General features: G+C 43.3%; 4 protein-coding genes across 5 annotated transcripts in view; all 4 read right to left on the reverse strand.

Annotated features, from left to right (window-relative positions):
• Nucleotides 1-1,243: 1,243 nt before the first annotated feature.
• LOC139550892 (chymotrypsin-like elastase family member 2A) lies at nt 1,244-5,190 on the reverse strand. The gene is made up of 8 exons (XM_071362136.1): nt 5,116-5,190; nt 3,437-3,525; nt 3,003-3,100; nt 2,700-2,834; nt 2,296-2,432; nt 1,991-2,136; nt 1,621-1,773; nt 1,244-1,310 (listed from the first exon to the last, which is right to left on the reverse strand). Exons 1-8 carry the CDS (start codon nt 5,153-5,155, stop codon nt 1,293-1,295), a joined length of 816 nt encoding a protein of 271 aa, XP_071218237.1. The 5' UTR covers nt 5,156-5,190; the 3' UTR covers nt 1,244-1,292.
• A 14,141-nt stretch (nt 5,191-19,331) lies between these two features.
• LOC139550900 (transmembrane protein 233-like) lies at nt 19,332-25,520 on the reverse strand. Its single transcript, XM_071362150.1, has 3 exons — nt 25,005-25,520; nt 23,355-23,489; nt 19,332-23,092 (listed from the first exon to the last, which is right to left on the reverse strand). Exons 1-3 carry the CDS (start codon nt 25,209-25,211, stop codon nt 23,081-23,083), a joined length of 354 nt encoding a protein of 117 aa, XP_071218251.1. The 5' UTR covers nt 25,212-25,520; the 3' UTR covers nt 19,332-23,080.
• A 1,075-nt stretch (nt 25,521-26,595) lies between these two features.
• Nucleotides 26,596-50,563, reverse strand: LOC139562157 (RNA-binding protein Musashi homolog 1-like). Of its 2 annotated transcripts, XM_071379559.1 has the most exons (14): nt 50,423-50,563; nt 49,891-49,931; nt 48,995-49,076; nt 48,760-48,844; nt 40,096-40,137; nt 39,336-39,428; nt 33,609-33,657; nt 32,419-32,501; nt 32,185-32,302; nt 31,406-31,486; nt 30,727-30,783; nt 29,737-29,793; nt 29,462-29,616; nt 26,596-29,123 (listed from the first exon to the last, which is right to left on the reverse strand). In XM_071379559.1, the coding sequence occupies exons 1-14, from the start codon at nt 50,482-50,484 to the stop codon at nt 29,082-29,084; spliced, it is 1,047 nt and encodes a 348-aa protein (XP_071235660.1). In that variant the 5' UTR covers nt 50,485-50,563; the 3' UTR covers nt 26,596-29,081. The 2 variants fall into 2 exon arrangements, with proteins under 2 accessions (XP_071235660.1, XP_071235667.1); XM_071379566.1 differs by lacking the exons at nt 48,995-49,076; nt 49,891-49,931; nt 50,423-50,563 and adding an exon at nt 41,898-41,932.
• A 15,625-nt stretch (nt 50,564-66,188) lies between these two features.
• Nucleotides 66,189-71,845, reverse strand: part of LOC139562173 (protein unc-119 homolog B-like) — a 10,595-nt gene continuing 4,938 nt past the window's right edge. Inside the window, exons 4-5 of the mRNA XM_071379572.1 lie at nt 70,881-71,053; nt 66,189-69,073 (exon numbers count right to left, since the gene is read on the reverse strand). Coding sequence (XP_071235673.1) covers nt 68,958-69,073; nt 70,881-71,053 — 289 coding nt within the window. The 3' untranslated portion in view covers nt 66,189-68,957. The remainder of the gene's footprint in view (nt 69,074-70,880; nt 71,054-71,845) is intronic.

Raw genomic sequence — 71,845 nt, forward strand, 5'->3', positions numbered from 1 at the left:
CCAGTACTCTCTCCCCTTCCCTCTCTCTCTCTCTCTCTCTCTCTCCCCCTCCCTCTCTCTCTCTCTCTCTCTCTCAGGTGTGCTGGAGTCAGAGCAGATCCCCACCAGCTGCAACCTGTTCCATAATCAAGACGTCTACAAATACTCAGCTCTGCCACTTCCACGCTGCCAGATTGTAATCTCTGCTCAGTCAGTCTACGGTTCTAGCCGTTTGTTACTATTCAGATCCTGTTATTCTGTCGTGCCTGTTTTCCTTGCCTGACGCTGTTTTCTGCTACAGTTCTGCCTGCTCTGACTCTGGTCCCTGTCTCCAGTCCCAAGTCTCATCATCCTGCTACTCTGTCCTGGATTCCCTGCTCTACTACTCCCTTGGATTCCCCTACGGACCTGCTTACCTTGTCTCAACCCCTCTCGCTCCAGCCTCCGCACCTGGTTTCCAGCAACCCGCCCGAGCTTCCCCTGACCTGCACTCCATCTCCCCCCTATTTTTCAATAAATACCTTGGTTACATCACCCTAGTCTTCTCGTCTGAGTCTGCTCTTGGGTTCCCCTGTTCCACTCCGCGTGACAGTTATGGCTGATTTAGGATAAAATCGTCAACCCTGTTATGTCAACTTTTATAGTAATTTTTCTCTTAATTTAACATCTTGAGATCGGAAAACATGTTTGTTTGGAAGTTGAGCGTACTCTTTATGACAGAACGTTAAAATTAGGTGACATAACTAGGTGACAAAATTACGTTACCCAAAAGGCACTCTATTCGTGGAATGACACGCATATGCTTGAATTGTGGCATAATGCTTTGAGAGGAGGACTGTGCTTCACTAGTAGTCCATGACCTTACATAATACAAATATAATACAAATGTCAACCCTGATACAAAAGTGTTGGAAGTGTTAAACCATAAAAATAGGCCTATTTGGGAGCTAATTGATGCCACGAAGAAATTATGTTCAAATGAAGAAATTAAGATTACACACAATGTCTGGCATGATGAGGAGGAAATCTGAATCAGAAATTTCTGCAATTTAATGAAACCTCAAATGGTTTGTACCATCTGAGGTGTTTATTCACTAGTGTCTGAGGCCCCCTACTGGTCAAGACAATATCTATATTTTGGGCCCTAACTTTCAAGCTAGAACAAGGAGTATGCCCTGCTCTCAGCTTTGTAAGAAATAATGATCACATATTTTAAGCGACGTTAATCAAAACATTGAGGACAATATTTCAATAAAATAACATATTTTCTCATGTATTTATAGGTCTTTATTTGAAGAGCACACAGACACGTCTTAGTTGTCCATCATGGTCTGAAAGAAACCCAAAATACAGGCTCAGATGAGTTTCACAAGGCAAACAAAACACATTTGAAACAGAACTAAAGAAGAACACCAAAACACTCAAACAGTGAAATGGTTGAGGTCAAGCTCATTTCAACAATTCAGGAAGTAAGTTCCAATTTTTCAAATTTTCTTCAATTATTTTCTATGAGGAAAATGTGGACATGGAATTGGAATTTGAGTTTCTAAATGGACTGAAATGCAATGGAATTGACCTCAACCCTGTGTGGGGATGTATAGCGATGTGTTTAGTGATCTGGTCATCAGCAACTCTGGTTACCTCATCAATCCACTCATTGTAGTCGGAGACGCGGGTGAAGACGGTGGGTTTCTTGATGTAGTTGCAGCCCTGGCCGGAGACGAAGCTAGCGATGCCATGCACCTCCCATACTCCCGCAGAGTTCTTACAGTTCAGTGGGCCACCAGAGTCACCCTGAAACAGAACACAAAACACTTCATATCTTTGAAATGTTTACCACACAGGTTGATGAAAATATAATGCTCATCAGCTTTGCTAGAATTTCTTGTATCTTAATTTTTTTGCTTGTATCTCCTGTATATCTAATTGTCTGTTCCCCAAATGACACCCTATGCACTTTATATTGCACTACTTTATACCAGAGCCCTATGGGTGTGTGTGTCTGACTCACGTTGCAGCCTCCTACCACTCCGTCCCCTCCGGCGCAGACCATGGACCTGCGAATGGACACACCCCACCAGTCGCTCTGGGTACACGTATTGTGGTCCACCACGGGCATCAGGGCCTGCTGGAGGGTGTCGGGGGTGGGGCCTCCGGCTGGAACACACACAGCAGGGGGATAATGAGCATGATTGTAATGAAAGAAAACAGACATACAGTATGCTGTCTTGGTCTTACATACAGGCAATTACATACAGGCAGAGACACAGAAGCATGCACGGACACGCACACACACACACACCACTCATCACTCACTGGTGAGTCTTCCCCAGCCGGTGATGTAGCAAGGGTAATTATTTGACAGGATGGTTCCGGGGGCGGGGACACAAGCCAGCTGGACCTGGTCACTCAGAGTCACATGCTCTGCCAGCTTGATCATGGCGATGTCATTGCTGGTCGTCAGGGAAATTAGAGTTTGAATGGATCAGAATAGATCAGAAACTGTTACTGATTACTTGTTTACTGTTATTATGGCCAATGAAACCATATATAAGTTCAGTATTTAGAACAATTTCCCACCAATGTGTATAAACTATTTAATACTTAATTAATACTTAATAGGTTATGAACTCCTTATTCCTTATAAATCTGAATATTCTGCGTTAATAGTGTAAATGTAAAGTTTCACTTGTGTTTTTACATGCCATTGCCCAACTTACCCTACTGACAGGAGGACAGGGTTATAGTGTTTGTGCACGATGATTCCTTTCTTAGCTGGGAAGTAGGCCTGAGCACTGGGCTCAGCCTCTGCCAGGTTGTGCTTGCCCACAACCACACGATAATTCAGCTTCAGACTGTATGGAGGAATAGGGAAAAAACTTGCCCATGAAGCATCATTTTGCAGACCTATAGGCCTACCCGTTCTTCCCATTGGTCAAACACAATTGCTTCTTTTTTTCACTGTTTTGTGCTGGTCAACACCTTTAAAAATACCCGCAGTGTGTCTGTGTGTGCTGGCTTACTCAATGCAGTGGGCAGCAGTCATAACCCAGTTGGTAGCGATGAGGGATCCACCACAGGTGTGTCTGTATTCACCATTCCTCTCATACTGCAGAGAGATCTACAAAGACTGACAATGATTAGTAGATTATTACAGCACTTAGCTAATTAACCTAAACTTAACATTTTAGAGTCCGCTCCTTCAACACTTCACAGTCAATATCATAAACACTTCACTTTTACTCAAAACTATCAATGATTTACAGTAGATACAAAGAACACTTTAGTTTGTTCCATCTAAACATTCCTGTAAGGTCCATTACCATTACAAGTTGCGGTCAGTCAGCACCTCCATCACTTTACCTATTTAAAGTTACATTCAGCACCATTTACATTTTTAAACATTTAGTTAACATTTGAAGCATCTTGAACGAAACCCATGTCTCGACATCCTCACCTGCCAAGGCCAGCTGTTGGGGCGGGCATCCACGCCATTGACCACACGGGTAGTATCAGGATTAATGGCTGGGGTTCCACAGCCATATGCTGCAGACGAGGAAGAGGGACAACCAGGACTTATTACACAAGGGGTGGCAGGTAGCCTAGTGGTTAGAGCGTTGGGCCAGTAAGATTGTTAGATCGAATCACCGAGCTGACAAGGTAAAATCTGTCGTTCTGCCCCTGAACAAGGCAGTAAACCCACTGTTCCTAGGCCGTCATTGTAAATAAGAATTTGTACTTACTTGCCTAGTTAAATAAAGGTAAAAGAGACGCATACATAAATATAACAGCTTTGTAGTGTTGCACATAGATCTATTTACAGGTTGGGGTCATTCCATTTAAATTCCAGTCAATTCAGAAAGTGAACCAAATTTCATTTCCAAATGTTCCTCATTGAAAAGCATTGAAGAGAATTGGAATTTCAGTGTACTTCCTGAATTGACTGAAATTAAATGGAATTGACCCCAACCCTGTTATAGGCTATGTATAGGGCTGTCAAGATTTCCTATTCTAGGCCAGTGTCCCTGAGATATATAGCTGCGGGAAGTAGGGAAAATCTGAATAAAAATAATATATTAATACGCAAAAGTAGTGCACTGTGACTTTACTAGTATCAGCGGATTGATATAGATGTCTGTAAGGTGGGCAACAACAAAAAATTCAGCATCTCTGCTTTGGCAAAAAAGGTAGTTGTATAATTAAGAACAGTATCTTGCAGGATTCAATAGTTGTAATTGTAAGAGTTGTTGCCCTGTCCCTTTCGGTGTGATTGTCATTCTAATGGAATCCTGAAAGAACGAAACCCTGTCCTCAAACGTTTACATCAAAAGGTGCAACGTTATGGGCAAAGACACAAAACATCCACATCAAATGAAATATTTTTCTTGATCAAATGACATGGAAAACAACAGTATTTTGTTCAATAGTAATTGACCATCCTTACAAATCACTTAATGTAAATGTACATTACTGTTTTGTCCATAGACTGGTTTGCACCTGATGACTTTCCATCACCATGAAAAAAAACCATTGCACAATACAGTAATTGAGTACATTTAGACAAGTGGTTTGTGATGATGTGGCTCAGTTGGTAGAGCATGGCACTTGCAAAGCTAGGGTTGTGGGTTTCGATTCCCACAAGGGACCAGTAAAAAATAAGAGTGTCTACTAAAATGCAAAAGGAATGAATAGACCATTTCAGTTTTCACTTAAAAAGAAGTTGCATTTGCAAAGTATTTCAAGAAACTGGAAAACATATATCAATGAAGTATTTTTATATTCTACAAGTATTATCAGATTAACGGTTTTGTACAGATAATTATCAGACTCAAGTTACAAATGCTGGTAAACACTCGAATACATTTAGTTTACATTTTGTCACATAAGTAGACCTGTAGTAGCAGACCAATATAGTTTTCTTCAGCACAGGCACATTTTTTTCTTCTACATCGTTGGCAAAAATAATTGCGGCACCACCACCCCCAAACTACTTCCCGCAGCTATGCTGAGATGGTTAGCTAGCTGGAGGAAAAACCATAGCTTGTCAGTCGATATAAAATGTTCCTTGAGATATAATGATAATTTAAACACAATAATCTACTTGCCATGTCTGTTAAAAATGCAAAAAGGTCTTACCGCTGGCAACAAGGGCCAAGACCAAAATGATAGAAGTCATGTTGCTGCTGTCATGAGTGCTGTTGGAACTCCTTTATACTGCTTTTTGTTTCTTATTCGTGACTGATAAGTGAGTTTCATCCAACTGGTTTAGTTAGAAAAAACTGCCCATTCTGTCCAACTGATAAGCCTGATAAGCCAACTGATAAGTACAGAAGGTGTGAGAAACGTGTGTCTGTCATTATTGCTCTTAGGCCAGAGATATTGATTCTGGCCTTCTTCCAACTGTCTGGCTTCGAAAGTCATGTGGGCCTACTCTGAACTGCTATCCGGTCAGGCCAAAGACAACCCAAATCCAAATGTGCATTCTTGCAGCCTTAGAATAATCATGTTCTGGACTTGGAAAACGTGGTATACGGATTTAATAGGATTTGATTGTATTCACTACACATGTAAAAGAGATGCAGCAGCAAAGATTTGTTCTAACAATTATTGTAATGATCTATTTTTTGCTAAATGTAAAACTACTGGTAATTTATTATGTCCTTAAGTGTAATGTGGAACAGGACATCCAGACAGCACTATTCTAAGACCAACATACAGTTGCATTCATTTTCAAGGGTCAGCAACACCTGTTTACTTCCCAGAGTCTTCCTATCCACACTGCAAATGTTTAACCACGAGAGCACAACCAATGACACGCAATTCAATCTTTATTTTTACTTGAATATGAGAAACTACAGATTACTGAAATTACATGTATGAGGAACAAGTCACAGTGATAGAAAGAGAAATTGGTGTGCTCAGCTCAAATATTTGTAGTAAAATAAATGTGGGTGCTAGGTTCAAAAGGAATGTACTGGAAGGAGGGAAATCTTTTAGTGGCTTATTGTTTTGCAACAGAGGTCAAAACAAAGAGACTTTTCGGCGGCAACCTTCGTCACATTTCTGAGTGAACAATTACGTTTGGTGGTTCAGTCCAAATGAAGACAACACAACTCCCTGTCAGTCTAAGTTGCCTCTGGCACAGGAAGCATATATGTGCATGGAGCAGCAGCAGATCCCATGTCTCAGGTTTCTGTTTACTGCCAGTTCCACATCACAAACCCAGGAGTTCCAAAGAAACATCAATCACCCCGATTTGTCTAAAAACTGTTTTCATTTCGAGTGCCTGAGGTGTGTCTATTTGTGATGTGGTGTCTGAACCAGGAAGTTAGTTAGAGTTCCTTTCAAGAACTGAGCTCATGGATATAGTTTCTCTATCCCGAGGGTTTAGACAGTGGAGGACACTCGGATGTGGGGTGGGAACTGTTTACCAGTGTGCCATAATTTTTATAAGACATTTATCCCTTCCTATGTACAGATGTCATATCTTAATTTGCACAGCAGGAAATGTAAACTTGCAGGCTATTCAAGCTTTAAAAAGGCTTCTAAAGTTGATAATTTCCACTTTAAAATAGATTTGCCCTAATGAAAAATGTATCAACTCCTACAAAATTGTCATTTTATTATAAACTACATAATAATTCCCTGTTGCTGCAGGATTATTTTCCTCCTCTGAGAAACTGGTCAAATTAAGATAGGAAATGTCACAGTTTAGTGTGAACCTCCACCCAACACAGGATGTATGTAATGATGGGGCGGTGAGTCGGAAGCAGGTGCAGGTGAAACGTTTTAATAAAACAACAAAACCAAGAACACGACACTAACATAAGGCAGTATGCCGATAAACAAGAACAATACCAACTGGTGAGTGAACATGGGAGACTGACATATAAATGGGAGGAAATTAGGAAGGTAATGGAGTCCAGGTGTGAATCATAATGATTCACAGGTGCGCGTAATGATGAGTGCCAGGTGTGCGTAATGATGGTTCCCAGGACCGGTGGTTAGTATTCTGGTCGACGTTGTACGCCGGAGGGGAGTTGCAGGAGTAGACGTGATAATTTAATATTCTCCAGCACACAACCCCAACACAGAAGACCAGGACAGGTAAGTATGCTCAAGGTAAATAATTTTAAATTCATGGGTTAACATGGATCGGACACAATAGAGCCTCCCCTCATGGTAGGTTATCCTCCTTCTGACTCTCTCAGGTAAATAGCGGGCATGCAAAAGTGACACACTGCAATCTGAATTATTCTGATATGGCACTGCAACAAGATAGTTATTATAATGGAAGGCACTGCAAACAATATGGTGAAAGGCACTACAATGTCGCTCTGGTGCTGCATACAATATGGGACCGACCCTTGGCCCTGCTCGACTCTGCCAACCCCTTTAAATGACTCTACTGCTATGGGACAAAATAAGGAGGGGGAAAGACAGACAAGACAACATACAGAAAGGGTGGGGATAGATTCTTGATTTCTAGGGCCCAACAAGAACCATATCCCCCCAAAATAAAATAAACGTCTCTGTATGGCGATATCCAGAGCTCCATAGCTCCCTGTCCTGGAGCACGCCTGGTCTGAGACTCTGCTTGGCGACGTCACCTATGGACCCGCCTCCAGTGCTAAACAAGAGGAAGATAGACAGCAGGGAAACATGCCAACAATAGTGGGTTTCAGTGGCAGGGCAAAACGGCCCAGAGAGAGCAAGAGTAATGTAAATGGAACAAGGGAAGAATCACGTCCCTTACTTGTGTCGTACCAATGCCTCTCTCTGTCCTCTGCTCTCGGATCGCCACTCAACTCCACAGCCCCAGTTCGTCATCAGGGAAACCACCCATGAGTTGCATCTGGGAGCGGTCTGAAGGTTGATAGGGGCAAGGCTGCACACGTTCAGATGAATTCTCGTATTGGTCTCCTCCCTCTGGTCGGATACGAAAGACTTGCCAGTCCAGGCCGAAGGTGTCCTAGAATGACAAAAGGCTGCCGTTGTCATTGGGGGGCTAGTTTACCCTGATCATGTGATCGGAAGTTCTGCAGGAGCACCCGGTCACCAGCCATCAATGGAAGGTCCTTTCCCCGCTTGTTGTACCGCTGTTTGTCTCGCTCCAGCTAATGTCGGGTCCATGCCTCGACCTGACTGTAGACCAGTCGTAGCTGGTCATGATGGTGCCTCAGCCATCCATCAAGGTCCATCTGCAGCGTCGTGGCCTCCACACCTGAAGTCACATCAACAGGAAGACCGGCATGCCTGCCACTCATTACAAAGTATGTGGTAAGACTGGTGCTGCCATTTTCAGTGTTTTTGTATGCCTGGAGAAGCATAGGTAACTGCTCTGGCCAACCCATCTTCTCATCTTGCCCCAGGGACCCAAGGAGAGATAACAATGTTTGATTAAACCGCTTACAGGCCCGTTGCCTCCGTTGGGCCTTTCACCTCGGTTGACCCTCTCTGCTAATGATAGAAGGTATTGATGCTCCTGTTGAATCAGACACACCTGCCCGTCCGTGCTGGATAATCTGGAGAGAAAATCAGCAGTCTGGTAGAGCAACTGGGGTGGTACTTCACCAGAAAACTGGAAGCTGGACAGCTGGGCCACCCAGTGCTGCGCAACTATCCCCAGTTTTGCAGTGTTGAGGTGGACCAGCAGGTTGTTGTCTGTGTAAACTGTGAACTTCGCCCCTCACAGGTAGTCTCTGAACGTTTTAGTCACTGCCCATACAAGGGCAAGTAGCTCAAGTTTGAATGAACTATAGTTCTGATCATTCCTCTCCAGAGGAGACAGGCTCCGTCTGGCATAGGCAATTACTCTCTCCTTGTCACCTTGGACAGCACTGCCCCAAGGCCCCCCAATCTGGCATCAGTGTAGGCGAGAAATGGTTTACTGAAGTCGGCATACGCCAGAATTGGGGCACTGCTTGACTCACCACATGCCCCAAGTAGACCACCTCCCTCTGCCAGAGCTGACATTTTGTAGGCTGCAATATCAGGACATGCTTGGCAAGCCTCTTGAACACATGGTCTTGATGGGTATAAAAGTCAGTTGAGTAGATAATGACATTAAGTCGATCAAAAGAAAGTTGTTTACCTTGCCCCCTAGACACTTCTGCATGAGGCTCTGGAAGGTGGCAGGGGCGTTGCAGAGTCCAAAGGGCATGCCAGAGAACTCAAACAGCCCCAAGGGCGTGGTGAAAGAAGTACTACTGCTGCAGCCCAGGTACTCAAGCTTTCTGTGATTACCCCAGACTAGCATCCCTGCCAGTAGGAGTCTGACCTCTGCATACAGGCTTGGTGATATTGGCTGGTGTCGCTCTAGGCTAAGGGGGCGGACAGTACCTGTGGGAATGTGATGTAGGACAGCATCAGACTTAGCTAAATCCTCCTCATGGGCAGAGAACACACTTGACCAATGGGCTAGGAGAGCATGGAGCCTTTGTTGCTGTGTTGGCTCCCTTTAGCGGTTGGAAATTTACAGGGGGTTGGCCATCAGGCTGTAACTGAACTGTCTGCACATCCACCTCAACTTTACCTGGTGTCTGGGTGCGTAGCACCAGGTTTCACTCTCCACAGATCTGAGAAGGCTCCAAGAGGGTCACAAGGGGGAAAGGGTTTCAATTCAGCAGTCGCAAGGGTAGCCTTTCTCCTTGCACTCTTGCCACGCAACTCCATCATCAGGATCCTCCACCAGGGTTTAACAGTCTTTGGAGGAAGTCCCACCAACAACTCCAGCCCACAGCAACTTTTCACTGCTAGCTGGGATTCCATTGGGGTCCCTCTTGGACAGGCATGCAGTACCTGGTCCCCCCTCATGCTCATCGGTCTGCATGCCTCGTCTGCAGACAGCGAAAGCATTCTGCCACTCCTTCCTGGCATCTACCCACAGTGGCGTTGAACCCAGTAAGACTCCTTGGAACAGCTCCTTCCAGCATTAGCCTATGACGGTCATCCCAATGATTACTTGGTCAGCCCCCAGACAGTCATCCTTGACAATCACAACCCCCTTGGCTGGAACTTGCACTCCTCCAACTACAAAATCCACGACCGCATAGCCGACAAAGGGGATGTGTAGGCAATTGGCTGCCTTCAACGTGATCCAGCGGAGATCTGAAGAATCTTGCATCTTCCACTTCTGAAAACTAAACACTGTTACATTAGACACCGTATCCAACATACAGTTGAAATCGGAAGTTAATATACACTTAGGTTGTAGTCATTAAAACTCGTTTTCAACCACTCCACAAATGTCTTGTTAACTACTTTGTGCATGACACAAGTAATTTTTTCAACAATTGTTTACAAACAGATTATTTCACTTATAATTCACTGTATCACAATTCCAGTGGGTCTGGAATTTACATATGCTAAGTTTACTGTGCCTTTAAACAGCTTGAAAAATTCCAGAAAATGATGTCATGGCTTCTGATAGGCTAATTTTATTTTTATTTTTTTTATCCATTATTTTACCAGGTAAGTTGACTGAGAACACGTTCTCATTTGCAGCAACGACCTGGGGAATAGTTACAGGGGAGAGGAGGGGGATGAATGAGCCAATTGTAAACTGGGGATTATTAGGTGACTGTGATGGTTGAGGGCCAGATTGGGAATTTAGCCAGGACACCAGGGTTAACACCCCTACTCTTACAATAAGTGCCATGGGATCTTTAATGACCTCAGAGAGTCAGGACACCCGTTTAACGTCCCGTCCGAAAGACAGCACCCTACACAGAGCAGTGTCCCCAATCACTGCCCTGGGGAATTGGGATCTTTGTTTAGACCAGAGGAAAGAGTGCCTCCTACTGGCCTTCCAACACCACTTCCAGCAGCATCTGGTCTCCCATCCAAGAACTGACCAGGACCAACCCTGCTTAGCTTCAGAAGCAAGCCAGCAGTGGTATGCAGGGTGGTATGCTGCTGACATCATTTGAGTCAATTGGAGGTGTACCTGTGGATGTATTTCAAGGCCTACCTTCAAACTCAGTGCCTCTTTGCTTGACATCATGGGAAAATGAAAAGAAATCAGCCAAGACCTCATAAAACAAATTGTAGACCTCCACAAGTCTGGTTCATCCTTGAAAGCAATTTCCAAATGCCTAAACATACCATGTTCATCTGTACAAACAATAGTACGCAAATATAAACTCCATGGGACCACGCAGCCGTCATACCGCTCAGGAAGGAGATGCGTTCTGTCTCCTAGAGATGAATGTACTTTGGTGCGAAAAGTGCAAATCAATCCCAGAACAACAGCAAAGGACCTTGTGAAGATGCTGGAAGAAACAGGTACAAAAGTATCTATATCCACAGTAAAACGTGTCCTATGTCAACATAAACTGAAAGGCCGCTCAGCAAGGAAGAAGCCACTGCTCCAAAACTGCCATAAAAAAGCCAGACTATGGTTTGCAACTGCACATGGGGGAAAATATCATACTTTTTGGAGAAATGTCCTCTGGTCTGATGAAACAAAAATATAATTGTTTGGCCATAATGACCATCGTTATGTTTGGAGGAAAGGGGGAGGCTTGCAAGCCGAAGAACACCATCCCAACCGTAAAGCACGGGGATGGCAGCATCATGTTGTGGGGGTGCTTTGCTGCAGGAGGGACTGGTGCACTTCACAAAATAGATGGCATCATGAGGGAGGAAAGATATCTGGATATATTGAAGCAACATCTCAAGACATCAGTCAGGAAGGTAAAGCTTGGTCGCAAATGGGTCTTCCAAATGGACAATGACCACAAGCATACTTCCAAAGTTGTGGCAAAATGGCTTAAGGACAACAAAGTCAAGGTATTGACCTCATCCTATAGAAAATATGTGGGCAGAACTGAAAAAGCATGTGCGAGCAAGGAGGCCTACAAACCTGACTCAGTTACCCCAGCTCTGCCAGGAGGAATGGGCCAAAATTCACCCAACTTATTGTGGGAAGCTTGTGGAAGGCTACCTGAAACGTTTGACCCAAGTTAAACAATTTAAAGGCAATGCTACCAAATACTAATTGAGTGTATGTGAACTTCTGACCCACTGGGAATGTGATGAAAGAAATAACAGCTGAAATAAATCATTCTCTCTACTATTATTCTGACATTTCACATTCTTAAAATAAAGTGGTGATCCTAACTGACCTAAAACAGGGAATTTTTACTTGGATTAAATGTCAGGAATTGTGAAAAACTGAGTTTAAATGTATTTGGCTAAGATGTATGTAAACTTCCAACTTCAACTGTACATGTTTTGTTTTATTTTGATCACCTCCTCTTCTACATGAGGACAGTTTCCCACAACAGCTGACTTCTCAGGGCTTTCCTCCTGCCTGGTGCCTGTAGCCCTGACATCTAGCCCTACAGTGGCCAGGGGATTCCTGTTTTAAAAGGGCCTGTTCATCTCTCTTGGTGGAGCAGAAGCATTGGATGTGGCCAGGCTGTCTACACCCCAAACAAATGGGTCTGCCCTGTCAGTCCCACTGGAATGGGGTTCTCCTTCCATTAGAGAAAGGAACATATTGCCCGCCTACTACACGCCCCTTTGCTCCTCCCTCGGCCATGGCGGGGCAGCTGAATGAGACGTCTGCTGTATGACTTCTCACTAGGGTCTCTGCCAGGCTGTTCAGTTGCTCCTTCATCTCCTGCCATAGCTCACCACAAGTTCTCCTTCCATTGCTCAAAGTCTGCAGTGGTTCACAGCGGCTGGGGTGCCACTTGTATGGGGAACAGTACGGCAAACCTGGCAGTCCTTTTCCTCCATCTCTCTGGCCAGAGACTCAGCCTCAACCTTAATGTCATCCCTTGCTGTCGCTAGGCATACTTTTGGAGCGCCTGTTTCAGAGGGCCCTCCTTTAGACCTGTACCGAATTGGTCCCTAAGAGTATATTCATCCCTGGCATATCCGGCCGGATCTGATTGGAGCTATCGGCTAAACAACTCCCATGTGCACAGGAGGTAGTCTCCCATAGGCTCATCTCCCCTCGGGTTAGAGTCAAAGAAGCGGGACTGGTGAGTTGGTGTAGGTCCTGTATTGCAGCCCACAAAGAAGCAGGTGAGTTCCTCTGGGCTTAACTAAACATGGTTTCTCTGCACTGCCATCTAGAGCCCCCATGATGAAATCAATCTGCTGCTGTTCTGCCATTCCTTGCACCCTCAATATTGCTTCCATTTGTGCTCACCACTCCCATTCCACTACTCTCAGCAGCAAATTTGGGAACTCAGGGTGAACACATGAACCAAGGCATTGCTACAGGAGTATACTGAGGTAGTGGGCATGCCCCTGATGGACTAGAGCATTCTGCCCCTTGTGCTCCATCCCCTAGCTGATCATTAGCCCTCTGTGCAAGAGAAGTGTGCATGGAAAAATCGTGCCGACGCAACGCCACTTAACGTAAATAATCGATAAAATTGAAGACGGGATGATCTGTGTTCAATCCTGGAGGAAAACAATGTGTAGCATGCTTTCTGGTCACGCGCCTCTAACAAACAGTACACTTCACTCGACCCTCGTTCTGAACAGGGCTACTTCTTCATTTCTCAAAGGAAAAACCTCAACCAATTTCTAAAGACTGTTGACATCCAGTGGAAGCGATAGGAACTGCAGGACGGTCCCTTAGAAATCTGGATTCCCAATGAAAACCCATTGAAAAGAGAGTGACCTCAACAACAACAAAAAATCTGAATGGTTTGTCCTCTGGGTTTTGCCTGCCAAATAAGTTCTGTTATAGTCACAGACATGATTCAAACAGTTTTAGAAACTTCAGAGTGTTTTCTATCCAATACTAATACTAATATGCATATATTAGCATCTGGGAATGAGTAGGAGGTAGTTTACTCTGGGCATAGTTTTCATCCAAACGTGAAAATGCTGCCCCCTATCCACAAGAAGTTAAAGAGGTGTCACAGTTAAGTGTGAACCCCTTTTTACTCCACCCAACACAGGATTTAATGTTCCCCAGCACACAACCCCAACACAGGAGACCAAGACAGGTACGTTTCATTTTCCATTCACGGGTTAACATGGGTCGGACCCCGTTTCCCCATCTCCCACAGCAGACTGCGCGATAGTGTCGACATAATAGAGCCTCCCCTCAGGTAGGTTACCCTCTGCCTGACTCCCTCAGGTAAATAGCTGGCATGCAAAAGTGACACTGCAACATACTGCACACTGAATTATTCTGATATGGCACTGCAACAAGACACAGTGCCTTGCAAAAGTATTCATCCCCCTTGGTGTTTTTCCTCTTTTGTTGCATTACAACCTGTAATTTAAATAGATTTTTATTTGGATTTCATGTAATGGACATACACAGAATACTCCAAATTGGTGAAGTGAAAAAAATATTTTAAAAAATGCATATGTATTCACCCCCTTTGCTATGAAGACCCTAAATAAGATCTGGTGAAACCAATTACCTTCAGAAGTCACATAATTAGTTAGATTTCACACAGGTGGACTTTATTTAGGTGTCACATGATCTGTCACATGATCTCAGCATATATAAACACCTGTTCTGAAAGGCCTCAGAGTCTGCTGCACCACTAAGCAAGGGGCACCACCAAGCAAGCGGAACCATGAAGATGAAGGAGCTCTCCAAACAGGTCAGGGACAAAGTTGTGGAGAAATACAGATCAGGGTTGGGTTCTAAAAAAATATCAGAAACTTTGAACATCCCACAGAGCACTTTTAAATCCATTATTAAAAAATTGAAAGAATATGGCACCACAACAAACCTGCCAAAAGAGGGACGCCCACCAAAACTCACAGACCAGGCAACGAGGGCATTAATCAGAAAGGCAACAAAGAGACCAAAGATAACCCTGAGGGAGCTGCAAAGCTCCACAGCAGAGATTGGAGTATCTGTCCATAGGACCACTTTAAGCCATACACTCCACAGAGCTGGGCTTTATGGAAGAGGGGCCATAAGAAAGCCATTGCTTAAAGAAAAATAAACAAACACGTTTGGTGTTCTCCAAAAGGCATGTGGGAGACTCCCCAAACATATGGAAAAAGGTACTCTGGTCAGATGAGACTAAAATTGAGCTTTTTGGCCATCAAGGAAAGTGCTATGTCTGGTGCAAACCCAACACCTCTCATCACCCCGAGAACACCACCCCCACAGTGAAGCATGGTTGTGGCAGCATCATGCTGTGGGGATGTTTTCATCGGCAGGGACTGGGAAACTGGTCAGAATTGAAGGAATGATGGATGGTGCTAAATACAGGGACATTCTTGAGGGAAACCTGTTTTAGTCTTCCAGAGATTTGAGACTGGGACAGAGGTTCACCTTCCAGCAATACAATGACCCTAAGCATATTGCTAAAGCGAAACTTGAGTGGTTTAAGGGGAAACATTTAAATGTCTTGGAATGGCCTAGTCAAAGCCCAGACCTCAATCCAATTGAGAATCTGTGGTATGACTTAAAGATTGCTGTCCACCAGCGGAACCCATCCAACTTGATGAACCTGGAGCAGTTTTGCCTTGAAGAATGGGCAAAAATCCCAGTGGCTAGATGTGCCAAGCTTATAGAGACACCCCAAGAGACATGCAGCTGTAATTGCTGCAAAAAGTGGCTCTACAAAGTAGTGACTTTGGGGGGGGGGGTGAATAGTTATGCACGCTCAAGTTCTAATTTTTTTGTCTTATTTCTTGTTTGTTTCACAATAAAAAATATTTTGCATCTTCAAAGTGGTAGGCATGTTGTGTAAATCAAATGATACAACCCCCCCAAAAATCTATTTAATTCCAGGTTGAAAGGCAACAAAATAGAAAAAATGCCAAGGGTGGTGAATACTTTCGCAAGCCACTGTAGTTATTCTAATGGAAGACACTGCAAACAATATATTGAAAAGCACTGCAATCTCGCTCTGGTTGGCCCTGCTATACTCTGCCGATCCCCGTTAACAGACTACTGCCATTGGACAAAATAAGGAGGGGGAAAGACAGGCAACATACAGAAAGGGTCGGGATAGGTTTTAGATTTCTAGGGTCTGACAAGGATCATATCCCCACAAAATAAAATAAACATCTCTGTATGGCGATATCCAGATCCGCACAGCTCCCTGTCCTGGAACGCGCCCGGTCTGAGACTCAGCTTGATGACGTCACCAATGGAACCGTCTCCGGTGCTAAACGAGAGTAAGACTGACGGAAGGGAAACCACTAGACACTGGTCCAGTGTGATCACAGCAATGGTCCAAGACATGATCTCTTGAATAGGGGACCGATCCCCACAGAGAGAAATGCTCCACTCAACTCCCAGCCTCGAACACCACAAAACACACAGCTTTTAATGGAAATGACAGCCAATCCCCAGCTTCTGATTAGCTAACTCGCTGGATGTGCGTCTGATCACACCAGCCCCGCCACCCACTTATCCACTTATCTACCAATCCATCTCGTGACATACATACAGTATGTACAAGCAAACATTTTGTTTGTACCCTTTGTTGGCACCATTATGTAATCCAAAAGCACCTATAACTTGTAGCAAAACACTTCTTGGATAACAATTTGTTTGATAAAATAGACAAGATATGTCGAACAGAGAGATACCCTTTAGTTTAGTAAAAACACAATGTTTTCTTTTCCATAAAGAAAAACATATTATCATACTTGACCCCACTAGGCTCTAATTTGAAACCACACGACCATAAAACGTATCAGTATGTCTTATTTTCTGGTAGCTTGTGAAAAGATGATCCTACCCCAGCTTTCCTACATCTACCCTCCAGATTAGTTGGTGTGTGAGGTCTTAGCAGTGGCATCTTGAACATCCACAGACTACCGGGGATTTCTGTGACCCACTACCCAAACTCCACATCTCACTACTCTTCTGACAGTCTCTAAAGGTAGGAGATGGATATGCACTGATGACATGCCATTTTAGGTCAAGCAGGGAATATGCATGGGCAGTGTATTCCAGCGCATCTTATTACCAAAGGTTCTGTCAAACTACCCGGGCCACAGACCATCGTTGACCGTCTCCCGTACGGCTCTCAGGCTTAAGCCACTGACTGCCTGTGTGCCTCACTTGTCTTAACACGTTCTGATGAAAAAAAAAATTATGACTTCGTCAACCATTTTGAAAAGAAGGTCGACGACATCCGATCCTCGTTTGCTAAGTCAAACGACACCGCTGGTTCTGCTCACACTGCCCTACCCTGTGCTTTGACCTCTTTCTCCCCTCTCTCTCCAGATGAAATCTCGCGTCTTGTGACGGCCGGCCGCCCAACAACCTGCCCGCTTGACCCTATCCCCTCCTCTCTTCTCCAGACCATTTCCGGAGACCTTCTCCCTTACCTCACCTCGCTCATCAACTCATCCTTGACCGCTGGCTACGTCCCTTCCGTCTTCAAGAGAGCGAGAGTTGCACCCCTTCTGAAAAAACCTACACTCGATCCCTCCGATGTCAACAACTACAGACCAGTATCCCTTCTTTCTTTTCTCTCCAAAACTCTTGAACGTGCCGTCCTTGGCCAGCTCTCCTGCTATCTCTCTCAGAATGACCTTCTTGATCCAAATCAGTCAGGTTTCAAGACTAGTCATTCAACTGAGACTGCTCTTCTCTGTGTCACGGAGGCGCTCCGCACTGCTAAAGCTAACTCTCTCTCCTCTGCTCTCATCCTTCTAGACCTATCGGCTGCCTTTGATACTGTGAACCATCAGATCCTCTTCTCCACCCTCTCCGAGCTGGGCATCTCCGGCGCGGCCCACGCTTGGATTGCGTCCTACCTGACAGGTCGCTCCTACCAGGTGGCGTGGCGAGAATCTGTCTCCGCACCACGTGCTCTCACCACTGGTGTCCCCCAGGGCTCTGTTCTAGGCCCTCTCCCATTCTCGCTATACACCAAGTCACTTGGCTCTGTCATATCCTCACATGGTCTCTCCTATCATTGCTATGCAGACGACACACAATTAATCTTCTCCTTTCCCCCCTCTGATAACCAGGTGGTGAATCGCATCTCTGCATGTCTGGCAGACATATCAGTGTGGATGACGGATCACCACCTCAAGCTGAACCTCGGCAAGACGGAGCTGCTCTTCCTCCCGGGGAAGGACTGCCCGTTCCATGATCTCGCCATCACGGTTGACAACTCCATTGTGTCCTCCTCCCAGAGTGCTAAGAACCTTGGCGTGATCCTGGACAACACCCTGTCGTTCTCAACTAACATCAAGGCGGTGACCCGTTCCTGTAGGTTCATGCTCTACAACATTCGCAGAGTACGACCCTGCCTCACGCAGGAAGCGGCGCAGGTCCTAATCCAGGCACTTGTCATCTCCCGTCTGGATTACTGCAACTCGCTGTTGGCTGGGCTCCCTGCCTGTGCCATTAAACCCCTACAACTCATCCAGAACGCCGCAGCCCGTCTGGTGTTCAACTTTCCCAAGTTCTCTCACGTCACCCCGCTCCTCCGCTCTCTCCACTGGCTTCCAGTTGAAGCTCGCATCCGCTACAAGACCATGGTGCTTGCCTACGGAGCTGTGAGGGGAACGGCACCTCCGTACCTTCAGGCTCTGATCAGGCCCTACACCCAAACAAGGGCACTGCGTTCATCCACCTCTGGCCTGCTCGCCTCCCTACCTCTGAGGAAGTACAGTTCCCGCTCAGCCCAGTCAAAACTGTTCGCTGCTCTGGCACCCCAATGGTGGAACAAACTCCCTCACGACGCCAGGTCAGCGGAGTCAATCACCACCTTCCGGAGACACCTGAAACCCCACCTCTTTAAGGAATACCTAGGATAGGATAAAGTAATCCTTCTAACTCCCCCCCCTTAAAAGAGTTAGATGCACTATTGTAAAGTGGTTGTTCCACTGGATATCATAAGGTGAATGCACCAATTTGTAAGTCGCTCTGGATAAGAGCGTCTGCTAAATGACTTAAATGTAATGTAATGTAAATGTTAAGCCACTGACTGCCTGTGTGCCTCACTTGTCTTAACACGTTCTCAGGACTATCCTCTTTCCCTCATCATCATCACCGTTAGGTTATAATGCTGCGTTGCGTGGGAAGCATGATATTGAGAAGTGTCCAGTGAAACAAACTCTCAAGTGGACCGAACAGGTTACAACAGTGAAACTTGGTTGTGTGGAAACAGAAGCCTACATCAGTTTTGACTTGTGTGATTATTTCATGCATTAAAAACTCATTGGCCAATAGAAAATCATTTGCACAGGCCATCAACTTTCACAAGCCTGTTATAGACATTGTCATCCTTTACAAGGCAGACACTTGTCATTGCAATGCCACAGGCCTCCCACAGCAAAACAAGCTGAAATGTAGCCTCACATTGAAGCGTTTTACCATTTTCTTTTCAGGACAACCAGGCCTACAAGTAGAATACAAAATAATTTGACATAAACAGTTGCATTCATGAGTTTTATTGACAAATGTCAATAAACAAATAAGGTCTGCCAAGCAAAATCCGAATAAAAAAATGAATTTATAAGAATGCCGTAAGTACAGAAATTGTTTACTCGGTGGGTAATGAATGTCCAACTAGTCAGTGACAACTGTGTGGATTTTGGAGTTTGTTACAGCTACTATGTGAGCTTATTACAGTACTATAGACATTATTTCCTGGGATTTCCTATGATCTTCTATGTAGAAGAACCCCTTACCTTCTAACGACTCTTGTGTAGCTTGTGAGCACCATAGAGCAAAACGTCAGAGTCTCAGCTTTTCATAGATGGTTCATAATAGTTTGTAGTTCACCATTCGGACTCTACAGACGTTTTTGTGAGAAGAACCGCCCCTTGACCCCGCCTCGGACCCCTTCTGCACTTGTCTCACAAACACTGCTCTAACTCAGCCCCCGTTAATCACACATACTAATGGTTGGTATCAGCGGATACAGAAGAATAGACAAATCCAATGGTACAACTAGAAGACTGTAGCTCAAACACACAATGTTTTAAATGGGTTAGTCCAAAACGCGCCAGTGTGATAGTGGGACTCAACAGGTAGTAGCTGAGTCAGCTCTTGTCCATGTGAGCTACATTTGGCAGAACACAGCAGGCTAGTGTGTCATGCAGCCCAACACCAGCCCACAGGGGGACATCTGTCCCTATATTTAGCCAGTGATGGGTGATACTGTTACATATCAAACTACAGGATCCTTCCGACTCGGCAGATTGCAGGGGACTAGGGGAGAGCCAGGGGGAATGGGAGATGGGTGAATGAGGGCCAGAGCAGGTTGTGGGCAGTAATTAAGACCATCTGTGTTCAACCTGAGCTATCTGTGACCAAAACTAAAAAACTCTCAGAACAACTCCTAAACCCTTCATCTTGCTATGCCCTGTCAATGGCAAACATGAACATAAACCCAAAAATATTTGTTTTTTTAAAAGACATTTGATACTAATTCCTCTTTATTACGTCGCTATTCAAATATATTACATTCTGTCGGTATAAAGTTTTTATTCCTGTATTGTCATTCTGTTTTTTTTTGTTGTTTTTTTTACATGAGAAGAAAACACTCCTACACATACAGTGCATTTGGAAAATATTCAGACCCCTTGACTTTTTACACATTTTATTACGCTACAGCCTTAGTCTGAAATTGATTAAATCGTTTTTTCCCTCATCAATCTACACACAATACTCCATAGTGACAAAGCAAAAACAGGTTTTTGCTTTTAAATTTGTAAAAAATAAACAACTGACATCACATTTACATGAGTATTATTTACTCAGTACTTTGTTGAAGCACCTTTGTCAGCGATTACAGCCTCAAGTCTTCTTGGATATGACGCTACAAGCTTGGCACACCTGTATTTGGGGAGTTTCTCCCATTCTTCTCTGTAGATCCTCTCCAGCTCTGTCAGGTTGGATGGGTAAGGTCGCTGCACAGCTATTTTCAGGTGTCTCCAGAGATGTTTGATCGGGTTCAAGTCCAGGCTCTGGCTGGGCCACTCAAGGACATTCAGAGACACACTCCTGCGTTGTCTTGGCTGTGTGCTTAGGGTCGTTGTCCTGTTGGAAGGTAAACCTTTGCCCCAGTCTGAGGTCCTGAGCGCTCTGAAGCAGGTTTTCATCAAGGATCTCTCTTTGTACTTTGCTCCGTTCATCTTTCCCTTGATCCTGATTAGTTTCCCTCTCCCTGCCGCTGAAAAACATCCCCACAGCATGATGCTGCCACCACTATGTATTACCATAGAGATGGTGCCAGGTTTCCTCCAGATGTAACGGTTTGCATTCAGGCCAAATAGTTCAATCTGGGATCCATCAGACCAGAGAATCTTGTTTCTCATGGTCTGAGAGTAATTTAGGTGCATTTTGGCAAACTCCAAGGAGGCTGTCATGTGCCTTTTACTGAGGAGTGGCTTCCGTCTGGCCACTCTAACATAAAGGCCTGATTGGTGAAGTGCTGCAGAGATGGTTGTCCTTCTGGAAGGTTCTCCCATCTCCGCAAGGGGACTCAGGAGGTCTGTCAGCGTAACCATCAGATTCTTGGTCACCTCCCTGACCAACGCGCTTCTCCCCAGATTGCTCAGTTTGGCCGGGTGGCCAGCTCTAGAAAGAGTCCTGGTGGTAACAAACTTCTTCCATTTAAGAATGATGGAGGCCACTGTGTTCTTGGGGACCTTCGATGCTGCAGACGTCTTTTGGTACCCTTCCCTAGATGTGTAACTCGACATAATCCTGTCTCGGACCTCTACAGACAATTCCTTCAACCTCATGGCTTGGTTTTGCTCTGACATGCAGTGTCAACTGTGGGACCTTAAATAGACAGGTGTGTGTGCCTTTCCAAATCATGTCCAATCAATAGAATTTACCACAGGTGGACTCCAATCAAGTTGTAGAAACTGATTTTTGTTTGTAATAAATTTGCAAAAATAAAACCTGTTTTCGTATTGTCATAGTGGGGTATTGTGTGTAGATTGAGGATGACATTTTATAATAAGGCTGTAACATAACAAAATGTGGATAAAGGGAAGGGGTCTGAATACTTTCAGAATGCACTGTACATATTTGGCAGATGTAATATCAAGTAAAAAAGCGAAAGACATTTATGACAGTAAACACTCGACAGTTACGTGATTGACACATCAAACATCCCAAGTGGCACAATAATGCCACGTTCAAAACAACTGGGCACTTGGAAATCTCCGACTTCCAACTTCAGTTCAGTGCATTCAAGACAGCTGGAAAAAAAGAGCGCCGACTGGGAAAATAGTTTTGAATGGTCATCCAACTCGGAATTCCAATTTGGAAACTCGGGGATCCTTCTAGAACTCTGACTTTCCGACCTGAAAATCCCTGATATCATGATTTGACCTCCTTTTTCCAGAGTTCCCAGTTGTCTTGAAAGGACCATAAATACAGTAATTGTCAGCATGTTAGTGCTACAGTGACCACACAGTTACCGCTGCAAAAAGTAATTGTTCACTCGTCCAACAGCCCACATTATCAATCAACGCACACAGGAATGGGCAGGTGTTTCTTCCTCTTCTAATGTGTGTGTATGTGTGTTTACTTAACTTTCCTTGTGGGTACCTGAAGTCCTCACAAGGATAGTAAAACAAGGAAAATTCAGACAAGTGGGGACATTTTGCCGGTCCCCACGAGGAAAAACGCTATTGTAGGCTTAGGGTTTAGGTTTAGCGTTAGGGTTACAATTAGGGTTAGGAGTTAGGGTTAGGTATAGTTTTAGGGTTATGGGTTTGGGGTTAAGGTTAGGCTTAAGGTTAAGGTTAGAATTATATTTAGAAGTTAGGGAAAATAGGATTTTGTATGGGAATCAATTCTTTGGTCACCACAAAGATAGCAATACAAAACGGTGTGTGTGTGCGTGCGTGCGTGAGGTTTGTGCTGTGGGTATCATGTGATCCAGAGGTCAGTGTTCCATACAGTCTTTCAAAAGCAGTCTTGCTTCTTAAGTTCTTCTCCCAGATAGAAGAGTAGAAAGGCTGGGTGTGGAGGATGTGTGACAGAGAGAAAAGATGAACATCACACCTGGGGTGGAGTCCCGTTCTTGAGGATGGAGATTGCTGCCAAATCCGGCGCCCCAGAACGCTTGTCATAGTCCATTCAGAGAGGTGTCTATAGTCCATGTCTTTGAGAGCGACATTTACTTTGTTTAGCTTTTTCCAGGCATACTGCGCAACTCTTCTAAAATTTATACTAGAATAGAAAGAAAGATAAACACACAGATGAGACATACACATAGAAGTATGCAAATTATATTTATATATGGTTGAATGCCTGTTTGAGTGTTTGTCTCTGTTTAATATTTGCATGTACTTTATGTCTGTTCAAATAGTTGTTGTTTTCTTTGAAATACTTTGAGCTTTTGATTGAGCCTGCCTGGAGTGCCAGATGAGCAGCGTTAGCACTTTATGGGATATCCCATTGGTTACATTGCGGGGAATGGCTGCTGCATTACCGTGGTGAAGTGAACGATGATAAATATGGCGATGATGAGGAGGCCGATGATGATGGAGGCGATGGCCACTTGGAGAGCTTTCTGACCGAGTCGTCGCGAGCCGTCATAGTCTTGCAACTCATAACTTTTCCTGGACTGCATGGGGACAAGAGGGAAAACACTTCACCAAGGGAGCGTTCAACTTCACCAGCAGTCCTGGACTAAAATGTGTTGCTTCACCATGATCATTTAAGGAGAAACATGTTCATGCCACATACCTACCTCATACTGAAGTAGACCTGTATTTGAAAAATAATTTGGAGTAAAAGAAATGTGTCATATTTACATGTGATACTCACATGTGAATGAGGTACGGAACACGTAACACCACACATGGGTTCAAATAGTATCCGTTTTCTTTCTAATATTTTGAGTGTTTGATTGAGCCTGGCTTGAGTGCCAGATGGGTGGGATTTGCACTTTTTACTATTCCATTGATTACATTGCACCAGACAAGCTCAATCACGGGCTGTTTAGAAAAAATACTATATGAACCCAGGTCTGCATAACATTGTGTGATTGTGTGTTTGAGAGTGAGAAAAGAAAGGTGGGAGAGAAAGTAAGGGAGTCCAAACCCTTTGGATGGGAAAGTGTGTCAGTGACGTGGTGTTTTGAGAGGTGAAAGGAGCGAGCATGTTAGGAGGGCACATCGAGCACGTCAGAGGGCACTTCGATGAAACCCTGCCCTACCACAGACACATCTGTTCCTCTCATCAGACACATTTGGCTCTTTTTTCTTCCTCAAACACAGACACATACACAGACAGACCGACAAGCCATGCACATACACGCACGGCCACACGCAGATATTAAAGTAAATACGGGATTACCGGTGGACTCCTTCCCATATTACCAACACCACTTCTATTTCTCGGTCCCACAAAAACACACACACATCGTGAGAAAGTTGGGGCAGAGATCCTAGTGTGATCAGCCAGCTCTCAACACCATATCTTATGACCTGACATGTAGCTTAAGAACATGTGAGAATTGCAAAGGAGAACTGTTGTGCTGGCAAGCATTCAAAGCTGGTGCAACAGATATTTTTTTTACGGCTTGTTGCTGGAATCCCAGAATATGATTTTTTTCCTTTAGAGACGCAGTCAAAAGCTAGAGCAGAGCTGCTTTCCGCTCTCCTCTTTCCCCATGCTTTTGAATAACCGCTAATGGACACAATCAGTTTCCACCTGCATTGCTATATTTCAAAAAATGCTAGCCAGATTATTCTGGACATTGCTAAATATTTAGCTAATGATTTAAAAAAATGCTTTGGAGGAAACAACATCCTAGGGAAGTTGAAAATATGGTCAACTTCAAAAATGCGTACTGTCCCTTTATTACTACATAAACAGAACGCGATTAAGATTATTAGGATTATTTTATAATTGCAAAAATTGTGAAATACAACTGGCCATATGTTTACAATGTATTCATCTTGCAACATATCACTCAGCATTGGCTTTTTCCTTCATGGAAATTGACCTGAGGTACTTTTCACATCATTTTCAATATATTTCTCATTCAGTATCCTATAAATTTATATCAGCTTTAAGACATATATTAGTCAGTGAGTAAACCGTTTCCCATATGCCTGTGATGTCCCCTACTCACCAGTACTGAAAAGACCAGAGCTACAATGTTGACTGGGTACGCGGGGCAGAAGCAGGTGAGGATTGTTAGCCACAGGTAACTGTGGAGGGGAGGTGGAGGATGCTGTTCCCCCATAAAACTAAGTCTGTCAAAGTCTGCACTCCCATTTAGGGAACTCTTAACACCCAAATGCCCTCTTATCGGCTCCAGAGCCAGAGGATGGGCCATGGTGTGGGTAACAGACGACAAGAGCGACAACACAGCCAACGAGAAGAAAAGAGAAACGAGCCACAAAACAACCAATGGAGAAAAAGGGAAAGTTAAAACAGATGGAGATGAAGAAATTTCAGGCCAAAAGAAAACAGAAGTAAAAAAATAATGGCCAAATGACAGAAATTCAGCCAATTGTAGGAATGGTACACAGCACAGGAACAACCCCACTCAGAAGAGGGGAAAAAAGGGTTGAAAACCTGACTTGGAAAAAGGAAGGATGGAATAGCCAGTGAAGGAGTAGAGTTGAGCAAGCTTCCCGGAACTGTCCAGAACTGATTGAGGGTTCTGAAGAAGGGAGGCTGGTGTGGAATGGGGGCGTCGAGAACTGTACCCTCGCGTAGAGCTGACCTCATTTTCTTTAGGGTGGGCAACATTACCACCCCGTCTCACACACCCCTCCCCAGGCAAGAGAAAGGAGGGAGACGAGAGACCAGGATCTGACCTCATATGCTGTGGCTAACATTAATCTCCCCCCTTCACACACACACACTGGCAGCCAGTCCTGGCCAACACTGAGCAAAGTGTGTGTGTTAGTGGTGGAGGTCACTGTTTACCACTGGGACTTTGAACATTCCCAAATGAGTTTGTTAAGTGTATAACACTGTATTTCCCACACTCACAAACAACATTTACTCACACTGCAATCAATTCATCAATAAGACAAGGGTGACTAGCCAACCCTACTGCTTCTGTTTGAGCCTACCTTGAGCACACCTGGGTGGTGTTCAGTAGGTATGAAGTGGGACAAAATGTACTGTACCTAGTAAAATAAAGGTTACGTATTAATATGTGCTTTGTCCTGCCAAGGTCAGGAACGGTGCTAGAGTCCTTCCAAAATATGTATTGATGCTTCCCCTACATTTAAGTGTCCCCCACTATAATAGGACATTTTTGGGGACTATATGTTGTTCCATGTAGTGAATGTTATTCAATGTGTTTCTATTGGCTAATAGCAGTAATACCAAATTCAATGTTTTATCCAATAATTTTTGTATATATTTTTTTAATACCTTAAGGGGTAGAGCAAAATGGAGAATGCCATCGTGTTTGAGTGTCTCATCTTTCAATATAGTGGTAGGTCAAACCGTTCGGACGCTATAGACGTTTTGTGAGAAAGCCAATTTTCAGGATGTCTCATGGTCTGACAAACACTGCTCTAGCTCTGCCACCTTTGACCACAGATGCGGAAGGGCTAAAACGGCGGATGTGGTGGATTGAGACGCAGCCCAGATATCTCAAGTGCTTAAACAGACTGATTTTTGTATTAAATTAATTCGATTTCCGCTGGGCCTAAGAAATTGTAGAAGTAAAAAAAAAAACAGAACCACAATCTCAGTGGAATGCTTTAAAATAATTTATTAGGAATTTTAAAATGGACATTTCCAGAGGAGAAAAAAAAGAAAGAAAAAAAGAAATACAATAAGATAAAGCGGGTGGGGAACAGTCCAAATAAAAGTTTAGTTACAGTGTTGGTCAAGACCTTGAAGTTGGAGCTTTAACAACCAAGGCCTTGCCCCTTTTCCGACCCTGAAGAAAGCATCAACATAAACAAACAAAAAACACCAGCATCTTAAAAATCACAGAATCATTATTGTGCACCGGGAACGAAATCGGACAAGAGAAAAATATAATTTCCTTTTTGTTCTGAAAAAAAGTCTTAATGCCATGGAATTATCCATACTCCCATTGCCATTAATAGCAGTATTAATATTCCTAAAATAAAAAATAACGTATTGCTTTTTGAAAGTTAAAAAGTTACAGTGTTCGTGTCCAGCAGTAGTTTTGTGTAGTGCCCCAGCCAGTTCGAAAAGGGCAGTACTAGCCAGTATAACATGGGAGATTCTTGTTCATGTTTAGTGGAAGACTTTGTGGAACATCAACAAAATTCATTTGATTTTCATTGAAATATCTCTGTCAAAAGAAAGGGGACAATTCCACTCTGTCTCCTCCTCCATTCCAGCTACTGGTATGTGTATACCTCTTTTCTGTACTGACTGGGACAGAGGCTGCGTTCCATTTCAGTTTACCTAGCCCCTAGTCCCTAGATCTGAAAGGACACATAGGATACGTGGTGTTAGACCAAAATGGAACCAGCCAAACATTTCAGTACCAAAATGTCAGTCAAAAAATGCATGTCATGTCAACTTTCGAATCTAGCTAATTCCATACGTCAGCTCACTATTGTGCGCGCACACATCACACACAAACAAACACACCGTCACACATAATGACACAATCACCTTCTAAGGTCATCAGAGGACAAATACAACCATGATGTAACCGTTTTTTTAAGAGTCAATTGCTTTGTTAAATATGTCCTTCATTTGTTTCTACGGTCCGTATGACCGTACATAGAACAGCAAGAAAGAAACAAGAAACAAAATAAAACATAATGAAGGAAAATAGAGCAAAAATATATATACTTTCCCCCCAAAAAAGTTATATTAAATCCCACCCAATCCCCCTTAACCCCGACCATGCACCCTCACCAGAGCCAATTAAAAATCCTCAGGGCCTCACTTCAGTTTTTCCTTATCTCTCAGGGATACATGGATGTCATGTCCATAGAAATAAAATGACTAGAACAGGAACCCCCATTCAAGTAACAATATTTCTATGGTTTTGTCACTTGGTAAGAGTGTGCCTTTAAGGGGTCCAATTCAATAGAAATCAGTTACTGGCATGTTCACAGTAAGAAACTAAATGAAAGGAAAGGGAAAAGGACCCAACTGTGAGAATTCAAGCATGTTCTCTTTTTGATACCAATTTCTAATGAAAAGGGTCTTATCATTTCGTCTTATTTACAAATATCATCTAGTCTTCAACCCTGCTAATGCATGTTGTTGGCCTAAACACCAAACAAATGCTGAGGGGATTGCCACTTTCAAATAGAAAATTACCTGCCACTGTACAACACGTTTGTTGTAGTAGTTAAGCAGACTTCCAGTTAAATTGGCGCCAAACGATTAATAGTAACCCCGCCTGCTGATCAAAGTTCAACATCCCCTCCCTCCTCCCCTACACCACCCTCCCCTCAAAATCTATATACAATATTTTACAGGAAGAAAATAAAACATTCCTTTCAAAACCAATTACGGAAGAAAATATCTAACCGATTATCATCATTATTATCATTGCGTTCAATATTAATAACAATATTACAAATGTTTTGTTTTAAAAACTATCAAAATATACATTTTAGTTTTCTTTTCATGTTTTCTGTGACACGTTTGTTAAAAATTGAAATTACATCATTTCTTTGTTCTTCCTCTGTTTAAATGGGTTAGGTACACCTTTTGACAAGGAGACACCATCCCACACACCAGTTCATCTCTCTCTAATCCTCTCTCCTCCTCCATCTCACCCCGGTAACACATTAAAGGGAGGTCAACGGAACAGACAACACATCAAAACATTGCGATTAAATAAAAAAAATCCTCAAATATAAAGCAAAACATATCTGACAGAATCTGTGTTTGCCTTGAGCGTAACCCACAAACGTTATTTTCTCACTTACTTTTCTGCCAGAGCAATATTTAAAAAAAGAAACAGCATTGGAATCTAATTAAATAAACCTACGTGAAGGTAAAGGATAGGAGAAACAAGGGATTGAGAAGAGGGAGTGATATTAGTACAGGAAAACAGGATACAGAAGTTAAAAAAATAAAAGATCTTCAGTCAGTGGGTGGAGTCAGGGGGAGCCAGGGGTACGGGTTTTGAACTGTGGCCGCCAATCGGATTGTGCCATGGGTAGGCACACAGCAGTTTGATTGGCTCGTCAGCAGAAGGGACCTCCTCCCGTGCCCGGTGATTTGCTAAATCTGCTCAGTGGTAACCGTTGGTGAAGGCAGTAGCGATAAGAGGACCCTGGGAAAAGAAAGACACACGGACTATTAGAGACAGAGCAGCTGGTAGATAGTTTGAAATGAAGAAAGGATATGGTTTACAAAATTGCCAACATTTTATTGATTTGTCATTATACAATTTACACTTCCATATTAAAAACTGGTAAGCAAATCCCTGGTTTCCCCTAGCATCAGATACATGCCACATGCCACCTAGCGGGCTCCTTTAGCTACCTCTTATATCCCTCTTCACGATATTCCAACCATGGGTCATATTCATTAGGCACCAAAAGCAAGACAACAGACTAAACCTGGGAGAGACTACTCAAATTTCAGTTGTGAAACGTGATAGTGACGTACCCCAAGACCGTGGCCGAATCCTGAGTTGGGGCCGGGACTGGCTGCGCTGAGATAGCTGCTCAGTGCTGAGTCCTGACTGGCTGCCGCATACAGGTCAGCCATTGGCCCAGGGCTGCTGGTGCCCAGGTAGCCTGCGTTACGTGACTGGGTGGAACCTGAGAGCGAGAGAGATGGAGAGAGACAGAGCGAGAGAGTTGAGAGAGAGAGACAGTCAATCAGTCAATCACATACACATAGACAACTGACAGGCAGAACGACGAAGGAGAATTATCTACCTCTCATAGCCGCTGCTGCTGCTGCTGCCATTGGTCCGTATGCTGACAGTGGAATGGCTGAGGGACAGAGGGACAATTTCAGATGTCTTCTTTTACCTATACCAGTACGTTGCCTTACAAAACAGTGTTTGGCAGTGTGTAAATTAAGTTTGGAAAACACTTCATTGCCAGGTATGGTCCCGTGTGGCTCAGTTGGTAGAGCATGGCGCTTGCAACGCCAGGGTTGTGGGTTCATTCCCCACGGGGGGACCAGGATGAATATGTATGAACTTTCCAATTTGTAAGTCGCTCTGGATAAGAGCGTCTGCTAAATGACTTAAATGTAAATGTAGGTAGATTCCCGTTTCTTCTGCCCAATTTCAATCTCGACTCATCGCTGCAACTCCCCAACGGGCTTGGGAGGTTAAGGTCAAGTCATGCGTCTTCTGAAAAATAACCTGCCTAACCGTGCATTTTAACACACGCCCGCTTAAGCCGGAAGCACCAATGTGTCGGAGGAAACACCGTTCACCTGACGGCCACGGTCAGCCTGCAGGCGCCCGGACTGCCACAAGGAGTCGCTAGAGCACGGTGAGCCAAGTAAGACACCCACGACCAGACCCTCCCCTAACCCGTACAACACTGGGCCAATTGCACGCCACCCTATTGGACTCCCGTTCACGGCCGGTTGTGATACAGCCCGGGATCGAACCCGGGGCTGTAGTGACACCTCTAGCACGGCGATGCAGTGCCTTAGACTGTTGCGCCACTCGGGAGGCCGGTAGTTTACCGTTTTAAAGATGGTGAAACCGTGCCCAAAATATCCAAGCGTAACATTGTTCGGGTCAATTCCATGATTCATCAATTTTTTATTTTTTAATCAAAGTTAGGTTTGAACCCTTCTAGATTGGAAAAAGGAGGGCCATTACACCATTCCGCCACAGGTTGGCGATGTTGCCTTGTAAAGACAGAGATTGTGAGCTACCTGTAGATCTTAGAGGAGTGACTGACCTGTGAGCTCAGAGGGGTGGGATGATGTCAGAAGGGTGGTCCTCTCTAAATGGAATTCTAGAACAGAAATGTCAAGAGAGCGCTTTTTTAATACCAACACCATCCACGTGCTAATCGACTCACACACACACACACACACACACACACACACACACACACACACACACACACACACACACACACACACACACACACACACACATGAACATGTGCACACACACATGAACATGTGCACACACAAGCAAGCAATTTAGAATGGGTATGAGAGACTACAGGGGAGAAGGGTGGTAGGGGGAAAGGAGAGAAAGGAGGCGCAGTGAGGTCAGAGTCGAAGAAAGAGAAAACGGGGAGATAAAGGTGCAGCAGAGATTATTTCTTACATGAGAGGGGAGGGGAGGAGGACGTCAAAACCAAAATACAACTCTCTGAACTCTACAAGCAGCCAGACTCTGCCATATGCGTTTATACATGGAGTAAAAAGTGTAGGCATGTCTGTGTGTTTGGCACCTAACGTAAAACTAACATCAGTATGTATCTGACATGATCACTAGGCCAATGCATTGTTTCTGTTGTCAGACCTAGCCAGTTCTTTGGATAATTAACAGACTCAAGTCGTCTGTACGTCTGTAACTCATACTCTACATAAACAAGTGTGACAGAGAGAGCAATGCTCATATACCAGGGAACTGGTAGGTGTATCCAGGCGCGATGCTAGGGTAGCCACGGCTAGCGTACGTAGCTGCTTGGAAGCCTGGGTAGCCTGTGAAGAGACAAATAAATACCCATCAGGATACGGCTGAAGGAGATGATGCTATTGCATTCATATTAGACCTCATGTAGCATGTAGCAACTAGCACCATAACTCAGTACCATGCTGTTGCCATGACTGACCTGTAGGTGGAGCAAGATACTATGACTTCACCGCAGGCCATAGCCTACTTGAATCCCACTGGAACACATCCCCCTCTACATCTCCTCCCATCTCTTTAGCCCTGCTCTCCAGTTCTGGCCAAGAATTCATAGAGCGTCTCTGAGTAGGTCACCCCTGTTATATACTGTAGATCATATATATATTTTTTCCCCCACCTTTATTTAACCAGGTAGGCAAAATTTGATTTGATTTGAGAACGAGTTCTCATTTACAACTGCGACCTGGCCAAGATAAAGCAAAGCAGTTCGACACATATAACAACACAGAGTTACACATGGAGTAAAACAAACATACAGTCAATAATACAGTAGAAAAATAAGTCTATATACAATGTGAGCAAATGAGGTGAGATAAGGGAGGTAAAGGCAATAAATAGGCCATGGTGGCAAAGTAAATACTATATAGCAATTAAATATTAATTGTTAAAAAGGCAAAACTGATCCTAGATCAGCACCCTTACTCTGAGAAGCTTTATTATGGTTCCAGAGTGTTTAGAGGCAGCTAAATGACAGTGTTATTGTTCTTACCCAGCATGCCGATCCCCAGCATGAAGGCGTCCATGCCGTAGGGCATCACCCTGGCACGACCTCGAGCCGTACCCGTTGGTGACATCACTTCCTTGGGCTGGGCTTTCTTGCACTCCACCTGGAGTGGAATGCAAATGGTTTGAAATATTCTGCACATAGACACACACACTCCTCACTATCAACACTGACGCACACATTCGCACATACACATACACACATTGCCTGCCTACATACCATTTTGTTGTTGATTTCGTGGAAATGGATCTCACACACTTTCTCCACCATGTCTTCATTCTCGAAGGTCACAAAGCCGAAACCTGAGGGACACAGGAACACAGACTGCTTTACCTTCCACTATGGCCATTTGTTTCCATTTTCTATTAAACTGAATGCAATCATGACTTCACATGTCCAGTTCTTCCAGGTTAGGTGTCACCAAGGAAGAAAAGGAGATGAGGGAAGGAGGCGAGGAAAGAAACGAATGATTGGGACACAGCCCATGTTTAATACTCACTTTGTCCTCTTTCCTATCCTCATATCCTGTACACTTCTTTCCCCCATCCTTCTCTCCCTCAAATCATATTATTTAAAAAGAATTGCTTTCATCTATTCAATCCCTTTCAGATGACAGAACATAAAGGTAGCAGAGACTCCATCAAAGTATTGAGACTCACCTGGTCTCTCCCCCTTTCTCTCCCTACTCCATTACATGTTCCTTCTCCCTTCCCTCCCCCACACCTCAAGAGGCTGTGAGGGGATTTAGCCGGGTTTGCGTGCCCTAACTGTCAATCTGTCGTCGTGGTAAAGGGGGATGGGGTAGAGTATTAGCTAAGGTTTTAGCCTGAGCCCCGATTAAACGAGCTGACCAATTAACCCTTCTCGCCTTCCTTTACTTGTTCCTCCCTGACTGATTCACACTATAGGGCCGACCCAAACTGTACTCCGTTGGCTCAGATACTTTTTTCCCCACATGGTCCTTTCCAGCATGGTTCCAACAACTATGGCCTAACCAGCTCATCCCAGTACAGCTCCCGCACATTAAAATACTGAGTGTGTGTTTATCTAAACAATGTGTGAGAGTCTGATAATGTGTGTTAATGTGTGTGTTATTTGTTTCCCGCATAACATTATTTACACTACAAATCAATGTGTGCTATGTTGCCATTCCATGCATGGCTGAACCAAGGATCAGGCTCTTCAATACCGTCACAATGCAAGAGGTTTACTTTTGCACCAACAAACCAGCCAGTATGGTCTGCCAACTGATCTGAGAGAAGATTATCACAATGAATTTTGTTTGTTTGTGTGTGTATGTGTGTATGTGTGTGTGTGTGTGTGTGTGTGTGTGTGTGTGTGTGTGTGTGTGTGTGTGTGTGTGTGTGTGTGTGTGTGTGTGTGAGTCGGCTGGTGTTTCGTGGCAATACCTCTGTGTCTGTTGGTGGTTTTGTCGAACATGAGCATGGCGTCATCGACCTATGAGAGAGAGAGAGAGATAGAGAGAGAGAGGTAGAGAGAGAGACAGAGAGAGATGAGCTTGGACAAACACAAACACACAGGCCATTACACAGCATGGGGCTTCATTGTCCCTCCTTCAGGTCCTGTGCTTTGGAGCAAGAGAGGAGAGTGGGCTAACAGATGGAGAAAGAGGAAGGGAACGAGGGGGGTGACAGGTGACAAAGGAGGAGGAGAGAAAGAAGGGGGTACAGGGGAGAGGAAAAAGAGCGTGGGAGAGAAAAGGGGAGAAAGAAGAGGCAGTCGTTCTTTCTCTGTAAAGTTAAACAGTGTCTCACTCCCCAAGTTCTAGGAGGGAATATTCTCTCTCTCTCGCAATCTCTATGTAAATATATATATATATATATATACATAGAGAGAGTGAGAGTAATATATATATACACTGAGTGTACAAAACATGAGGAACACCTTCCTAATATTGAGTTGCACCCCCTTTTGCCCTCAGAACAGCCTCAATTCGTTGGGGCATGGACTCCACAAGGTGTGGAAAGCGCTCCATAGGGATGCTGGCCCATGTTGACTCCAATGACATATCAAGTTGGCTGGATGTCCTTAGGGTGGTGGACCATTCTTGATACACACGAGAACTGTGAGGCGTAAAAAAACCAGCAGCGTTGCAGTTCTTGACTCAAACCGGTGAGCCTGGCACCTACTACCATACCCCGTTCAAAGGCACTTAAATATTTTGTCTTGGCCATTCACCCCCTGAACGGCACACGTACACAATCCATGTCTCAATTGCCTCAAGGCTTAAAAATCAGTCTTTAACATGTCTCCTCCCCTTCATCTACACTGATTGAAGTGGATTTAACAAGTGACATAAATAAGGGGTCGTAGCTTTCACCTGGATTCACCTGGTCAGTCTATGTCATGGAAAGAGCAGGTGTTCCTAATGTTTTGTGCACTCAGTGTATGTTTGGTGGGGGGGGTAAGCTTTTGTGTCCTGTTCTCTAGCTCTTTGTTCTCCTCTCCACAAAGTTTACTATTCCCATGGAGACCCTGTAAATAATTTCAATTAGGAGAATTTACCCTCCTCTCACTACTCTCACTATGAATAGAACTACAGAGAGAAAGATCTGTGTGAGAAAGAGAGAGAGAGAGAGAGGGTGAAAGGGGGAATTGAGAGAGAGGGACAAAGTTGAAAAAGGGCTTACTAGAGGGAGAGAAAATGAATTTTGCGTGGCGACGCAGAAAAGAGAGGAGGCGAGAGATAGTTCAGGACAGAATAAGGATGGGAGGGGGATTGGTGCATACGAAAGAGTGGGTCGAGGGTGAAAAGGATAAAAGAGTTTGGGGGAGAGAGTGAGGGTTGGATGGACAGAAAGACAGACAGAAGGACAGGCAGGGAGAGAGAGAGAACAAAGAGAAGTGGGGGCTTTGTCAACATGCACCCCTTTCATTCTTCCTTTCCCTCCGTTTTTTTTCTTTTTCTCCCACTCTTCTCCCTGCAGCCCTATTCATGCTGACCCCATCCCCTCTTTACTCTCCTTTGCTGGTAAGAAAGTTAGCACAAACTCCTCTAATAGAGGAACTGTGAAACTACTCCATGTTTTGCCAGTGAGAGACATCATCAGTATAACCATCGCTTAAGACACACAGCATGAGTGCATTCCTATTTTCATTACCTATCAGCGTAATGAAACTTAACACAGGCTGAAATGTGAGTGGAGGAAAGCTCTGGACTCCAGTTTGATGTTTAACCTTTGAGATCATCTATTTGGTGTCATAATGAAAGCAGTACATATAACTAAAGTACTTAAGTAAAAATACTTGAAAGTACTACTTAAGTAGCTTTTGGAGGTATCTGTACTTTACTTTACTGTTTCTATTTTCACTGACACCCATAAGTACTTGTTACATTTTGAATGCTTAGCAGGACAGGAAAATGGTCAAATTCACACTCTTATCAAGAGAACATCCCTGGTCTTCCCTACTGCCTCTGATCTGGCGGACTCACGAAACAGTGAGAGTGCTGGAGTGAGCCCATGGCTAGCCGTAAATAAAATAAAAACAAGAAAATGGTGTCGTCTGGTTTGCTTAATATAAGGAATTTGAAATGATTTCTACTTTTACTTTTGATACTTAAGTATATTTTAGCAATTACATTTACTATTGATACTTAATTATATTTAAAACCAAATACTTTTAGACTTTTACTCAAGTAGGGTTTTACTGGGTGACTTTCACTTTCACTTTTCATTTTCTGTTAAGGTATCCTTACTTTTACTCAAGTATGACAATTGGGTACTTTTTCCACCACTGGCAATATATTTAGTTGATTTGAATGATCTAATAAACAAAGTTTACACAAGCTGTGCTAGTGAGTGTGTGTGTCACTGCGTGTGTGCATGGGATATAGAAAAGGTCAGGGTTGGAGACCCGTTAGTCCAACAGAGCTATGATCTCTCTCTCGCTCTCTCTCACACACACACAGCCCCCCCCCCCCGTCTACCCTCTGTCCTTCATTCAGTTTTTATCTCCCCCCTCCCACTCTTCACCCTTCCGGTCCTCCAAAGCCAATGACACAGCAAAGTCGGGACAGGGAGAGTAAGTGGACAGCTGCAGCACCAGAGACATGTTATCATAAGTGTTGTGTTACATGGTCAAGTAGGCAAGTAGACTCCAGTTAGCATTAGCGCTATTTATTCTAGACGCTAACCATTCGTTAGTATTAGGCTGACACATGAGGGTGTGAACACAAAACAGTCACCTTTAGCCGTATTCAGTGAGGATGGCTAACTGTGATTTATTCTAATTCACTTGCTAGCTAACATCTTGAAGTTTGTAAGCTTTATTGTCTTCAGTGCTAAAAAACAAAAACTACTGGGCACAAACGACCATTCAACGTCTATTCCACGTTGGTTCAACATAATTGAATTGACATGATGTGGAAACAACGTTGATTCAACCAGTGTGTGCCTAGTGGGAAGTGTTAGACCTACTGTTACAGAGCCTCCTCGACAAAATCAATGGGGAAACAACCTGTTGTCCACTGTGTCCAGAGAAGTGTAATACAATCTGGCTGAAATATAGCGTCTTGTATTTACCTCAGCACGGCTCACACTCACTGCCCAGCACCTTTACAGCATGTCACATAACATTCTCATTTCGGAAAATTGACAAGGAGGTTTTCAGGAACATTCTGAGAACATTTTTAGTCAAAGAACTTTCTGGGAATGGTTTCAGAGAGCTCCTGGAAATGTACAGACAGACAACTTTTTCCACGCAGAATGTTCTGTATCCGGGAATGTTCCCTTACCGCCAATTTCAAAGAAACTGGACAAACCAATAATATTTTGCAGCCCTTTGTAAACATCCAGTGAAGAAAACTCTGTTCACTGTTTGCTGCTACGTTGGCTACGAGACAGTACAAACCGTGACCTATTTGCAATGAACATGTGGGCTTCAATCCCTCAGTTCAAACACCCAAACACAGCCAGTGTCTAATTTACCTCAACCGTCTTCCTCTCTCACCTGTTTAACTCTTCCTTCCCTCTCTTTCCCTCCCTCTCCTTCCCTCCCTCTCTCCACCCATCTCTCCAAACAGGCCGGCAGACAAAGTGTCCAGTGAAGCCCTCTAATCGCCAACTCACATGGCTGACTGGAGCCCAACTTGTTCCTTTCTGTCCTATCCACCCCTCCCTCCCCATCCCTCTTTCATCCATTTTGGAAGGATGAAGATAGGCCTATAGTTTGTTGACTCTTCGAAGTGAAGCACCACTGCTGTGTTTTTACACTGTACTTTGAGGCAGAGTGTTATCCAATGGCTTCCCAGTACTGTTTGGGAGAGCAAGGCTGGGAAAAGGATAGTGGGAACGTCGGGATAGAGTGCCGGGGAGCACAGCGGACCTCTGGCCGGGCACGGCGGGGGCGTAAATCGAGACTTGTCTCTGTGGGATTCTGACCTGCTTCCCAGACAAACATGGCCGCCGGTGAGCGGTGGGATCAGCTCGTTTGAGGAACCCGTGTACGGTTACATCCGGTTGGTCAATCACACCAAAGAAAAAAAGGCTTTCGCTTTGCACTAGACTGACATTGATGCCCATTTAAGCCCAAATGCTCACAGAATGCTAATCTGATGAAGTGAACAAAACAAAATGGTAAGAAATCGTCAGTTCCGTGTGTGTTTGTGTGTGTGTGCGTGTGCCAGATGATTTCACGAGACTGCCCATTTCTAAATCAAGTGACAAACTCTCTCCAAGACACTCTGTTGTGGAAATCAAATGCTGGAAGCGCAATGTGGAAATCTGCAATGATATAATTTGGCCCAAGCATCTCCTATGTGGGGGTTGATACTTCACAAGATCCAAGCCTCCATCAGAACTCTTTCCTCTAACCCTTTTCCTCTCCTCTTACACCCAACGGTTTCTTCCTCTCTCCGCCCTCAAAGTGACATCATCAAGCCCCATTAAGGGGACGCTGATTCTGTCTTTCTAGAACGTTCTCTGTCCACTGCTGCTCAAGACAGTCAGGACACACTGTTTTAAGTCGGTGAATGTTAGACCTGTGTGACTGCCCGACCAGTATGTGCATTTGTGTTTATGTGTATAAGCCTCACACACATTATATATATTTTTTTGTTGACGTAGATTGCTAAATTACCAAGGGACAAAGGTTAAAAGCAGGTCACCAAGGCAACGGGCTGAGAGGGATGCAGTGGATAAGAGCGTATTTTGGGATGGGGGGGCAACGAACTGAGGTTGGTTGTGTGTGTGCGGGGGGATCTTGTGGCAAGAGCAGCTGTTGCATTAGATTAGTTCAGAATTAGAGACCCCCCCTCCTCCTCCTCCCCTTCGCCAATGTCTTCCCTCCCTAACTACATCTCTCTTCTAGGTCAAACTTCTTCACTTGTTCTCTTCCTTGAAGAAAAAAAACCTCCTATTTTCCTCTTCCAATTGATTCCAGACAGTTTGTCAACTTTTTGGGGGGTCAGTTCAGATCTTCATACCGTTACAATACTTTTTCTTCCGCCGTCACATTTCCCCCCTTCGCAGTTCTACGAGTTGGTTCTTCTCATTCTCATGCATTCCTCTTCTCTCCTGCAGTTTGAAAACACTTCCCTTCCGAGTACACCTCTCTCTCTCTCTCTCCAGGAGGTGCCTCTTCACTCTCTTCACCCCTCTTTCTCCCCCTTCCCTCTTTCTCTCTTTTAAGCCATCCCTCTGTCATCCCAGCATGCGTTTGCCTTTCACTGCATTTCATTCAAATAGGCTTAACTGGCTTGAAGAAAAATGGAACAGACGAAGCAACTCAAACAACAGCAACGGGAGCAAAATGGAAGACAGAAATGCTAATATCGATTAGAACTAATGCTGTTGTGTTCCCGCCCTCTTTCCCTCTTCTCATTCACCCCTTTCAACTCTTCTCTGAAATTAGCCACGCTTACCGTGTCTCTTACCCAAATGTGGAATGAGAGAAACAGAAAGAGAAAAGAGAGAGAGAGAAACAGGGAGACAAATAGGCTGAGAAAACATGAGGGGACATTGAATGAAAAAACAGAGGGCACTTAGAGAAACTTTGTCTGAAGTTGATCTTGGCAAAATGGAGAACAGCTCCTGATTTGAGATATAGAGTACATGTAATGCCATTTGCAGCAACATCATGTCAACAAACGTGTCTGAACACAGTGCATCATTTACCTTTCCAAACTGGTCAAAGTACTGCTTGACGTCTTCGATGGTTGTGTTCACTGAGAGGCCTCCCACAAAGATCTTCTTTGTCCTGGTCACCAACTAACAACACAGAGGAAGAGTACACACTATCATTAACACACAACACATTGAAAAGGCTAGATGACTTACGATAGTACTGTAAAGCAGTACAAATATATATATTATTTTTTATTTAACCTTTATTTAACTAGGCAAGTCAGTTAAGAACAAATTATTATTTACAATGACGGCCTACTTGTAAAGCCCCCCTGGCCAAACCCTCCCCTAACCTGGGCCAATTGTGCGGCGCCCTATGGGACTCCCGATCACGGCCAGTTGTAATACAGCCCAGGATCGAACCCGGGTCTGTAGTGACACCTCTAGCACTGCGATGCAGTGCCTTAGACCCCTGCACCACTAGGGAGCTAGGGAGGGGGTTGCCAGCCACTCGGAACCACATAGTACAGCAATGAGACAATTTATTTCAATGCAAATACAAAATGGACTCTGCAGGAAGACTTAATATTAAGACTGTGTGCGTATGTATGCGTGTCTTTAGACTGGCAGAGCCCCCCCCCCTTCTTATGTATTGGGGTCGTATAGAAGTCGGCTGAGGGTGGGCTGAGGGGGATTGCTACCCTTGTTGCCCCAAATCTGGTGCGGCAGGCGGGCCTCCCGTGATAGGACACGACGGCTGTGACGTCACCTTGGCCTCCAGGGGTAAACCCCATTAAGGATGAGAACTCACCTTGGGTTGGGCTCTACGAGGAAATGCCACCTTGGGATCAATCTGGAGAGAGAGGGGGGGAGACAGAGAGTGAGAGAGAGACAGAGACAGACAGAGTTAGATACTGGTGGACAAAAACATTTGGAGACCATACTACCACTCACAAGTAATGGTGACTCACAGTTCAAGGCAACGAACCACAAACTTTAAGGATACAAACTTTTCCGGTATCTGAGAGGTATTACATTCCATTTCTATGACAGCCCCCAAACCTGTGATACACTGGAGACATATTACTTTCTCCAATGCAGTGGCAGACTACATACCACTAGCCTGGTCCCAGATCTGTTTGTTCTGTCTTGCCAAGTCCTATGGTCAGGCTATTTGAGTTGGAAAGACAGCGTAAACAGATTTGGGACCAGGCTAGCATACCTCTGTATAATTGCAACACAACAACACTTTAAATTCATACAGTATATCAATGAATAGACTCATGTCGACACTGATATTCACAGGCGCTGTAATTCTGAATGGAGAGAAAAAGCTTCTGTGCACAGCATTGTAAGCCATGGAGGATTTGCATAAAGGCTCAGGTTTCTCACGTGTCTTTCTAGTCAAATCGTGGTCCGCGGTCTTGGAGGCTCAGTTGGTATGAGCATGGCTCAAGCAACGCCAGGGTTGTGGGTTTGATTCCTGCTGGGGTTACATACTGTATACTAAAATCTATGTACTCACTGTACTGTAAGTCGCTTTGGAAAAAAGCATCTGCTAAATGACATATATTATTTATTATATATTATGGTGACAAGCTGAGGAGCAGCAATGGCTGCTGTTTGAGTGAGACGGAAGAGACTCCTCCTCACCCCACGGCGTTGGACGGAGAGGAGGACTGTCCTCTCCAGCTGGCTTCAGAGTTGACGAAGGAAGGTGACTACAGAGTGGCACAACAGCTCGATTGTTAAGCACCCGGCACCTTTCAAATTCTGTCTCTTGTTTACTCCAAATGCTGGGACGAAACCATGAACTCAACTGATTATCTCATCCTTGTCACCCAATACATATGTCTACAATGACACTGATTGGGTCAAACAAGAGCCCGAGCATCCCAATAGTTAAGTGGCATTTTATTTTCAAAATATTCCTGTCAAGCACGCTCATGTCCCCTCTACTGCTCAGAAATCAGTAAAACAAAGCATGTTTGTCACAAAGATAGAAAAATACAACAAAGAGCCAAGGACCAACACCCCTAACTAAGTCTATTTTGGACAAAGTATTGACTACTACAGTAGAGTGCTATAGGCTACATCATGCCATGCTGTTTAGTATCATCACATTATAAAGTAACGACGGGGTACAGATCTACAGCACTTAGAACAGACGGTAGTCCAATAAAGAAGAGCACAGGTATAGATAGTACAGTGAACATAGGCCTACACTATGGTCTCTATAGAAGACTCAGCATGCTACTCTTTTACTTTAGCCCAAATGGGCGTATTCCACAAACCAGGAGCAATGAGCCAGCTAACGTTCAGAAATATTCAGAAACAACTCTGCATGACCTTGATCGCGAAGAACGACTTAAAATGGCATAAGGTAATAACTGACTTTTAATAACTCATATTCAACATTCTTTCTTCATAATAACTGATATTAATACCGTTATAATGGAGTGTTTATAAATGTTAGCCGGCTGACTTGTTCATCCTGCTTTGTGACATACAACCCTGATGGGTTTTAGAGAGCAGAGAAGGATCCCTTCAAGCCAGAGCCTATTGGTTTAGTTGTTTATGTTAAAACAAGACTAGACTACATCCGATAGTCACCTTAAACTGCCAAACCCATCCAGACATGTTTAAAACTGAAACAAACAAGCAAAGTGAAGGCATTACAAATCATCATTAGCACATGGTCACCAACACGGCGCAACGCAGAGAACCCCAAAAATTGTAATCTTACAAAATTCACATTATACTCTCACAGCACTTCTGTCAGGCTACACTTTTGGTTTCTTTCGTTTTTTAAATGTATTTTCCTTGTGTGTATGTGCGGTTTTTAAGGAAAGGGGATGGGGGAAGAGATTGAATGAGCAAGAAAGGAAGAATGAACTAAATAAAGACATAGTGAAGACATAACTAAATCAAAGAGAGGAGTTTGATGAAGTGAAGGAGAGGGCGAAAAAGAAGCAAAGAGAGAAGGACCTAGGCCTAGACCGAGGGAGACAGGGAAAGACAGAGTGAGAGAGGAGAGAGAGAGTGGCTATTCATTTTAAAACAAAAACTCCACATGAGAAAGTGGGCCGCCCATTTGTGAGCAGGGAGTCCTGGCCCAGCGGGCAGCCCCTCTGATTTCATTAATTAACAGGACAAAAGGGGACAAAACAGATGGACCCGCAGAGGAACAGGGGCTCGGCCAACTACTCCCCAGTCACACACCCTCATCGTGCGGTTAAACACATAAAACACACACACGCACAACATGCACTGATTTTACTAACACATTCACTCAATAAAAATAATGTGGCCAGGAAAACACAAACGTACACAAATAGTTAACAAAAGTGTGCTATTCTATCCGATCCTAATTCAAAACTTTATAAAATACACCTGTTTAGAAGCAACCGTACTAAGAAGTTTGGAAGGTAGCTAGGCTAGCATGTCACTTTGTGGACGGCAATTTGATTTGGGTCTGGGCCATTGGGGTCAATCTGCACAGCTGAACAATTGCAGAGTAATTAGTTAACGAAGTCCACTAATGAGGCCCCCTACTCTACACAAAGTCTTGGCTAGGACAACCAATGTGTGTGTGTGCACATACGTGTGTGCGACTTATCACTTCCTTCAGGAGGGCAGGTACACACTCAGGGATGAGGCTATACTTCGGAATCGCAATCCAGTTTGTTTCCTTTAATCCGATTAGGTGCCTTTGAGATCCATACTAATTACAGATGTAGTTTTTTAATTTGATCACCCTGTTGAAGAGGAACCTTCCTGCTGCAATGCAGGAAATGTAAAACTTGTAGTGTATTTGAGGTTTAGAAATAGTTTATTTTCTCGTACGAAAAATGTATCAACCTCTACAAAAATGTCCATTAATTAGAATTAACATAATGCCAGATTTTCTGTGTCTGCAGGATTATTTTACTGCTGTAGCAAACTGGCTCAAATTAAGATCCTACACCTGTACAGACCAGGGTTGGGACTCTCTCTTGCATTTCCCTTCCATCTTCTCCTCCACCCCCCTCTTGTCTCCTCTGCCCCTGTCAGCACCAGAGAGCTAATCTCTATAGAGCCATGACCTGGGACAGCGCTAACTGCTAATGCTAACCTGATTCCCAACCCATACGGAGTCCAATCAATATTCAGTCCGTGAACAGACAAACAGTCAAATTCAATGATCAGATCTGAATCGTTGTGAAGTGTGGGTTTTGTTGACGTGCTAAATCTCTATTCTTGCTCTGAGTCTGGTGATGAGTTTTCCGTTGTGATTTTTTTTTAATATTCTCGGTGAGCCATTTAGCATTGCTGCTAACTAACTTTAACCAGGCCTAGCACTGTTAACAAGGCCTGTGGTTTCACTAAACTCTCTATAATTGCTAATTATCAGTAAACTGCCTATTCATGTACAGTACCAGACAAAAGTTTGGACAAACCTACTCAAGGGATTTTCTTTTCTTTTTACTATTTTCTACATTGTAGAATAATAGTGAAAACATCAGAACTATGAAATAACACAATTGGAATCATGTAGAAACCAAACAATTGTTACACAAACTTTTTTGGAATATTTATTTCAGATTCTTCAAAGTAGCCACCCTTTGCCTTGAGGACAGCTTTGCACACTCTTGGCATTCTCTCAACCAGCTTCATGAGGTAATCACCTGGCATGCATTTAAATTAACAGGTGTGCCTTGTTAAAAGTGAATTTGTGGAATTTCTGTCCTTCTTAATGTGTTTAAGCCAATCAATTGTGTTGTGACAAGGTAGGGGTGATATACAAGGGAGAGAGCCCAATTTGGTAAAAGACCAAGTCCATATTATGGCAAGAACAGCTCAAATAAGCAAAGAGAAACAACAGTCCATCATTACTTTAAGACATGAAGGTCAGTCAATATGTAACATTTCAAGAACTTTGAAAGTTCCTTCAAGCGCAGTCGCAAAAACCATCAAGCGCTATGATGAAACTGGCTCTCATGAGGACCGCCACAGGAAAGGAAGAACCGGAGTTACCTCTGCTGCAGAGGATAAGTTTATTAGAGTTACCAGCCTCAGAAATTGCAGCCCAAATAAATGCTTCACAGAGTTCAAGTAACAGACACATCTCAACATCAACTGTTCAGAGGAGACTGCGTGAATCAGGCCTTCATGGTCAAATTGCTGTAAAGAAACCACTACTAAAGGATAACAATAATAAGAAGAGACTTGCTTGGACCAAGAAACACAAACAATGGACATTAGACCGGTGGAAATCTGTCCTTTGGTCTGATGAGTTCAAATTTTCGATTTTTGGTTCCAACCGCCGTGTCTTTGTGAGATGCAGAGTAGAGTAGGTGAACGGATGATCTCCGCATGTGTGGTTCCCATCGTGAAGCATGGAGGAGGAGGTGTGGTGGTGCTTTGCTGGTGACACTGTCTGTGATTTATTCAGAATTCAAGGCACACTTATGCAGCATGGCTACCACAACATTCTGCAGTGATACGCCATTCCATCTGGTTTGCGTTTAGTGTGACTATCATTTTGTTTTTCAACAGGACAATGACCCAACACACCTCCAGGCTGTGTAAGGGCTATTCGACCAAGAAGGAGATTGATGGAGTGCTGCATCAGATCTGGCCTCCACAATCACCAAACTTCAACCCAATTGAGATGATGTTGGATGAGTTGGATCACAGAGTGATGGAAAAGCAGTCAACAAGTGCTCAGCATATGTGGGAATTTCTTCAAGACTGTTAAAAAAGCATTCCAGGTGAAGCTGGTTGAGAGAATGCCAAGAGTGTGCAAAGCTGTCATCAAGGCAATGGGTGGCTACTTTGAAGAATCTAAAAGCAAAAATATATTTAGATTTTTTAACACGTTTTTGGTTACTACACGATTCCATATGTGTTATTTCGTAGTTTTGATGTCTTCACTATTATTCTACAACATAGAAAATAGTAAAAATAAAGAAAAACCCTTGAATGAGTAGGTGTGTCCAAACTTTTGACTGGTACTTTATGTATGAAAATAAGTAAATACATGTATGTATAAAGCAATATTACACAGGCCAGTAATCTGCCTCAAGCATAACCAACATTATTATGTATTAATCTAATGCAATGGTTAACTATGTACATGTAATAACGTTCATGAGCAGTTTATGACTAGACCTTCAAACAAAATAATAAGTGTAACCAAAGATCTTTCTCACACTCTTCGCGAGGTATATTCAATGCAGCAACACTAACATACCCAATCAGCTGATTGGTAGAATTGGCTATGTTGGGCTAGAACAAAAAATATGATAAATTCTAAATAATTTGTGTAGGCTTGGAATGTGACAACGTGGATAGGAAATCCATTCAATCAAAACTCACTTTGTACTAGTGACGCTGATTTGATGTGATAAAGTCTATTAGTAATAGACTAGAATTGTTTTGCATAGTCAAAATGGAAGAAAACTGACTGAAACGGGGAGGGACTACCTGGACTATTCCAATAAGAAATACAAATGTTCCATTGCAAAATATTTAAAAACTTTTTCCGCTGCGTGCCCTAATGAACACGACCCTGGATCGTTCTAGACCAGACGAAGCACTACATCACACTGCTGCCATATTCACTACATCACACTGCTGCCATGTGGTGAAGGTCTCTGAAGCAGCCAAACAAGTAGAACTCTGTCTTCATGCTCAAACAACATTACCAATCTGCCTCGCTCATAAAAAAGCATTACATTGGTCAATATGGTCATTGTCAATAACAACATGAAAATTGTCTAGATGTTGGCTTCTGAGGGCCGAAGGCCTATCTTGAGATATGGGCGAGTAACTCAAATTTTCACGCAAATCTTCCCGTGGCATCCCTGCATAATTTAATCAAATATGTTTTATCCGCACACATCCTGGCCTTATGTATGATAAGACAGTGGTATATTTTCCATCCACATTACAAACAGTAACATAGACTTTCATAATCATGTAGTTGGCCAAAATAAAGCACCACTCTTCTGTTTGTCCCCAGCTCTGGTTTTACTGTGTCAAGCATTTTGTCACTGCTTTTCAGAGTGCTTACACTTGCCCCAAATTCCTACTGCCAAAACCTCTCATTTACCTCGTCCTTTCTCTCTCTCTCCGTTTCTTTCTCACCCTCCATGGGGTGAGCATGAAATTAATTCCAGAAAGGAATTTCACTCTCCTTCTCATCTCATGCTGGTCAAACAATAGCCACCGACAAGGGAGAGAGAGGGAGAAACGGTTTGGAGGGAGACTGTTGGAAAGGTAAAGGTTAATGGAAAAAGGAGAAGAGACGGTACAAGGGGACAGACTGAAAGATGTGAATAGTCTGTGAGAGTCATTGAGAAATGCAAAAAAATATTAAGAGAAAAAAGTGAGAGATAGAAACAGATTTGGGAACAATGAAATGGAGTCCCTTTTCATCCAATTACACAGTGCCATAATGTATCAATTGACTTACTATATGTTATGCTTTTCCAATACTTAAAAAAAAAAAAGCAGCACACTGGACCATTTCAGCACACCAAACATAACACTGTGAGCTGCAGCAAAATATTGTAATCTATCAAAAAACAATGGTATTTTTCAAAAACGATGTCCCTGCCTAGTTGTCCATTCAACCCTTTACATGGCCACAAAAACCTTGTTTCAGGATGTCCCATGCTGTGATTCCAGAGGCGTGGCCTCCTCCCTCGCACCAGACGCCCCGCTCATTCTCAAACATTATACTCTGCATCATACAGACACATTAACACACTTATTGACCATCACACCTTTACACATGCATGCGTAGTGTACACACACATCGACAGAGTGGAGGCCAGGTCCTCAAAGCTCACCTACCTCATAAGACATTCAAGAATCAGACTTCTGACAATACAAGACCTACTGTAACTAGGATCCACAGATATATTGCCATGACACCCTACTTCTACTGATTTCAAACCAGCTCTGAAGTGTAAAATACTAAAGGGTTACACAAAAACACATTGCCACCTTGGTCAAGTATACAAGAAAATATAAATGGTGCGATCTATTTATAGGATATTTAACTAAATAGTATCTGTATCTGTCTTGAACAGGTGATACATTTGGAGTAGTGGTTTAGTCGTATAAATCAAACTCAATGTCTTCACAAACATACTTCTATGTTCTGACAATATCTTCACTGTAAAACTAATTTTACTGTAATTACTCTAGAATCCAGATTGTAGCTGTAACATCAGTGCATTTGCTCCTTTCTGAAACATCCTCCTCGGGGTTTTATTAGATCATAAAATGGGAACCACATTTAAGAGACTAATTGTAACTGAAAAACTCAAGTCCAAATCTATATAATTAAGGACCTGTAAAATAACGTACTACAATCACCGCCATTATTTAAGTTATCGCCGTAGATGCTATTGTCCATGGGTTGACTTTGCATTGTTGGTGGCAGTACATTCTGCATTCATCTTCAAACGCTAGAAGAGAGTTGTTATGGAGACATAAGTCCCACAAGGCTGTGGAGTCACCATAATATCCCCTGTGACTGATTTCACCCAGGGCAACAGACCTGCTTCGTGTAACCAAACTAGCCTTTCCATGCTACATCCTCCCCCACTCGCTCTCACCTTTCACTGTCAAATGTTGTCCCTTTAGGGCCAGGCAGTGTGTGTGTGTATAACAGTACTGTGTGTGCATGTCTGAGAGTGTGTATTGAGGGGGTTGGGGGATGGAGACACACCCACACGGCTGACAAAGCTGTATGCTGTAAGCTTCATCAACGATTATGTTAGTCTATGTAGCATCGCCGGTATGCTTCAGAGACTATAGTGTTATGCATTGAATTAGAATGACTTTACCATTCAAATCAACATTCTAATTATAAGTTTTTCTTTTTCTCTTCTTAAGTTATTCAGTGCCGGGACCGAACTCAGGGACTAGTTGACACCAATCTTCAGGTCGAACTTTTTTGTTGTTGAATTAACTTCATCTAAACAGTTCCTTACCTTAGATGACCCCCTTAAAACTTAATTGAATGTTTCTACAAGCGCACAACTCAACTTCTTTAATATGTTTCACAGCCCTAGCGTTTTTTCACTCTTCTTTCTCTTTGGTGTGAGAGAGAGCCCAGGCCTCTTCCTCCCCGTCTCGGTCCCCAGGTAATCATGGCGATGAACAGCAAGAAAGAACGCTTTCATGTCACGCACCCTAAACCAGGATTTGGTGGGAGGGGAGGAGAGGGAGGCGCCCATAGACTCTCCTAAACTTTCCAGGGCCAACCTTTTCATACATCACATGGTGTATAACATTATGGCATAACATGGCAGAAGAAAAAAGACTTACCAAGAAAAACTGCACCCATATCAAATATAGACAATGTTATAGATGTATGGCATAACAAAATTATTTAGGACTATTATATATAGCATGTGAACAATTTCCCCATATGCAATAATGTTGCTTGTGCATTTAGGTGCAAGCATAAACTTACTGTTTTAGAATCCAGCTCATGTCTGTTTTGTGCCAAAACTTTATCCACACCAGCCTGGTCTATGTATGTTACAAACCCGAATCCCCTGGGGAAGAAACACAATGCATTGAATTATAATAACAGTCCGACACAACAAAACTCAACCTCTGACCACAAAATCATGTTCTTTTTGAAGAAAATAAACCCATGAGTGCGCGCCTATGATAGAGATGCTGGGGCGCGCACGCCTCCTTACCTCGATCTCTTCGTAACGGGATCTCGCATCACCATACACTCCTTCACCTCGCCGAATTTACAGAAGTATTCATTCAATCCCTCTATAAAAAAAATATGGTCAAACAGTTTTCCAAAGACGAAATGTCCTTTGAGTGTATACTATAATAACTGATTTAGATAGACGAAAACAGACAACGCAAATGAGCAAGATCGCGATGTTGTTCGTCTATCGCGACGTCATTCATTGAAAACAGGATAAGGTTAGATTAAACTCTGCCTAGGTTGATAGTCCATGGCTATAATATGATGATACGACAATGTTTACTTTACAATTGTGATAACTTAGGGTATACAAATAAGATGAATATAGCCAACAATTTTAAATCAACCTTTAGGCAACACTGAGTTTTAGACAAACTATATTATTTTGACTGAATGGCGTTATTAACGCTGTAACAAGCTCAACAGCACGATATCACACACAAAAAAACACCCCAAGAATTGCAAAAGCAACGAAGTTCTGCTTCAATCAAATATCAAAATAAAAAAAGTTGTTACATCGGGTAACAGACCCCCCAAATAACATACAATGATTTCAAAATAAAGCTAAATGATTTTATACTAATTTAGAACGTTAATCGCATATTGTCTAGGCTCTCTGTTTCAGCCTACAGTCTAAATCATGCGTAGGCTAGGCCTACTGATCCTCGTTGAATGAAAGCTTTGATTTCGGCAGCATATAGCCTAAACTATCAACTGTCTTTTTTAACAAACTTCCGGAAGCTTCACATAGTAAACAATGGGATTAATGACTGTATAAATAGTATATAAGCGAGTAACAATAACACTATACATCTATCTAGGTATTATATTTGCATCCAGGGACTTTGAAAAGTCGCTCGCGGGACAGCTCACCTTGTGTTGTCTGCCAACTGAGACCCCCGATGAACATTTTGCTGAATGGGAGATAGAGGCGAGAGTAAGTGGTGTAGAACAACATATTCCCGTAAAACAGACATCGGAGATAAAAAGCAAACTACAATTAATAGATATATATAGGCCTACAAAATAACATAAATAAAGTAAAAAGAAAATCGGCCATGTTGTGAAGGCACGAGTGGTCAAATCGGGCCGTTATAATTCCTACGAGAAGATACTGAAACCAGCCAGTGCTCTCCAAATGGAAAGGAAAAGTTGTTGCAATCGTAGCCATCTGCTTACTCAAAAGAAAATAGCAGAAATAAACAAGAGATAGATCCTGCGCGGTTGAGCGGCAGTAATACACGGTTGAGCGGACCGCATTGGAGAGGTAGAGCCCATCAGAACAAGCATGCTTGTCTTTTGTCTCCGCGCTCGGGTGGGCTCCACACAAACCAAACTCCACGGTTATCTCACATATGGAAGCAAGTACGGCCGAGACGCAGGTGAGACGGTGTGGGAGCTTTACCAGGGGTCGTGGGGGGAGTTGTCCACGGAGGACAGGCTGCTTTGGCTCCCTTCTGTATCCATTCCGTTCCTCTGTTCCCGACTGTGAGGTGAGGAAAGGCAGTGAGAGTTGCAGACTCAGTGGCTGAGGGGGGTGGTTTGTCTAGAGGAGGAGGGGCGAGAGAGCGCGGTGCGCGCACGCACGAACACACACACACATACACACACACACACACACACACAGAAAAGCAGGCCCCGCCTCTCCCTCGCTTTTCCGGTACTCCCGCCCCTCACTACACCGTCTTCTTGGCGCTCTCTTGTAGCGTTTCCCCGCTTTAGGACAATGATGTGCATAGCGGACGTTTTGTGGAAGTCTATTCTATGGGAATAAATTATTAGTAGACAGCGTAGGCCTAGTAAAATAAGGTTCCTGCCTTTCCTTATAATTAAGTAATTATAAAGTACATTCAATACCTAATTCTGAGAGTATGGTGAATAGCCTACAGCGGAGCATGGAAGGTATATTCTGATGCATGGGAGAGAGGATGGAGGGGTGTCATGGCAATGGATTTGAAATGGGGATATTCCTAGGGATTCATGATAACACCTTACAGACAAAGATACATCCTTTTTACACTTTTGCGTTTACACTGCTGGCACATATAGTACCAGTCAAAAGTTTGGACACACCTACTCGTTCAAGGGTTTTTCATTATTTTTACTATTTACTACATTGTAGAATAATAGTGAAGACATCAAAACTATGAAATAACACATATGGAATCATGTTGTAACCAATAAAAGTGTTAAACAAATCAAATTAGATTTTAGATTCTTCAAAGTAGCCCCCCTTTGCCTTGATGAAAGCTTTGCACACTCTTGGCATTTTCTCAACCAGCTTCATGACGAATGCCTTTCCAATTGCCTTGAAGGAGTTCCCACATATGCTGAGCACTTGTTGGATGCTTTTCCTTCTCTCTGCAGTCCAAATCAGCCCAAACCATCTCAACTGGGTTGAGGTTGGGTGATTGTGGAGGCCAGGTTTTCTGATGCAGCACTCCGTCACTCTCCTTCTTGGTCAAATAGCCCTTACACAGCCTGAAGGTGTGTTTTTGGTCATTGTCCTGTTGACAAACAAATTATAGTCCCACTAAGCGCAACCCAGATGGGATGGTGTATCGCTGCAGAATGCTGTGGTAGCCATGCTGGTTAAGTGTGCCTTGAATTCTAAATAAATCACAGACAGTGTCACCAGCAAAGCACCCCCACACCATCACGCCTCCTCCTCCATGCTTCACGGTGGGAACCACACATACGGAGATCATCCATTCACCTATTCTGCATCTCACAAAGACATAGCAGTTGGAACCAAAAATCAAAAATTTGGACTCATCAGACCAAATGACAGCTTTCCACCGGTCTAATGACCATTGCTTGTGTTTCTTGGCAAAAGCAAGTCTCTTCTTATTATTTGTGTCCTTTAGGAGTGGTTTCTTTACAGCAATTCGACCATGAAGGCCTGATTTATGCAGTCTCCTCTGAACAGTTGATGTTGAGATGTGTCTGTTACTTGAACTCTGTGATGCATTTTTGGGCTGCAATCTGAGGTGCAGTTAATGAACTCGTCCTCTGCAGCAGAGGTAACTCTGGGTCTTCCTTTCCTGTGGCGGTCCTCATGAGAGCAAGTTTCATCATAGCGCTTGATGGTTTTATGGACTGCTCTTGAAGAAACTTTCAAAGTTCTTGAAATGTTACATATTGACTGACCATCAAATCAAATCAAATGTTATTTGTCACATGTGCCAAATACAACAGGTGTAGACCTGACAGTGAAATCCTTACTTACGAGCCCCTAACCAACAATGCAGTTAAATATATATATATATACAGTATGTATGAATAAGAATAAGAAATAAAAGTAACTTAAAGAGCAGCAGTAAAATAACAATAGCGAGACTATATATAGGGGGGTACCGGTACAGAGTCAATGTGCGGGGGCACCGGTTAGTTGAGGTAATATGTACATGTAGGTAGAGTTATTAAAGTGACTATGTATAGATGAAAACAACAGAGAGTAACAGCAGTGTAAAAGAGGGGGGACAATGCAAATAGTCTGGGTAGCCATTTGATTAGGTGTTCAGGAGTCTTATGTCTTGGGGGTAGAAGCTGTTTAGAGGCCTTTTGGACCTAGACTTGGTGCTCCGGTACTGCTTGCCATGCGGTAGCAGAGAGAACAGTCTATGACTAGGGTGGCTGGAGTCTTTGACAATTTGTAGTGCCTTTCTCTGACACCGCCTGGTATAAAGGTCCTGGATGGCAGGAAGGTTGGCCCCAGTGATGTACTGGGCCATTCGCACTACCCTCTGTAGTGCCTTGCGGTTGGAGGTCGAGCAGTTGCCATACTAGGCAGTGATGCAACCAGTCAGGATGCTCTCGATGGTGCAGCTGTAGAACCTTTGAGGATCTGAGGACCCATGCCAAATCTTTTCAGTCTCCTGAGGGGGAATAGGTTTTGTCGTGCCCTATTCACGACTGTCTTGGTGTGCTTGGACCATGTTAGTTTGTTGTTGGTGGTTTGTTCATGTCTTAAAGTAATGCGATGGATTGTCGTTTCTCTTTGCTTATTTGAGCTGTTCTTGCCATAATATGGACTTGGTCTTTTACCAAATAGGACTATCTTCTGTATACCATCCCTACCTTGTCACAACGCAATAGATTGGCTAAAACGCATTATGAAAAAAAGACATTCCACAAATTCACTTTTAACAAGGCATACCTGTTAATTGAAATGCATTCCAGGTGACTACCTCATGAAGTTGGTTGAGAGAATGCCAAAAGTGTGCAAAACTGTCATCAAGGCAAGGGGTGACTACTTTGAAGAATCTAAAATATAAAATATATTTTTATTTCTTTAACACTTTTTTTGGTTACTACATGATTCCATATGAGTTATTTCATAGTTCTGATATCTTCACTGTTATTATACAATGTAGAAAATAGTAAAAATAAAGAAAAACCCTTGAATGAGTAGGTGTGTCCAAACCTTCGACTGGTGCTGTATATTTTCTTTTCACATCACAGTTCCAGCAACTTATGGATGTCTAACCAGGCCAGCACAGTACAACTTGGATTGGCTCAACTCAGTACACTCCCCTTAGAACTCTTCCTCCTTGCAGAGATCCATCTAGGTCATGGCACCAATGATACCGACTGGGTTCGAAACCTTCAACCCGGAACTCTTGCACACCACAAGACTGTGTTACCCTGCTGAGCTAAAACCTATAGTAGGCATTCACTTTAGGAACCTCTGTGCTTGCGGGGTGCCAGAGGTCTGGTATGTAAGCTACACAGTACTCTGCCTCTGCTCATTTTGAACTGTTTGAACTGTACATGCCTGTACTCAGTCACAGAAGCAGCAGGTTGCTGTGTGTGTCTCTCTCTCTCTCTCTCTCTCTCTCACTCTCACTCTCACTCTGCAAATGGCTGGGGTTTTAATTCTCCCTGGATGCATCCCAAAAGGTACCCTATTCCCTATATAGTGTACCATTTTTTACCAGGGCCCATAGGGCTCTTGTAAAAAGCAGTGCACTGTGCAGGTAATAGCGTGCCATTTGGGATGCTGAACTTGCTTAGTCCTTATATCCTCCAGCCCTAGTCCTGTCCATGCCCCACACTCCATGCCCATGTGACTGCCTTAACCAACTAAGTGGAAGATTACCAGCTTTTCCCCTAAGTAGGCTACCCTCTTGGCTGGGCCAAGTTGGTCACCTGAGGGCTTTAAACACATTGGTTGAACTGCTCCTATGGTAGAGTGAGGTGCACAATAAGCATGTACTACCCTACCAGCTATGTTTAATGTATTAACTGAACCTTTAAAAGTTTACTGGTCAGAACTGCAGTTTGTTTACTGCTAGTTACTGAGCAGGTATACTAGGTGCAGTTTACAGATGGCATCTATATCAATTGTAGAACACAAGGGAGGCGGGGTAACTACAAATATGAAATAAGTTGTGCCACAGTATGTCCAGCTTGTCACTGTGAAATGAATTTGAAAGGTGGACCTTGAGCTGTAGCCTACAATATGTGCATTATGGAAACAAGTCGTGGCAAGCTACCTTTTGCCTTTGAAATAGGCAACATCTAATGCATCAAAACACCAAATGGGCGAGAGAGGGAGAACGAGAGAGAGAGAGCGAGAGAGAGAGAAAAAGGACAGTGAGAAAGAGAGGGGGCTCCAACAACTAAACATTCTAGTCCAGACTCTCTCCTTTTCCACACACAAACGTGTGTGTTTACAATACCCTCAATGCGTCGAACTACACTGAATACACACACACACACACACAATAATGAGTGGTGGCTGTTTGTGTGCAGCCTCACGAGATGTGCTGTGGGGCGTATGTGTGTCAAATGGTTGCGAGAGGGACTGAGTGGCGGGCGGGGGAGTGGGGGAAGGGGGGCGGACGGGGGGAGTGGTGGACCATGGCGAGAGAACAGTATGTAGGACAGAGCCTAGCTAGTGCCCTTCCTATTCTGACTGACTGGAGCCATGGGCCTGCTGAATTTCTGCATGCATGATCAATGGGGCTGAATAAAAAGAGAGAGCAAGATGGAGGGAGAGGGGGAGGGGGAGGGGGAGGAATTTGTTTTCTGGCCTTAGAGACTTGGAACAGTTGAATCAGCTACTTTAGTGATATGTGTGATTCAGTAATTTGGACGTTTCTACGTACTCTGGTTTGTTAACCTCAACAAACCAAAATGGCTTCAGCTTTGATTAAAGAAGCTACGATATCTCTCTCTCTCTCTCTCTCTCTCTCTCTCTCTCTCTCTCTCTCTCTCTCTCTCTCTCTCTCTCTCTCTCTCTCTCTCTCTCTCTCTCTCTCTCTCTCTCTCTCTCTCTCTCTCTCTCTCTCTCTCTCTCTCTCTCTCTCTCTCTCTCTCTCTCTCTCTCTCTCTCTCTCTCTCTCTCTCTCTCTCTCTCTCTCTCTCTCTCTCAGGGATAGTTTGTCCAATTGGACTTTTCTTTCTCTTTGTTTCCTTGACCACAACTGACCCAGAGTGGGAAGCCTATTGTTCAACCATGACCTTTGACCCTTTAGGTCCTGGGACCTGCTCAGAGAGAGCCTCAAGGGAGTTTGGGGGTGCTGCAGTGGCAACTTTTGGCCACCTAAAAAGATTCACTGGGAGTGGTAGTGGCTAGGCTACAGGTTTTATAAGTTATACAGCTTTGGGTGCATCTTCAATACAAATGCTATGCAGGCCAGAACAGATTGCAAGATCATTTGATCATATTATAGAGAATTTGGGGGGTATCCCTGACCGGGACTTGAACCTGGGTCCTGGCGACTGTCAAGCCAACACCTTAATCGTTACACCAAGAGGTTTGAACCTCTTGACGAGGTTGCTAGGTGTTGTGTTAACGTCGCGACATTAACCATATTGATGTGGTTGAACTGAGATGTTCCAAACTTCTCAAATCAAATCAAATGTTATTACTCACGTACACATATTTTGCAGATATTATCACAGGTGCAGCAAAATTCTTGTGTTCTAGCTCCAACAGTGCAGTAATACCTAACAATACAAAACAATACATACAAATCCCCAAAATAAAAAGAAAGGAAAAATATAAATATATACAGTGCATTTGGAAAGTATTCAAACCCCTTCACTTTTCCCACATTCTTTTACGTTACAGCCTTATTCTAAAATGTATAATTTTTTTTGAATTCCCTCATCAATCTACACACAATACCCCATAATGACAAAGCAACATTTTTTTTTTTTTTTTTTTTTTGCAAATGTATTAAAAACAAACAGGTAAATATGACATTTACTTAAGTATTCAAATCAAATCAAATCAAATTGTATTTATTATTATTATATTCAGAATGTTTTCTCAGTACTTTGTTGAAGTACCTTTGTCAGCGATTACAGCCTCATGTCTTCTTGGGTATGACGCTACAAACTTGGCACACCTGTATTTGGGAAGTTTCTCCCATTCTTCTCTGTAGATCCTCTCAAGCGCTGTCAGGTTGGATGGGGAGCGTCGCTGCACAGCTATTTTCAGGTCTCTCCAGAGATCGGGTTCAAGTCTGGGCTCTGGTTGGGACACTTAAGGACATTCAGAGACTTGTCCCGAAGCCACTCTCCTGTGTTGTCTTGGCTGTGTTCTTAGAGTCGTTGTCCTGTTGGAAGGTGAACCTTCACCCTAGTCTGAGGTCCTGAGCGTTCTGGAACAGGTTTTCATCAATGATCTCTCTATACTTTACTCCGTTCATCTTTCCCTCAATCCTGACTAGTCTCCCAGTCCCTGCCACAGAAAAACATCCCCACAGCATGATGCTGCCACCACCATGTTTCACCGTAGGGAAGGTATTGGCCAGGTGATGAGCGGTGCCTGGTTTCCTCCAGACGTGATGCTTGGCTTTCAGGCCAAAGAGTTCAATCTTGGTTTCATCAGACCAGAAAATCTTGTTTCTCATGGTCTAAGAGTCCTTTAGGTACCTTTTGGCAAACTCCTTTCACTGAGTAGTGGCTTCCGTAAAGGCCAGATTGGTGGAGTGCTGCAGACATGGTTGTCCTTCTGGAAGGTTCTTCCATCTCCAAAGAGGAACTCTGGCGCTCTGTCAGAGTGACCATCGGGTTCTCGATCACCTCCCTGACCAAGGTCCTTCTCCTCCGATTGCTCAGTTAGGCCGGGCGGCCAGCTCTAGGAAGAGTCTTGGTGGTTCCAAACTTTTTCCATTTAAGAATGATGGAGGCCACTGTGTTTTTTGGGGACCTTCAATGCTGCAGACATGTTTTGGTACCCTTCCCCAGATCTGTGCCTCGACACAATCCTGTCTCGGAGCTCTACGGACAATTCCTTCTACTTCATGGCTTGGTTTTTGCTCTGACATGCACTGCCAACGGTGGGACCTTACATAGACAGGTGTGTGTCTTTCCAAATCATGGCCAACAAATTGAATTTACCACAGGTGGACTCCAATCAAGTTGTAGAAACGTCTCAAGAATGATCAATAGAAACAGGATGCACCTGAGCTCAATTTCGAGTCTCATAGCAAAGGGTCTGAATACTTATGTAAATAAGGTGTTTCTGTTTTCATTTTTTATAAATATGCAAAAATGTCTAAAAACCTGTTTCACTTTGTCGTTTTGGGGTATTATGTATAGATTAATGAGGGGGAAAAAGTATTTATTACATTTTAATATAAGGCTGTACCGTAAAAAAAAAGAAGGAAAATGGGAAGGTGTCTGAATACATTCCCGAATGCACTGTACATAGGGCAGCGGTCTCTAAGGTGCAGGGTTGAGTTCCGGGTGGTAGCCGGGTAGTAACAGTGACTGAAGTTCAGGGCAGGGTACTGGGCGGTGGCGAGCTAGTGGTGACTATTTAACAGTCTGATGGCCTGGAGATAGAAGCTGTTTATCAGGCCGTGTCTGGACTTGACAGTTTATGCAGCTTTAATATTCAGATCGTAGAGTTCTGATCATGGAATTCCGAATGCGTCATGCATCTACAACTACATTTAAATGTGTCTGCCGTGTCCACAGTGTGTCCGGATTCCCTTTTCCCGCACTATATTCAAATGCCAGTATGCATTCTGCAAATGGTGGAATAGGCAAAATATGATAATAACAAAACAACAACTGATGGCAGTAGCTAACTACTATAGCTAACTAGCCAGCTAACCTATGTAGCTAGCCAGCACGCTAGCAAGCAACACTAAAGGGATTGCAAACGGGTTAGCATAAATACATAATTTTTCTATTAGATAGCTGGCTAGCATTTATGAGGCCAGCAAACACGTGCCTCACACGTTATAATGAAAAGGTGCCTCTCTGTCCCAAAACACAAGTTTTCTGGAGACTTGTGGGAGGAGGGCTGATGACATCACCCACTGTATGCGCTTTCGGTAGCCCGACTGGAGAAATTTGCACACAATGCATCCCTGACCACCTCCTGAAGTGGTCAGCCAGATCTGAACACAATCAGACCACAAAGCGACTTTTGTGCGTCTAGACCCGTCTTTTCAGTGCAATCTTCATATTCTGATAGCAGAAGTCGCATGTAAGTGTCAAGTTTAGACACGACCTCAGTCTCTCGGTCCCAGCTTCGATGCACCTGTTCTGTCTCCGCCTACTAGATGGTAGCGGGGTGATGAGGCCCTGGCTCGTCGGGTGGCTGAGGTCCTTGATGATCTTCTTGGACTTCCTGTGACACCGGGTGCTGTAGATGTCCTGAAGGGCAGGTAGTGTGCCCCTGGTGATGCGTTGGCCTTACCGCACCACCCTCTGGAGAGCCCTGCGGTTGCGGACGGTGCAATTGCCATAAAAGGTGGTGATACAGGCCGATGGGAGGGCCAAGACAAATTTCTTCAGCTTCCTGAGGTTGAAGAGGCTTCTCTCCAGGTGTTACAAAGAGCTGGGCCCGGTTTCCCGATAGCGATGGAACTTAGGCTTATGATGCATCTTTCCTACAAAGGCCGGAGATGTAACGTTTCCCAAAACACCACGCAGAGAGAACGGTCACTAAGTGCGTCGTTGGAGCATGTGTTATACATGATAGAATCGAAAGAAAGGGAGCGCTGCTCTCGGGTCAGCTTTCTCCATTCAAATCTTTCCATAACCTTTTCTCAATCTAGGGGGTGCTGTTTCCACTTTGGAAAATATCGTCTCCAAATTAAACTGCCTCATACTCAATTCTTGCTCGTACAATATGCATATTATTATTACTATTGGATAGAAAACAATCTCTAGTTTCTAAAACCGTTTGAATTATGTCTGTGGGTGAACCAGAACTCTTTCTGCAGCGAAATCCATGACAGGAACTGCGAAGGTCTGAAAACGAGGCTCTGTTCTCAGATCAGTTTAAAGCTCTGTATGTATCCTATGGGTCGACATGAACTGCACCCGCCTTCCCCTGGATGTCAGTAACCAATGAGAAGTGGAATGGAGTGTCTACGTAGTTCTCAGAGCTTATAAAAGGCCCAAGGAACGAAGTGAGCTCTCTTTTCGTCGTTCGTCATTGCGCAAAGCAAGACCTCAAGATGGCATTTTGAAACGCTCAGTTATCCGCCTTAGCTATATCCGTCTGTAATTTAATTCGATATAGGTGTTAGAAACATCATAACGAAGTTATTTTAAACCGAGTTATATCAGTTGTTGCGAGTATATTGCTATTTTCGGAATTTCCTTAGTATTGCGTTTTGGGGATTTGGGCATGTTGTGGCCACATAGCTATTGTTAGCTGCTAATTCCGAAGTTGAAGACGACGTTTTACAACCAAGCAACGATTCTTTTGGACAAATGACACGTTGCCCAAGATTCTGATGGAAGCTCGTCCAAAAGTAAGAGCTATTTATGATGTTATTCCGTATTTATGTGGAAAAATGTAAACGCATTTGTCCGCCATTATTGCGGCACTAGTCTGGCTGTAACGCACACTGTATGTCTAGTAACGTTAATTTTAAAAATCTAACTCAGCGGTTGCATTAATAACTAATGCATCTTTCATTTGCTGTCCAACCTGTATTTTTTAGTCAATCTAATCGATAAATAATCGTAAACTTAGGTGCCTTTCCAAGATGGCGCCGGCCAGAATGCATGACCTGTTGCCACTGATCACATTGTATAACCACGATTTGTGCTGCTAAATATGCACATTTTCGAACAAAACCTATATGCATTGTGTAATATGATGTTACAGGACTGTCATCTGACGAAGTATATCAAGGTTAGTAAAAAATTATATATCTTTTGCTGTATTGTTACGATCGCTAACCTGTGCTGCTGGTAAATTGCTTGTGTTTCTGGCTATTGTGCTAAGCTAATATAATGCTATATTGTGTTTTCGCTGTAAAACACTTAAAAAATCTGACATATTGGCTGGATTCACAAGATGTTGGGCTTTCATTTGCTGTACGCTGTGTATTTTTCAGAAATGTTTTAAGATGAGTAATTAGGTATTTGACGTTGGTCTCTGTAATTATTCTGGCAGCTTCGGCACTATTTCAGATTGCAGCTGCAATGTAGAACTGTGATTTATACCTGAAATATGCACATTTTTCTAAAAAAACATATGCTATACAATAAATATGTTATCAGACTGTCATCTTATGAAGTTGTTTCTTGGTTAGTGGCTATATATATCTTTATTTGGTCGAATTTGTGATAGCTACTGATGGAGTAAAAAACTGGTGGAGTAAAAAAAGTGGTGTCTTTTGCTAACGTGGTTAGCTAATAGATTTACATATTGTGTCTTCCCTGTAAAACATTTTAAAAATCAGAAATGATGGCTGGATTCACAAGATGTGTATCTTTCATCTGGTGTCTTGGACTTGTGATTTAATGATATTTAGATGCTAGTATTTACTTGTGACGCTATGCTAGGCTATGCTAGGCAGCTTTTTTACTGTGGGGGGTGCTCCCGGATCCGGGTTTGGGAGGAATTAGAGGTTAACATTAGAATTATTTCACAATACTGAGAAGGATCAGCTTCTTGAGCGATATTACCACATACGGCTGCAAATATTGAGGTGGCTTATTACAGTATAATGCTTACCCAATGAAATGCACTAACTCATGAAAATATATATTTCACATCATGAAATATATTGAGACAAATTACAGACAATAACCTACAAGTAGCAATATAGAACTCAATTGATTGAACATGAAATGTGATTGAAATAGGCCTATAGCCCACGGTTTATATTTTAATGCAGTCATCTCGGTTTTCATTTCATGTTTGTATCTATTGCAAAGACATTGGCGACTTTGTATTTGTAGTCAACTGTGTTCTGAAGTTATCGGCAGTCACATAGAGACGGATAAACCATGTAATTCTATGTTTAGCGGGGATTTTCTGTGTATAAAGTGACGCGGGAGGGCAAAAAAGCATTGAACGACGCACTTAGCTGTTCTACGAGTGGTCTGAGGCAAGCATTATTTTACGAGCGTTTTCAAGTGCAGCGTTAATAATGATGCATTTGGGAAACAGCTCAGAAATTTATCGATGTTCTTACAAGGTTCTAACAATGAACTTAGCCTTGAAGATGCTTTTGGGAAACCAGCCCTGATATTCTGTGCAAGCCTTTCTCAGGATTTTGTACCTTTTCCTGTTTAAATAAACAGAAGTAGGGAAATGTACATTTTTGCCGAGTGAGCGATTTCCCTCCCAAATCACTTGGCCAATGCCACTGTGTTGTACGTTCACCGCACGTCAGGAAGTCTCTGCCTGCTTTGGGTACCTGGGAGGAAGCCAATAGACCAGGGTTACCCAAACTCGGTCCTCGGGTCCCCAAGGGCTGCACGTTTTAGTTTTAGCCCTAGCACTACACATCTGATTTAAATAAAAACATAATCATCAAGCTTTGATCACATGAATCAGCTGTGTCGTGTTAGAGCAAAAACCAACATGTGCACCCCAAGGACTGAGGACTGAGTCCCAAAGACTGCGTTTGGGAAATGCTACAATAGACCAAGAAGACAACAAGAGGATAGAAGCCATTCCCTTTGCTCAGGATATTTTCACCTGGCAGGTGGCAAGAGGAGGAACTGAAGAGTAGGCTTTAGGAGAAGGAGTGAAAAAAACAAGCACACCTGTGCTGCTGGCGCAAAGAGCTCCACCTCTGTTCTCCTGCTATCACAATCCCTCCATCCCCAGGGGAAGGTGTGGCAAGGGAACGAGACAAAGGGAGGAGAGAAAGACAGAGGAAGGGTGAGATTAAGAGGAAGGCTTCAGACAGCTTCAACGGTTGGTAAAGGTTTAATCTCACCAGTACAATATTTATAAACTGGATTGATATGGGGAGGGAAATAAAGGGGTTGTTCGCACATTATTTTACAACTAGGTGGTTGTTTTAGTTGCCCATTCTTTCAAAATAAAAGACTGGGAGCAACACACATAAACACACACAACAGAGGCTTCCAGTTACAATGCAGCACAGCCCTAACATTTACCTTGAATATATACCACAAAGACAATGGTTACGGGAAACAAGGCACCATTAGGGAAACGTCATATCCATCATTGTCTTACTTATTGCATTATAGTCTCTCCCAACCAACCAATCAACAATGTAATTTCTATACATTGACCAACCTCATTTGCACTATTAGCTGTCCTTTGAGCATTTGCACTTGAGCAATAGGCTTGCTATTAGCTACAGTATCTTTGGAAAAGAAGACAATGTCAATAGAATGTGTTTGCTTGTTGAAAAAGGATTTGACATATCCTTAGTTGTGTGGTTCATGATAACTTTCAGGCCTGGGCACGTATCTACCACTAAGGCACCGGCATCTTCAGGTTAAGCAAACATTATACATCAGACCATTTAACTTTGGTTAACCATTGTACTAGAGCAGGAAATTCCCGTTTTCTTGACATAGTAACCATGTTGTAACCATATACAATGTTGCTTAGATGTTAGCCCATCATTATGTACTTGACATTACAACAATGTCTTTGGTCATTGGTCACATGGTCAATGCAGTCTCGAAATGAGAATATCGGGAAGTATTGGTCTTGACCAATGAATAAGTGACAGATCAACTACCAAACAATGTTAATAATCGGTCAGATCAGAAACTCCTCCCATAGGAACCTTCAGAGGAAAGACTTTGCCCAGTGGCGAAATCCACACTGCTCATCTACAAAGCACCTCTGCCAAAGACACACACACACACACACACACACACACACACACACACACACACACACACACACACACACACACACACACACACACACACACACACACACACACACACACACACACAAGTGAAGTCGGAATAGGGCCCTGTATCTCTTTTAATCCTTTTTCCTTAATCCCCCCCCCCCCCCCCCCCCCCCACTTCCATCCACAGGGCCCATCAACGCCATTCCTCCCTTCTATTTATAGGATACGACTGTCCCCTCGTCCGCTTCACTGCAAAAGCAAAGACATGGGGGTGTATCTCAATCATCAACAGTGGCTACCTCTCCTTGTCTCCTCTCCTTTATCTGCACTGATCCCAACCAGAATGAATAGGGGTGAAAGCAATGGCGGATGCCTATCAGGAACCATAATAAACAAACCCTGCATAGAAGCCCATGGTTATTGATTTATGGGGAAAGGGCAGATTGAGCTATCTGATTCAGAAGCCTACAGTTTGACCGTGTCCTGCTTTGTTGTTTGATTGATTGATTGTGTGTGTGTGTGTGTATACAGTATGAGAGAGAGAGAGATGGCATTTAGAAGAGAGCAAGAGAGGTAACAAATGCTGTAAATGTTGTGTATTCCAACATGTAGCATGAGCTTGTATATTTACATCTAACCCCTCTCACCTTTCACCATGGTAATGTGGCCCTCAGGCAAAGCCTTTGTGTGACCTCACCAGTCAGGAAATATCAGATGGCAAAATCAACAGGAACAGAAATTGTCTGGTAATATCACTGACGATTGCAGAAACGCTTCTGCAGTTTAGGTTTTGGTCACTCATTTGGCAAAATGCAGTAATAATATCTATGACCACATTTCAATATTAACAGGGGCAGTTCAGCTGGAGGGGTCATCTTGTGGACAGAACCGGAAGTGCAACATGAAGTTTAATAACTTATCAAACAGACAGAACGAATGTGTGACAATTTACACACACATACTAAAATGAAATTAAAACCATTCAACAGAAAGTGACAGGGGAGAGAGTGAAAGAGAGATGCAGAAGAGAGAGAGAGCGGACAGAGGGAGGTAGGGAGACTAGGGAGAGCTCCATTGTGGGGATTTTGTGAGGCTCAGATTGTCTTCTTCTCTGGGAAAGTGGAAACTCAACACTCCTCTCCAGAGGTCTGGTTACCAGGTGAGAGAGGAAGAAAGAAAGGAAAAACAGAGCGAGAGAGAGAGGAGGGAGGGAGGAGCAAAGAGGTGTGGAGAGGGCTGGGAGATGAGGGAAGAGAACGAATGAGATTTGGACATGAGTTAGAGAGGTGGAAAGAGATACAAAGAAAGAGAGAGGGGAACGGAGAAAGGGGAAGATGTAGAGCCGTACATACAGATAAGAAAATAAAGAGTGAGAAAAAGGGAGGTTTTGTTTAAAGTCCCAGAGGACTAACATAGCTGGGGGTAACTGTTCCACAAAATCACAGAATAGGATGCTTCGTTTTGTATTCCAAAATGTGTCATTTTACGAAATTCTCCTGTATCGGATACACAAATCTGTATTTGCCATCTTATTATAATAATAAGCTACATCTAAATAAAATGTGTACAACCATACATTTTGAGTCATGATAGAATCTCGCCGGAGGGGATGGCTGCTGTTTTACGGGCTCCTGATCACCAGCTGTTCCGGACGACTGTGTGATTACGTCTCCGTAGCCGATGTAAGACTTTTAAACAGGTTAACATTCGCAAGGTCGCAGGGCCACAGGACGCGTACTCTGACCGTGCGCTGAATCAGCTTCACTGACATTTACAACCTCTCCCTGACCCAGTCTGTAATACCTACAGACCACCATAGTCCCTGTGTCCAACAACGCCAAGGTAACCTGCCTATATGACTACTGCCCAGTAGCAGTCACATATGTAGCCATGAAATGCTTTGGACCTAAGGACCTATCATGGTCAAAACACACCAACAGAGTCGTGAAGAGGGCACGACAACACCTATTCCTCAGGAGGCTGAAAAGATTTGTCGTGGAACCTCAAATCCTCAAAAAATGATACAGCTGCACCATCGAGAGCATCCTGATTGGTTGCATCACCGCTTGGTATGGCAATTGCTCGGCATACGACTGCAAGGTGCTACAGAGTGTAGTGCGTACGGCCCAGTACATCACTGAGGCCAAGCTTTCTGCCATCCAGGACCTCTATACCAGGCAGTGTCAGAGGAAGGCCCTAAACATTGTCAAAGACTCGAGCCACCCAAGTCTAGACTGTTATCTCTGCTACTGCAAGCAGTACCGGAGCGCCAAGTCTGGGACCAAAAGGCGCCTTAACAGCTTCTACCCCCGAGCCATAAGACAGCTGAACAGTTGATCAATTGGCTACCCAGACTATTTGCATTGACCCCCTTATTTTTTGCACTGACTCTCTTTCACAGGCTTGATATACATGCACTGGACTCTAACCACACACTCACACATACTAGACTGACACGCCAACACACACACACACACACACACACACACACACACACATTCCTTCATAGACGCAGCTGCTACTCTGTTCATTTTTTACGCACAGTCACTTTACCCCTACCTACATGTGCATATTACCTCAACTAAACCGTACCCCTGAATATTGACTTGGTATCGGTACACCTTGTATATAGCCTTTTTATTGTTATTTTAGTGTGTTACTATTTTTTCTCTAGTTTATTTAGCAAATGTTTCTTAATTACTTTTGAAAAACTCTGCATTGTTGGTTAAGGGCTCGTAAGTAAGCTTTTCATGGTAAGGAATACCTGTTGTATTCAGTGCATGTGGAAAATACAATTTGATTTGATTTAATGGTTATCAATGGTTATGTTTCATTCATTTAAATGACCTTTCAACAGATTATGCCTTTAGTAATTGTTCTTGTAGTACAGTATGTTTCCATTCGCAAAAACAGACGTCTCCCTTGTTTCTTTCTTGTCCCATGACTCCACCTCGTGGCCAACACCAGCCGTTACACTGTTCTCTCCCTAAAAAAGGGTGCTTACACAATCTGGTAAACACACATCTTACAGGTTGAATGAATGAATGGCATTGCTGAAGCACTGCTGCACCTCATCAAATTAATTTGAAAATGCACATACAGTATATTTATTTATTTATTTTTGACATTTTTATTTCATACAACTACACACTTTATCCTGGACGCCAGTAGTTAACAAAATACACAATAATACACTATTTGATTTCTATCTAACAAAGATCAATCACCAATTTATTTCCACATATTTCACAAATGCCACACGTGCTTTTGGTGTTTCTAGAGGAAACAATCCAAAACACTACAACATTTTACTTTAAAACATGATAAAAGTATCAACCTGACATATTAATACAATTAAGAGTTGAGTAATACACTGTATCCTATATGACTGCATATCTAATTATTGACTGTGAAAAACATTTCTGATCAGAGCGGTCTTCTCAGTTTATATAAATAAAATTAAAGCTATATATTTTTTAAGTGCCTTTCAAAACAACCAAAGACACAAAAAATAAAGGACATATTTGTGTACATAAAACTGTAAGTTCTAGTTATTTTACAACCTGTGACTTTCACTGCTTTAGGTTTTTGTTCTTGATTTGAATGTAAACGTACGAGTACTTCTTCTGATCACCTTGTTTGTGAAGCAGGGGTTGGAACCAAAATGATTTTCCAATGTTTTTGTTCTGAACAGAATCCACATTTTTGGGGCGTCCGTTCCACTATTCCGACCAGCAAAATAAAGTTTGAACCGGTTCGAACCCCAAAAAAGCACCGGGTTATATAGTTCCTTTCTGTTCTTTTATTTCGACATCAAATTACTTCACCAATCAGTGTGGATAGAGCAGCTTGCAATGGAGCGGACAAGCTATTTCATCTTTATAGGAAAGTCGTTAAAAGCAAATTGTCTTTTGCCGTAACAGCATGGTTTAATCATAATGAAAGACAAACACACACACTGTGCACTGTGCTGTCAGTCACTATGGACAAGTGTAGGAGGCCTGGCTTGAAGGGCATCTTGTCATGACATGCATTATCTGAATTAGGCCCACAGAATTATACCTACGCAGGAGGTATAATTATACCTACGCAGGGGAACTTTGAATGTCTTTGAACTTCAGAGAGTTGGCTTAATGTTGGACCAGAAATAACATTAGCTAGCAAGCTTGTGTGTGTAGAGCAGCACTAGAATTAAAAACACGTCTTATCTTTTGTAGTTAATTAATCCAATGTGAAACGGTATAACTATAGTATCCTTAACCAGCATTGAAAAAGTTAATCCATTCTTCTCTAATAAAAAAAATCTCTCTCCCTAATTTTTGAATCACGCTTATAACGTCGTAAGTAGGCTACAGTAACCTATGCTTTGGTTGTGAAGTGGCAGGTAGCCTAAACACACACACAAACAGGCAAGATTTCCAGCTGGCAGGCAGACACAGGAATACGTTTCTGAGTAACAGAGTGAGGGCTTTGCATAGGCGCTTTGTTGCAATTTTTGTAGGAATGGGGAAAAAATGCTCGGAACAAAGAAGAATGTTATTAACCGGTTCCCATGCTTTTCAAATAATGGTTCTGTTCCGGAACAGTATAGATCACTTTCGTTCCTGGTTCTGATTCTGTTCCTCGAATAATTAGTCGGAAGTTTACATACACGTTAGCCAAATACATTTGAACTCAGTTTTTCACAAATCTTGACATTTAATCCTAGTACAAATTCCCTGTCTTAGGTCAGTTAGGATCACCACTTTATTTTAAGAATGTGAAATGTCAGAATAATAGTAGAGAGAATGATTTATTTCAGCTTTTATTTCTTTCATCACATTCCCAGGGGGTCAGAAGTTTACATACACTCAATTTGTATTTGGTAGCATTGCCTTTAAATTGTTTAACTTGGGTCAAACGTTTTGGGTAGCCTTCCACAAGCTCCCACAATAAGTTGGGTGAATTTTGGCCCATTCCTCCTGACAGAGCTGGTGTAACTGAGTCAGGTTTGTAGGCCTCCTTGCTTGCACACGCTTTTTCAGTTCTGCCCACAAATTTTCTATGGGATTGAGGTCAGGGCTTTGTGATGGCCACCATTTGCGACCAAGCTTGAACTTCCTGACTGATGTCTTGAGATTTTTCTTCAATATATCCACATAATTTTCCTACCTCATGATGCCATCTATTTTGTGACATGCACCAGTCCCTCCTGCAGCAAAGCACCCCCACAGCATGTGTATTTGACAGTGAGTGTGTGAGTGCGTGGATGTCTTCCCCATTCCCATCTTAATTATATTTCCAGACTGGAGTGTGGACCTGAGCACAGCAGGTTACGATAGAGAGAAATAGAAATAGGGAGAGAAAGAGAGAAAGATTGTTTGTCTGCCTGCCTGTGTGTGTGGTCATTGTTGGGTCTTTTACGGGTATGACTCACTCCTAAAAAGCTGAATTTGGTGGGAAACTAGTGCTTCTCATGGTTCAACAAAAGTGGGGAATATGCTTTCCCTTAAAAGCCAAGGAGTGCACAGTACATCAACTGTATAACTACACACTAAAATCAACCATTTGGTTAGTTGAGACACATCATTGGGGTTCAACCTGCTTCCTTTTGGTGGTACAGAGAAAGCACTATTGGCAGAGTTTTGCCATACTACTGCCAGTAGTCTATGTGGCTCTATCCTGCTGTTTTTAAACTTTTCCATACTATACAGCTATACCATGACAATAAAGGCTTTTTAACTTACAGTAATCAACATTTGGGGGAGAGTCTGTTTGTGTGAGTATAGGCTTGGGCACAGCATGCACACACACACACACACACACACACACACACACACACACACACACACACACACACACACACACACACACACACACACACACACACTCTCAATGCCTGCCCCCATTATAAGCGTAGTCTGCCTTGTTGTGCATGACCAGTCTGTTGTCGACAAAGTAGAAGCTGTCCGATCTCGTCTCGTAGGGATGTTCCACCATCTGACAAACTGGAAGGGAACATTTATTATTCTGTATTTCACATGTCATTCCAATGTCTGGATAATGTATTCAAAAGGTGATGTGCATTTCCTTCAGTAAATGATTGCATTTCCACATACAGTTGAAGTCGGAAGTTTACATACACTTATGCTGGAATTATGCCTGGGGTCATTGTCCATTTGGAAGACCCATTTGCGACCAAGCTTTAACTTCCTGACTGATGTCTTGAGATGTTGCTTCAATATATCCACATAATTTTTCTCCCTCATGATGCCATCTATTTTGTGAAGTGCACCAGTCCCCCCTACAGCAAAGCACCCCCACAACATGATGCTGCCACCCCCATGCTTCACGGTTGGGATGGTGTTCTTCGGCTTGCAAGCCTCCCCCTTTTCCCTCCAAACATAACAATGGTCATTATGGCCAAACAGTTCTATTTTTGTTTCATCAGACCAGAGGACATTTCTCCAAAAAGTACGATCTTTGTCCCCATGTGCAGTTGCAAACCGTAGTCTAGCTTTTTTATTGCGGTTTTGGAGCAGTGGCTTCTTCCTTGCTGAGCGGCTGTCACGATCGTGTGGAGGAGAGACGGACCAAAACGCAGCATGTGGAAAATAAGCCATCTTCTTTTATTTTTACTACGAAGATGAACATGAAACTAAACACTATTACAAACTATACAAAAACAACAAACGACCGTGAAGCTATAAACGTAGTGCACACACACACAGGCTACAAACGTTCAACATAGACACAGACACGGAAGACAACCACCCACAACAAACCATGTGAAAACACCTACCTTAATATGATTCTCAATCAGAGGAGATGAAAACCACCTGCCTCTAATTGAGAACCATATTAGGTCACCCATTAACCAACATAGAAACAGAAAACATAGACTGCCCACCCACACTCACGTCCTGACCAACTAACACATACAAAAACTAACAGAAAACAGGTCAGGAACGTGACAGCGGCCTTTCAGGTTATGTCGATATAGGACTCGTTTGACTGTGGATATAGATACTTTTGTACCTGTTTCCTCCAGCATCTTCACAAGGTCTTTTGCTGTTGTTCTGAGATTTATTTGCACTTTTCGCAGCAAAGTACGTTCATCTCTAGGAGACAGAACGCATCTCCTTCCTGAGCGGTATGACGGCTGTGTGGTTCCATGGTGTTTATACTTGCATACTATTGTTTGTACAGATGAACGTGGTACCTTCAGGCGTTTGGAAATTACTTCCAAGGATGAACCAGACTTGTGGAGGTCTACAATTTTTTTTCTGAGGTCTTGGCTGATTTCTTTTGATTTTCCCATGATGTCAAGCAAAGAGGCACTGAGTTTGAAGGTAGGCCTTGAAATACATCCACAGGTACACCTCCAATTGACTCAAATTATGTCAATTAGCCAATCAGAAGCTTCTAAAGTCATGACATCATTTTCTGGAATTTTCCAAATTGTTTAAAGGCACAGTCAACTTAATGTATGTAAACTTCTGACCCACTGGAATTGTGATACGGTGAATTATAAGTGAAATAATCTGTCTGTAAACAATTGTTGGAAAAACTACTTGTGTCATGCACAAAGTAGATGTCCTAACCGACTCTTGTTAACAAGAAATATGTGGAGTAGTTGAAAAACCAAGTTTTAACGACTCCAACCTAAGTGTATGTAAACTTCTGACTTCAACTGTAAATGTAATTTACACATTCTACTTATTTACTCCTACATTATTTAATTATGTAGCACTTTTCAAAAAAACATCAGTAACAAAGTGTTTAATTGACTAATGGTTGGGATGTAAAACTCACCCAAGCTCTCGGACAGCTGAGGGAACTCGTAGATGTGTTCGCAGGTATTGCGGCTGTTTGGGATACAGAAGCCGAAGTCAAAGTCAAAGCTCTTCAGGAGGTGATCCCTGAAGTAGTGCCTCTCAATCATCCTGAAACTGTTCAGAGGCCGGGTGCCAACTGTAAACTCCACTCTGACACACAGACAGAGAGAGAGACAGACAGACAGACCGACAGAGAGGGGGTAAACATGCAGTAGGTACTGTACGTGAGTAAACGTGTGGATAGAAAAACTATGCTGTCTGTCCTGTGCTGTATGTGTGTCCTACAAGAAACATGGTATAGAGGAGATGGACCCACTGGTTGCCCTCTAGGTTACAGAGAGCTGGTAGTCCCATCCAGCAAACTACCAGGTGTGAAACAGGGAAGGGACTCAGGGGTTATGCTAATTTGGTTAAGAGCAGACCTAACTCACTCTATTAAATTAATCAACTGAGGAACATTTTATATTCCTCAGCTAGAAATTCGAAAGTAAGTTATCTCAACAGAGAAAAATGTCCTCCTGTGTGCTACCTATATCGCCCCACTAGAATACCCATACTTTAATGAAGACAGCTTCTCCATCCTGGAGGGGGAAAATCAATAATTTCCAGGCCCAGGGACATGTCTGTGGCGACCTAAATGCCAGAACTGGACAAGAACCTGACACCCTCAGCACACAGAAAGACAAACACCTACCTGGAGGTGACAGCATTCCCTCCCCCATATGCCCCCCTAGGCACAACTACGACAACATAACCAACAAAAACGGGTCACAACTCCTCAGCTGTGTCGCACGCTGGGTATGTACATAGTCAATTGTAGGCTTCGAGGGGACTCCTACGGTAGGTACACCTATAGCTCATCTCTTGGCAGTAGTACTGTAGACTACTTTATCACTGACCTCAACCCAGAGTCTCTCATAGCGTTCACAGTCAGTCCACTGA

The sequence above is a fragment of the Salvelinus alpinus genome, chromosome 2 (genome assembly GCF_045679555.1).
Source record: "Salvelinus alpinus chromosome 2, SLU_Salpinus.1, whole genome shotgun sequence".
Classification (NCBI taxonomy): domain Eukaryota; kingdom Metazoa; phylum Chordata; class Actinopteri; order Salmoniformes; family Salmonidae; genus Salvelinus; species Salvelinus alpinus.

Coding starts and splice junctions, on each gene's coding strand:
- LOC139550892 (XM_071362136.1), bottom strand. CDS start 5,155: ATGACTTCTATCATTTTGGTCTTGGCCCTTGTTGCCAGCG. Junction 2,137..2,295: donor CGGCTGGGGAAGACTCACCA/GTGAGTGATGAG, acceptor TGTGTGTTCCAG/CCGGAGGCCCCACCCCCGAC. Junction 1,774..1,990: donor GAGTGGTAGGAGGCTGCAAC/GTGAGTCAGACA, acceptor GTTCTGTTTCAG/GGTGACTCTGGTGGCCCACT.
- LOC139550900 (XM_071362150.1), bottom strand. CDS start 25,211: ATGGCCCATCCTCTGGCTCTGGAGCCGATAAGAGGGCATTTGGGTGTT. Junction 23,490..25,004: donor CTCTGGTCTTTTCAGTACTG/GTGAGTAGGGGA, acceptor GTCCCCATGCAG/TCCAGGAAAAGTTATGAGTT.
- LOC139562157 (XM_071379559.1), bottom strand. CDS start 50,484: ATGGATACAGAAGGGAGCCAAAGCAGCCTGTCCTCCGTGGACAACTCC. Junction 48,845..48,994: donor CCCGTTACGAAGAGATCGAG/GTAAGGAGGCGT, acceptor TTTCTTCCCCAG/GGGATTCGGGTTTGTAACAT. Junction 29,617..29,736: donor AGCAGCAGCGGCTATGAGAG/GTAGATAATTCT, acceptor TCTCGCTCTCAG/GTTCCACCCAGTCACGTAAC.